Source organism: Anser anser (assembly GCF_964211835.1).
Source record: "Anser anser genome assembly, chromosome: 3".
NCBI classification, from domain to species: domain Eukaryota; kingdom Metazoa; phylum Chordata; class Aves; order Anseriformes; family Anatidae; genus Anser; species Anser anser.
Window position 1 is genome coordinate 84,634,912 of NC_139722.1, and position 72,089 is coordinate 84,707,000.

The following is a 72,089-nucleotide window of genomic DNA, read 5'->3' on the forward strand; positions in this document are numbered from 1 at the left end:
CCTTGCATGCAGTGCTAATACAAGGGTCTCTCAACATATCTGTCAATTTTCCAGCATTCTGTGTTATCCTCCTCTTTCCCCATCAGGCCAGTAAAATACACACACTGTTAACTGCTCTGTCACGTGCAAACAATTTAACAGGAAAATGCTCCCTACATGTCAGTAATTTTGCCCAACTCTCCTATTCCTCAGCTTGTGATGGACAATCCTATTTGATGCCAACTGGGAATATAAGCATCGCGCTGAACACCGCAGAAGCAGCAATAATCCAACATGTCTACCCAACTTCAGACAACATGGTAATCTAAGACATAACATGGAAGGTCCGATTGCTTTTATTTTACATTAAAAGTTTCTTACATTCACCTGCACAGCTGAAATCTACTGAGCTGCCCTGCCTCACCCTGACACAAACTTGGTTTTAGGAAAAGTAAATTTTATTTGGAGTGAAAAGGAAGCACACGAATACCACAATAAAATGTATAGAAACAAAGTCATTGTCAAAAAATCAGGAGTAGGAATATGTAATTATGGGTTATTGCAAAAAAAAAAATCAGATTCTTTGTATTAAATCGTAATGGTTATAAATAAAAATCATTCTGGATTGTTTTACAACACTAATGAACCAAAATATGTCAATGTCATAAGGTGAATACTTATTTTTCCTACATCTAAGGCAAATACACGGAATATTCTTCATGTTATTTCTAAAGCATCTTCAATTTATAATTACAAAATTGTTTGTGCTTTGTTAGCTCTCCAGAGAAAGATCTTCTATTAGTTATGTAAAAAGGAATTTAAAAGGGCATCAAAATGTTAGACTTCTCACCAAATAAAAGCTCAGTTTGCTGAAACTACAACAGCCTAACTATAAGTATACAGTTTCCTAAAACATGCACTTTGGAAGTAGAGAAGTGCAGTGATTTTAAAATTAAAAAATAAAAAAAGTAACGTTATAAAACATTTAACTCAAAATCAAAACTGTTCTTTAATAATCGCAAATGAACTTTTTACAATATCAATTTTCTAACTTTCTGGGCACACTTTCCAGTAAACATTTGAGTGTCCTCTGTGAGTTACAAAGAGTAAGTTTCCTGTGCTATACAGCTAAAAAAGCTGGACATTCTTAACAACTTGGCATCACACCTTTTTTTAAAAAAACAGATCACACAATAATTTAGACAGCATTTATAGCATTACAAAATCAGAATCCCTCTCTTTAATCACTCACAAGAGCAGCCATAAAGAATACAACAGCTTTAGGAATACAAATAATGAGGATGTAAAACTATCTGTGCAAAACTGCATTATTTTTACTGTCTAGAATTTCAGGGAAGTAACACCGCCAAAAGCAGAGAGAGGATAACAAAAGACAAACAGTCATGAAAGTAATGATACCTTAGATTTTCAAACAGGAATTACATTATGAAGTAAATATTAGGTATAGAAAAAAAATCTGATGGCACCTTGAACAACAAATGACAACAAATGTCCTTGAATTTGCAGCTGAATAAGAACAGACACGGTTTCATGTTAAAGTCTCTCTCAGGAGTAGCAATTGATTTAGGGGTATCAACTCTAGCATTTCTTTCCATGCAAAAAAAAAAATCTATCTTTCCAACATCTTTGCTTTGCGGGCTACCAATGCATTTAAGAATGAGCAGTCTTTTGAGGAGTGTGCTTTCTTCCATGCATCTGAAATCTTTAAAACAGCTGGATCATTGATTCCCTGGATTTCCCTACTCCAATCCATTTAACTGCAGAAGAGAAAAACAAACTCTTATTATAAGTAATACAAAGCAAGATCAGACTTTATCTTAAGGTAAGATACAAACTTAAGATCTTAAATACTTAAGAAAATAAGTACTATAGTCTATGAAGAAAAATATTATACTATTAGTAGGGTAAGAAACGATAATTTTGTCTACTCTTCTTAAAGTAGGAATTCACAGGTAACTTAGAACAGTCTCAGGCTCACATTATAAAAAAAAAAAGTGTGTCTTCCAGTTCATAGGAAAAAAGACACAGAAACTGACAAAGAAGTAAAGGTCTGCCTCACCTCCTTCTCCCGGCTTTGGATGGAATCACAAGACCAGGTTTATTAGGAAACTTAAGAGCAATGAGCAATTGTTATCTTAGGACCTTTTTCTATATTTAACATCACATTAGCATACCAGTGGTCTCACTGACTTTATAATGGCAGCAGAACTAAACCCCTACTATACCCAATCCAAAAAACAGTTTCTTAAGCAATCTCTAAAAGTCTCAGTTAAAAAAGAGCTACAGAGTAAGCCAAAGAAAGCATGCATATTAAAACAACAGCCAAACAGATAAATAAAAAGAAGTAAAACAGTAATTAAAAGTATCACCAGGTGCATCAGAATAACTGTAGATACAAACCGATTTTCGATATTTTGCATGTTCATTAAGGCAGAGTGCATGAGAGACAAGTTTTATGGAGCTGAAAAAAATCTTTACTTACCAGGAACACCCAATTCCATTTCTATAAAGCGAACATAGTTTTGTGCATTTACAGGCAGCTCATCAAATGTCCTTGCATTTGATATGTCTGTATCCCATCCTGGGAGTGTCTCATACCGAACCTCTACTTTATTTAAGACTTCCTGGTTGGCTGAAAATCAAACAGAAACAAGATACATCCACAAAGTTTATATATTTTCTACCACTAAACACAGCTATAAGCTTTTTGTTTTTTTCTTATACAAACAGATTTTCTCAGAAGACAATACCAGCACCAAAGGTGCTAACTTGTACCTTTTTCTTAATATAAGTGGAGAAATTAAACCCAAGCAACTATCAGGACTTAGACTTTAGGAATTCTTGTACAGTTTGTGGTTTAAGCAAAATATATCTGTGTGACTGTGAGTACTTTTCAGGAAGTTTAATTCTTTAAAATATTGATTCTTTTTGCTATACAAATACCACGATCCAACCCTCCCTTTGTGAAGGAATTTGGATGATGTGAAATGAAAATTATGTACCAGCTGGTAAGTACTACACAGGTAAAATATATTTTACAATTGCATTGGAGTGTTCTTTTTATTAAACGGAGTCATAGCACGTCACGAGTACATAGCATGTACTGTTTATACATAATAAAATTGTCATGCCCACAGAGCCTTTGCCCCAAAACTCTGCAACAGACTTTTGTTTGTCTGCAGCCAGCTAAGCTCTTAAGGGCCTCAGCTATAGAATACTGCAAGGAAGGCAGTTTGCCGACACAGTATACAACATTACCAGCCCTCTTCCTATGGCAGAGCCTGAAGCATTTACCTTGATCAGACATAGAATGAGTATCATCCTATATTAAAGACAGTTTTTAGTGTCTACCATGACAGTCAACAGCGCAGGGGTCAGATTTTGTCTATCAGGTCAGCTCTGTGACCTGAAGGTGGAGTCACACGTGATGTACGAACAGTAGCTGTTCCAGTTACTTCTCAGAATAGAAGCAATGACTCTATTCTATTTTGCCCTTTATTTAATAACCTGCTATAATGATGTCCATCAATTCTGAATCCTGTGATGATCTCAAGCACTGGAAGAATACATTGCTCTGGAATCGAATCATTCCATTAATTTTCTGAACATTAATCTTGGAATGACATTGGGCAGCAAAATAAAAACCTTAAACCCAAAGACAGTAAAAATATTTCAACAAAAAATGGAGGCTACTGGGCATTCTCGCCTTCCTGAAGACAACGGTGTTTTACCAAAGGCATTGTAATTAATGTTACATAGGCTCCATGTCTCAGATACCCAATCAAGTCACTGCTACAAAGACAGAAGACATCCAGTTCATCTGGGAAGGTGTCTGAGGTACAAAAGGCACAATAAAGGTGCAAATAGAGATCATAGCTAATCCTCCCGAGTGTGTGTTTAGCCAACAAGCTCAGGCTCAGCACATTGAACTATTTGTCCTGGTGCAGGTAAGAGCTCAACAGTAGGGATGTCATAAACACAGCCTTTATGAGCTAGACATTTTGAGTACGGGTGAAAGAGGGCTATGTTCTACTGACTTTGGAGCCAACAACAGTGAAGAAGTGCACAATTTTTGGACCAAGGTGTTTACAGGTTAAGGCAAATGGTTCTGAGTCAATACTTGCTGTAATAAGGTCAGCCCTGACAAGCAGGCAGGAATATTAAGAATGTTGGGTTGCAGAAGCCAAGAACAAGCACTTTCTTTTATGTCACCAGTAGTAACAACTGAGCTGCTGTCTGCTGCTCAGGTAAATTATAAAATACCTATATTCAGAGTGCAAAACCACAAACTAATTTCCAGACATTGCAGATGATCCAGAATAAGATGTCAGTCTTCCTCTAAGGAACACACAGTGACCAAACACCTAACCTTGAAAGTCTACAGACATCTTGGTTTTACTCTGAAGCCCCTCTAATGATGATAACTGGGAGAAAGCTGAAAGCACTTAGAACTGAATAGTCTAATCTTGCCTACAGACTTCCATTACTCTTTGTTCAATTCCTTACTTCCCCGAAAAAAAGGTAGAAAAAGATGTGAAATTTCCTGATGTTTCACACGATTCTCTCATCTTGCTCCAGCAGGTGTGTTAACAGAAGATATGTGGTAAAGATAAGCCATAAAGTGAGCTCCCTGTAGGAACAGATACAGTAACCATCTAGATTTCTCTGAGCTCTTCCCTGAGGGGATTTATCTTTCAGGCTCTCTGAAACATCGCTTATTAAGAGCTGAATTGGATAATGGAGAGAGCAGATATAATGACATCTGGTAGTCTGGTACTAGAATTTAGAGAAAGAGGGGTGTGATATTACTTCCAACTCAAAAAGAATAGCTGGAATTTGGGGTCTCGGCATCAAAGTAAGTGATCTCAGCTTACAAGACTTCCAGAAACCGAACAAACAGTTACATAGGTCAGACCAAAGATCCATCTACTACAGTGTCCTGGCTCTGTAATCAACACTAAATGCCCAGGAAAAGAGCACAAGGAAAAAAAAAAAGGCAGGCATGAAGTAAAGTTACTCAGAAATACTCTTGCAACCTTCTAAGAACCTGTGGTTTCAGTCTCCTGAGCAAGAGGTTGTATCTTTCCATCTTTCTTCCATGAGCACATGAGAATGAAGTGGCCAGCTCCACAGCAAAAGACTAAAGCCTCAGTGTTACCACCTGAGGTGAGCTGTAAATTTACAAAGCATGTTTAGCTCTTTCTTACCAGATTATGAAGTGTCCACAGAAAACTAAGCTGAAAAACTGAGCAAGATTCCTATGATTCTCAGAGGCAGCAAGAAAAAGGAACAATATATGAAATATGGCATGATTTTCCTGAGATGCTGCGTACTGTGTGCTTCTAATTTACAGACAGTCATTTCAGAAGAAGGGTAAGTCAATAACATCTCCAAGAAAGTGGGAGGTAGGGAAGGAACAGGGAGAGAAACAGCCTGCTAGTGAAAAGGTTCCCAGTCTAGAATTTTTTTAAATTAAATTCAAATAGTTAAAGTGGCAAGTTAAGAAATAAACCCCTCTCTAAGAGCCTGTAAAACAAAGGGTAAAGGAAGTTTCCTTTTGCTTTTTTATGACAGGGGCAGGGATAACAAGTAACCTGCAGTGTATGTGCTGAAAACACAGCCAAATGTTGAGAAGCACAGCAAAGAGATGTGGAACACACTGAGGCACTGTGAGAGATAGTATCTTCCAGTTTAATAGATCAGCTCAAACTCCTTCCTGCCACTTATGGAAGACAATGTATCAACAGCAAAGACAACAGCTTCTACTACATTTCTACCAGAATTCTTAACAGTTAATAAATAAAAACATTATTAGGCAGCTGAGCCATGTTGTGCTGCAATGACCAAAGGTCAGCTTCCTTTTACCTGGGCACATTAAGGGAGCAAAGTCTGTCCTCAGGAGCCTTAACAAGATTCTGGTCCCATTTGGGATGCAATGAGTGGGGAAAAAAAATAAATCATTCAGTTAAGTTTTAGCACTGGGAAACACGGACACCTATTTACATCATCTTTAATGATGGACTACCAGAGGATGTCTCCCTGGCTTGAGCACAAGACAGTGCAAACAACCCTCAGGTTAGACGACAGGGCTACAAAGTACTTGCTGAGTAGTCCTCAGTTCAAACATGCATTGTTCATTATGTTCAAAGGGTATTTAAAGTACACAGACGTCCTTAGTATTTTGAAAAGGATATCAAACAAGCAATACTTGAGTTTTAAAAGTAGAAAAGCACTCCTTGGTTTAGTGCAAATGAGCACTAAACTTCCTGAATAACAGTGCATGCCACGTTACTCAACATGCATTCACACTGTAGCTGACACTTTAGCTTGAAGATACTGGAGGGTTAATCAATCCGAGAATTCCCCCAAGCACGTGGAAAAAAGAGAGTTACGAATTTCTCCCAACAGACCTGCTGATTTCAATGACTACTGACAGATCACACTTATACCTTTGTACATAATTACATCTGAATACTCCATAAACCCTGATGTGAGTTGTATTTGATTACTACATTTGATATCACCCACAAAAAATTCTCTGCTGATGCTATCATATAAAACATCATAACCTGTGACCAGCCTCAAACCCTGAAGTAGTAAGTGGAATGAAAACATGTCTATGCGCACATCAGAAAATCAGAAAGCCCAATCCTTAGTACTCGATGTTCTTTTTTTTTTCCCGGAGTATCTCTACAACAAACTGAAAAAGACGTGTTATCCGTGAAAACAGTACTTTGAATACTTCAACTGCCAGATACATTTTGACCACTGTCCTCCTTAGAGAGGAGCTATTGTTTCCATCACGCTAAGCTGATGTAGGTTGGTCCTGCATTAGAAGATACAGTCTTGCTTTCTCCTATGTCAACTGCTCATTTCCTCCCTGCACCTTCTCCCCCCTCTTTTCCATGGTGCAGGTGTGTCTGGCATTTGGCTGCCCTGTGATCCGTTAAAGGGAACTGAATTGTTAGAAAAATAACACAAACACAGAGAAGTCTGGCTTTTCAAGCGCATTAGTTTCCTCATCTGGTTCACTGCACACCTAAATGAAGACGTGTCCCGCAAGAAAATGTGGTGAACACAGTACTGAGAATAAGACACTGGCTATAGAGTACAAAACGAGAGCTTCGGATTTAGCTTGAAGGTAACGCATGCTGTATTAAAATAAAGGGATAAAGCAGATAACATTTACATTTAAGGAGTCAAGCTTTAGATAGCATTTTGCACCTTTCTAGTAAACAAATGACACTGGGGTACAGGTGTGGCACAGAGTGCATCTCAGAAGACATTAATGGCTTGGTGCTGAAGTGACAAATTCCTGTCATACATTTTACAAGAAAAATTCAAATGGATTTAAGTATCAGATTACACTTCACCAAAATTTAAAATTGTTAAACAAGTAGTCTTACCAGGAAAATGAGGTATGATTTCACCATCTAGTTTGTATGCAACACCAACTTTGATTTCTGGAAATACATCCAAGATATCCAATTTGGTAAGAGCCAATCTGTAAAGAAACATTACTTCGTTTAAACATGTTTTTAACAACTCAACTTTGATCATATTTTAAAGATACAGGAAAAAAAATGATTCCTGCACTTTGCATATACTACAATTAATCATCTTTCCTTAGAGAAATAGCCTCTATGACACTGTTCCATTTATTTTGTGACAAAAAAAAAAACAGCCTTTTTGTTGTGTACTTAGATCTAATACTAGAAAAGGGCAAAATTCAAACGACAAGTATTCTTCAATTAAAATAATTGGTCTATAGTTTTAAGTGGTAGAATTTTAACTGGACAGAGTGCTGCCAAGATACTTTATGCCCATTCATTTGACGTGGTTACATAGCATGATGCCTGTTGCTGTCTGTTCTTGTCCTCTGCCAAATGTTTCTGTCCTTATAGTGAAGACAACGAAATAAGGAAGTACTGTCTCTGTAAATATCCAGTTTCATAACCAAAGCATACTATTTTAAATGCAAAGCACAAGGGACAAGAAAAGCAGGACAATTTAAGTAAAGCATGTGTTTATACAAGTTGATCTACCAGAATTTTATACCAATTTTGTTTCACATACCCATTTTTCATTTTAATGAAAATCCCAAGTTGTATACATGTTTTCTACACTTACACACACTGCTAAAGATACCAATAGGTTCCAGCTGTCTTTCTTTGAAAATTAACTAAGAACCCCACAAACTATAATATATTTTAAGGCCCTTGTGGTGCATTTGATTTGGTTTGGTAGGATGGCAAAGAGAATAGCACAGCTTGAAGAATCAAATACTATGAGATGTAAGCACTTCTACAATATAATAGAAAAAAATTGATATGAAAACATATGATACAAAAACATTTACTACTGAGAAAAATAAGGGATAGTTAATTTATGAAAATATCAAAACAATAAATCAGTACTAACAGTCTGAATGTTGCTTACTACTACATATGTAATTTAATCTGTAGCGTATCATGATTCTATGTCAAGTTGCCAGCAAAGCTGAGAAAATAACTTACGCAGTAAATCCATTAATCATGTAGGCATATCGGAGTAGCACAAGGTCCAGCCAGCCACATCTTCTCTTTCTACCAGTGGTAACACCATACTCTTTACCTCGCATTTGCAGCAATTCTCCAATTTCCTAGCAAAGAATAGTACTATCATGTGAGCCTTTTTTCATTTGCATTAAGTACACATCTGCATCATGTATTTTAACACCATTTTACAATACTGTTAATTACTTTAAAACTTCTTCCCCCTATTTTTCACAACATTGTCTATAGAGATGAAAACAGAAAAACAAAATTCTATTTCCAGTTCAAGAGAATGCTACCTGAGCAAGTCTCTCAAAATTTGTTCCTGCTTTAGCCTTCTATTCCACAGGGAGATCTGAGAAGCTGATAATCAGATTTGGCAGTCCTGTAAACTCAGTTTAAAATGACAGAATCGTTGTATGGTTTGGGTTGGAAGCTCATCCAATTCCAACCCCCTGCTATGGGCCAGGACTTCTCCCACCAGACCAGGCTGCCCAAAGCCCCATCCAGCCTGGCCTTGAACACCCCCAGGGATGGGGCACCCACAGCTTCTCTGGGCAGCCTGTGCCAGGGCCTCACCACCCTCACAGTGAAGAAACTTCGGAGACTGGACTCCTTCTTTGATAATATTCTCAAAAAACACAGCTCATTGCCTGAACACTTTCTGCCATGTCCAGAAACTGAACAAAGCTATGATACGTTTTTTTTGCAATTAAGGCTACTCTTATACCACAAATAACATGGAAATTACTTTACTTGCTGGTGGAGACGTGTAGGAATCTTAGCCATGATGACAATGAGCAGGAATAAACAAATAATATGATCGGAAGAATGAGATATCACAACACATTGTCTTCTACTCGCATTTAACCAGCCGTACTTAATTTAACGTAAGACAAACACACCAAGTTATTTCACCCAGTTACAGGTCACACCTAGGGCAGATAATGCTCACATTATTTTGTTCTGTAGGAAAGGCACCAATTCCAACTCTAGTTGTATATGCTTTCACAACTCCGTACACTTCCCCGACGTTCTGTGGTGGCATGCCCAGACCTGTGCAAACACCACCAACTGTGCAGTTTGATGAAGTCACGAAAGGATACGTGCCTATGAAGAAAAAATGGGGGGAAGGGGATGTGTTAAAATCACTTTTTAAAATCAGCTTTAAAAACTACTAAAAAAAAAAATCTAACCTGGTAAGGATCACTACTAAATTGCACTTACCTAGGTATTATAACACTAAAAACCAAAACCAACTACACAATAATTGTATTTTGAGGTAACAGATTTAATAAGCTCCTAGATCTTACGTACAATGTCTGATCCTTCTTTACTAAATCAATAGAAATCTTACCACTTCACCTGCAAAACTTGACGACGTAACAATTCCAAATGACCATACCAGTCAAGAATTTGAATGAGACACCAGGAAACCATACCTCATATTATACAAAATACATTCACTGACAGAACAATATAAAAATTTGGAGTGAGACCCTTAAGAAAATTATATTGGGAAATTAGAAAATATGGATTTAGCATTTTCTATTTTTGGAGGAAAAATAATGAGTTCTACAAACTGGTCAATATAATATAACAATAAGAAATCACAAAGAAATGTCAGTGTAGACGTTTAGAAAATAATTTCGGAAAATGTAGAATTTTGCTTACCAAATTAATTGAAAAAATTGATTGCCACAACTGAAGTTCAAAAAAAATTAACAAAAGACACACATAAAAAAAAAAAAACACACACACACCACAAATCCTACAATATAACCTAGTTCACCAATTATGAGAGTTTGTCTCTGGTTAAATATTCAGCCCTCACTTAAAGAGCAGCCTGGACATCAAAGATAGCTGAACTTCCTATAAAATCTTTAACAGTTTTGCACCTTTTTTTTTTTGTTAAACAATGGAAGATGAAACAGTATACTAATCTTTAGTTGATTTGAATCGAACAAATGTTTCAGCCACACAGTAACTACAAGTGAGAGTTTTCCACCTTGTGCTTCATATTTTTATTTTTTGGTGTAGGAGTCAAGAGATGGGTAAGAGAATGACAGCCAAGACAAAAATACAGCAGGACAGAAAATGGAAGCAATTAAAGACTGTTCAGTGAGATTTTGCAGACTTGGCAAAGTTATCTATGGCTTTTTTGCTTAACTCAAATCTCTAGAGAAAGACACAGGTTTACCTGTGTAACATGTTACATATGTAAGTGCCGTTTGCAAGCACTAAGTCCTTATCATCTTTGTGACAGCACAGCTGAGTTTCTCTTCAGTAGCAGGTAGTATAGCTAGGGGATGTCACAAATGCAGTCAATGAGATAGCTCTTACTTATTTTCAGCTCCCCGCAAGGTGAACTGACAGTGGTTTACCCTCATTCACTATTTAAAAAGACAGAAAACCAGATGCACAGTCAGGGAGATGTGTACAAGCCTCGTTACACACTCTAGAGAAGCAGCATGGAATGCAAGACTTAACCATCTTCAGTGCCCACAGACACACACACTAATAAAATTTACTTCTGCATCAGAACAGAATTTATATGTATCTGCAACAAGGCACAGAAAATAGCCTCTTTCAGAACACTGAATCAAATTTGGTATTGTCAAATCTTTTGAACAGGACTTGCCTGTTGTCAACCTAAGTGTCCAACCAGCTTACAGTATCTACCTAAAAGAGAACAGATTTTTCTATCAATCCGTTCCTCACAGCATGGGCAGGAAAAAAAATCTAAGCGACACAGAGATCTGTCAATATTACAGACATACCTGATGATTTTCAGACATGATCTGCATTTCCTGTGCTTATATGAAAACCAAAATTCTTCTTAAAAAAAAAAAAAAAAACCCTAGAGTTTATTGCAAATACCTGTTTTGCAACAAACACTTTCCTGTAAAAGCCTATTTGAAGGCTTCTTTCTTCTGACTTTCTAAAAACGGAACTTTCTTCCAGTATTCAGATTATCATGGGAAAACTTTGTGCTTACATTTGTAAGGGCTATTCTTAGATAAATCTTCCTCTTAAAGTATAAAAAAGATTTTTCAAACTTGTTTTGTTTGAAAGTGCCCAGTATCAGAACTCCAATCAGTTGAACACAGAGCCCATGCCAATTTTATACTCATTTGACATTACTGCTTACAGGCTTTTATCTCAGGCATAATCATCTTTGTAAGAAGAAAAATGATGCAGTTGCATGCTAGTGAGACTGAACAAAAATGTGACAAAATGCAGGAGCCTATAATATAGGTTGTTTATGCCTACATAAAGGTAGAATAATGTCTGTCCTTACAATATGGTAACAAATACAGTAATCTCACAATACAAAAGGTGTTTCTATCAAGAAGCTTCTCATTCTATTAGCAAAATTACAGTGCTAATTACCACTTATAATTTCAAATTGTTTGGGATAACCTTTTCAGTCTTACCCCAGCAACAATCCAGATTCCTGGTTTGTTCTTTGTGTTGTAAATCAGTGAAGCATTGTTAAACAGAGTTGAAAAATGCAGTATGACTCTTCAAAAGTCAGTAAGTATTTTGTGCATATACTTAGCCTCTCTCCTATGGAGTATTAAAAAGCTTTCCACCCTCCTTCTCAAGTGTTTTCCCAAGATGTATACAACTGTGAGCTACTCCACGTGAAATTTGTATACACTGAAGTAATAGTTCCACTCTATTTAAGAAATTTAATCACCTAATCCTTACTGTCATTCAAAAGCTTGATCTTGGGAGAATCTTAAGCTTTTTGAAAGTATGTAGTTAAAAACATTGCTAATTAAAGATGGTACTGTTCTTCCAGAATAGAAAACAATTCTTCCGTAAGAACAGCTATGCACAGAAGAGCTTATATTGAATTCTTTCACAATATAAATATATACCAACCTGTGTCTCATTAAGTTTAAACCTACCAAAATCTATGTCCAGCAGTGCTGCATTTGCACCTTCTACTAAGATCTTCTTTGGTGGTCCATGTAAAGCTTCATACATGAAATAGACACCATCTCTTACCATTGGTTTTATTTTTTCCATGTAGGCCTAAATAATAAAAGAGTAGCTTATAGCACAATTTCATTATAGTAAAGCTAGCCAGAGCGCAAGTGCTCATATTCACACTATTAATCCTTTTGAAAAGTAAAAGCAAATGTAAAGAAATGCTAAATAAATATGCCATAATACGTGAACAAGGGAAGGAAGAACATCATACTCAGATTTACATAGTACATATGCAACAGAAACTAATTTTTAGGTCTACATATTGATAGAAATACTGCAATTCAGCATGTGTAACAGGTATCATTTAAGGTGAACCAAGCAGAAGTTCTAAGAACTCCCACATACTCCATTCTAGAATTGGCAAACTGAGTAAAGCAGCAACTAAAGATATGAGAAGTATGATTTCTTTGGCCTGATTTTCTGAAAGAATTAAAAATATATAACTGTGCACACCCTCCTCTGTTCCACATATACTCCACTTTTTTTTTTTAACCCATTTGTCAAATTTGATCAAGGTTTTCAAAGGGGTAAAAAAAGAAGTCTCAGACAACTAAACTTCTATAAAACAAAAAAGAAAAAATAAAGGCTGAATAAGAGTAAGATATATAAGAATACAGCTGCACTGTGAAATTGTACTGCTAGGCATAAGGGAATCAACACTAGAGAGAATCCTCACAAGTGTAACCCAGTTGCTGGGGGGTGAGAGATCAAATTAAATTTCATATTTAACCACAAGAACAGTTTGCTGGCAATCAGGCTTCATTACTTCTGCTGCTATCAACTTACAGTCCAACTACATGCAAAAAAATGTTTTTTCCTTAAGGCTTTATTGCTCAGAATAGTAATTTACTTCAGTTCTTAAGGTTCTAACACGAGGAAATCATATTCTGCATTACAACGAAGACATGCCTTCCCCAACTACAATCTTGATGTTTTTGTTGTGTTTTTTTCTAGCTAGTATAAGTCAGAAATAATTCTCCTTATGTAAGTTCTTAAAGTCTACAGTAGTTCTCTTGAAACCAAGTTTTTAAATGCTGCATAAAGAGGCTAAGGTGTTTTAAGGATGCTAGCAGACTTTTTAAATTGATACATATCCATTTCCCATGTTATATATTAAGTTCCCACTCCTCACAGAAGTATGAGAGTCAACCACCTTGAGATTTTCATATCAGTAACCCTACACAGTGATTACATCATTTAACAAACAGAAGCAGGCTTACCTTGAGCTTTTTCAATTCCCCTTCAATATCTATCTCTAAGGTAGGATATATCGCTTTGTACTGATTGGCTAACACTTTAAACCTGGAAGACAAAAATTCATTAAGGTTTGTTTTATTTGTTTTCTTTCTCTCTCCTCCACCAACCTTACAATCTACTGATAATGTATTTACAATTATTTGCAATTAAATAATTTTAAGCAGACTGAGAAATCAAAAAAATTTAACAGCAACCAGCTGTAACTGTTTCCACAGGGACACACCCAGATATTGAAAACTATGCTCAAAACTTGCATTAAAGGACAAAAATTACCTCTCAGAAAACTCATCAAAATCAGAAACAAGATCACACATCCTGAGTCCACTTCGTGCAGCTTTTGAAGAATATACTGGACCAATTCCTTTTTTGGTAGTTCCCAAGCTTTAAAAAGATAATAGCAGGAGTTATTCTTGATATACAACTAAGGTGTTTTTCTCTTTAAAGCTAATATATTCTTACCATAAAGTGAAATGCTGTTATTGCAAACCTTCTTTTAAACATTCAAATACAAGATACTTAGTACATAACTTAGTTTCAGAACATCACTGTTTATAGACATGAATATATTCATCTTCTACATACTTCTGTTTTTAGACCAGTAACTTTTTATACTTCACTGAATCTTATTTGAACACAAATCCCAACTTTTCTACTTAAGGAACTAAATGCTAAAACAATATCCTTCAATACTATGAACTGAAGAAACTAACCATACACCTTCCTAAAAACATATTTCATGGAGACGAAAAAAATACAACCAGCATGGATTTCAGATTTGTGAGAAATATTTCATTTAATAGTAAAAGCCTCCAATGGAGCCAGAAAAACAAATACTGGCAAGTATCTAAGTAACACTGATGCCCAAACACTGTACATACAAAATGGTTGAAGAACAGATTTTCCCTGTAGCTGATTCTGAAAACCTAGATTATTGCTCTCACTCTTACCTAACAATACTTCCTGAAGAACCTATAGCTTAAAACCTAAAGCAATCCTTTTTAGCTTAAGTCAGTGACATCATAAGACACAGTTTGCTTGCATTGACTTTAAAGTCAGACAAGTAAAGGTAGATCTGAACTTGCTCAGAAGAATGACGCCATATATAATAAAGCTGGCTTGCTTAATGTGAGCAACAGTTTCATATCAATCAAATAATAATCTGAAAGACTGCAAAGTAACTCCTTTGCCACGTACCATTAAAAAGACTAGAGCCAATACTTTTTTTTTTTTATAATATACTTTAGTTTTTACTGTTGAATATTAAATGGATCTTTTCAGCTGATACTGGTAGAGCAAAAATGTCAAATTTAAGTTTGGTACCTTCAAATTGTCTCGAAGGTATCATACCATAACCCAATTCAAGAGGGACTCCATTTCAAGTAGAAGATACAGGTTAATCCCAAGGTCATATCTAAACTTCATATTAGAATGTATCAATTGATATGCAAGTGAACTGAAATACAGTTCATGATCAGTACTTGTTTCATCCAGACCATTACAAGTTTGGAGTAGATTCAAAACAATAATCTTGGAAAAGGTTAAACAAACGTTCCAATTAGACTGATCTCAGGGTGTGGTATGTTTGTCTCCAGTCTGAAACGAAAGCATGGTAACCAGCCTCCTGTAATACAGTATCATGTAACCAAACCAGGAGGCTGTGGCTTAAATAATTGACTCTAGCCTCTACCCCTATTCATACTCTTCCCAGGTAATTTTTTTAAGAGGCGTTAGCTTCCATTTATTAGGACATGCCAATTCATAAAAGAATTAAGTTGTCAAAAGATTGTATTTATAGTTGTTAGAACAATTGCATAAGCATAACATACTTCTGTATTAGATTACCTTTTTCTATAACCTTTCTGCAAGGGAGGCTATAGAACCCTCACTTGTGATTGGTTTTGCGCTACATTTGAACAGATGAAAGTATTCAATTAAAAATTAAATTACTATTTATAACGATCAGCTTTTAAGTGTTAGATTCAAAACAAGTTTAATACAAAATGCGATACAGAGTCAAATCTACAGTTAGACATATTGGCAAGCTATTTCAAGTGTTTTTTTTTTCCCCTCACGCTACCAGGAGTCTTTCGATAATCAGTTTCTGACATCTCATGCTTTGCCAATCCTCAATAGTACTTCCCCCACTACAGTGACTTAGATAGCCTTAGAATTTAGGAGGAAGTAAATAGATTAATGCTTTTAATCCACAGGCAGTTTTAACAAGCTTGAGAACTGTATGATCATTGCAGAACGTCAGGATCATAATAATCCCTACAGAAAGAATATATACAGCACTTTTAAGAGGGTCTTAAATTTCTTAGCTTTGAATGTAACTTTCTGGTGGAGCAGGGTTCTTTAGATCAGATGAAGGCAGGAATGTTTTAATTGGGCTTTCCCTTACAATCTTTAACATTGACTAATGAAACAGTAGTTTCATCTCAAAAGTAGCTCAGTGACTGATAGCATTTTTCAATCCCACAGAGCTATTTTAGCTTGCACTCCCCAAGCATTCCTCAAAGTAGCTAATAAAAAAAGTAGTAGCTCATTAGAAATACACACACATATTCTACCTGTTTACTTTTTAATTCCTAAGAGAACAGGTACCAAGACAGCTGGTACAGCACAGTCAAGTGTGAAAATGACCAAACGCAAGAATAATTGACAAGTTAACATGCAATAGCAACCTGCATGAAGATATGCCCAGAAGAGACACTCTTAAAGGCTATTGTCATGGATGAAGACCTTTTAGACTTCTCAGTAAGGAAGACTGAATTACTTTTCATCCATGATACAAACATTATTTCAGTAAACAATTAAAACATGAAGACAAAGGAACCATTTTTGTAAGGCAAATTAAGAACCAGGAACTTTTCCATACGGCAACATATCAAGATAAAACCCTTTCATTATACAATGTTTTGCTAGCCACTGGAGTACAAAAGTGTAAGTGATCCCAGAACACTCCACATTAGACTTACAGGGATAATCAATACATTTTAAATTCAATGACAATCAATAACGGAAATCCAATGCAGTAACTCATGCTTGTACTAAGCCATCCATTAAAACTACTTACTTCTTCCCTGCTTGTTCTTGCCTTTGTTGTTCTTGGATGCCATCAGCAGCTTGGTGGAAATCAAATACTAAAAAAAAATAAAATAATATTTTACATAAGCTGACATTTTGCATGAAACAAATGGCCGTATCAGTAATGATTTCTTCAAACCAATTTTAGTCCTGTTTATCAACCTGGAAAAAAAACATGCACACACAAAAGAGAGGGAAATAAAATGACAAGAGCTTTTTCTCTTCTTTTCCATGATAGCCCCCCACCCCTCCCAAGTTCAGCAGTTGTGTACACACCTTCCATAGAAAAGCTAAGACATTACAGTCTTCTAGTGGCCCAAAAGAATGTATGGACAAGAAACAAAGAAAACATGTAGTTGAAAGAAATCCTGGAAAACAGGTTACGGTAAGAAGTCATACTGTTGAAATTTAAGGTGAAGACTTTAGGTAAACATTCTCATTCATTCTGAAGATTTCTTAGACCATTTTAATTTTAGCAAGGCAGCATCAATGGAAATGAATTTGGAAATAAAAGAAAATCCCAAAAACGTTACCCATGTAAACAATGCAATTGTTACCTGAAGACAACAGAAGTCATTTTTACAAGCCCTGATTTTTTTCTTAAGCATTACATACTATTAATGACAAACAAGGATTACGAAAAATATTCCTTCCATCGATTCTTGTCTACCATAAAGGCAAAAAATAAACATGACAGATTCATGGCAAATATGAACAGAGAAGCAACACTTTGCAGTTCAACAGATATTGGCTCATTTTTCTTCAGCACTATGTCCTCACAGTGAAGTAATTAAGCTACTCTTTACAAGCATAAGATTGCAAACTTGTAAGAAACTTACTGATTTAATAAGTGTGCTGGTTTCTCTAGTATGAGTGATTTTCCTCATCTTCCTTACCAAGTTATTTTTGTATTTACTTCCACACATTCCTATAATTCAAGGACTAGATCATCCCCAGCAGCTTGAACCTACTGTTAGTTGATCATTTGTTACAGACTAATAGCTCGCAGACTGCCAACACCCATTTCAGAGAAGGCATTTGTAATGGCAACAAATCTCCAGACCGCCCTCAAAACTTTCTGAACAGAAACATTCTGAAAGTCCATTTATGCTGACAGATTGAACAATTACAGGTGGCAGTCGGTAACTGGTCCTTTTTTTTTTTTTACTCAGGACCTGTTTATCCATGAAAATTTCACAGTATTGCCATTGCAACATAATAATTGCAGAACAGCCTCTCTAAACAACTTCCAAAGAATTCACCTACAGTGATTCTACTCTCAAAAGAATTTTAGTAACTTAGGAACAGTTACTCAACTATTCCAAATGCAAAGTAATTACATCAAAGTAAAAGCATATTTATTCTGAAATAACACGTTTACTGACTAATCTACTCCTGATTTCCAGATTGGTTAACACACAAACAACAACAAAAAATAAAGGAAATACATTTTTTCCACCCATGTCATAAGCTTTTATCTGATAAAGACCTGAAAAGTTTGCATCTTCAGAAGATGACTACCACTGCAGCAATAATTCCATTTCCTAATACATGCAGTTACGTAACTATTATGCCACATATCTAATTTAAAGGAGGAAATTAAGTAATAAAGATGGCCTAGGAGAGATATAGCCTTTAGCACTGAAGTTCTGTTTTTGTGGTTTGGACTCTCAACATTTTACTCCAGGCTCTTGAACTGAAGCGTTTCCTGGAACATAAGCTAGAACCAAACCTTGATTGATGAACTCCCTCTGAGAGAAGGAAAGCCATTCTCTTGATTCCTACAGAGCTCTTCCCATACAGTGTCTTTTATGAAGTACATGGCATTTTAGTTGGTAGGGAGCTCATTAATTTGGAAGTCACACCCACTCACATGGTTTCCCACCAGAAAAATTGCTCTATTTCAGGAAAGAAAAGCATAACTGCTTTTACACCAAAAAGGGAAATGAATCCTTCACTGAATTAACTTCTGAACTGCTTTTTGACTGCTTTTCACATCTAACTTTCAGCTTGGAAAGCGAACCTGCTTTCCTGAGTAGAGTATGCTTACAGAGTGGGATTAAGGACTCACTGAAAAATAAACCTAGGAGGGTCCTGAGTGATGGACAAGTTTTTCTAGGATCTTCAATAAGCCAAAGTAGATACAATGCCTAGCATACAGAGGCTTAGCCCAAAGAAATTTACATACCAATGAATGGTCAGGAAGGCTAAAACAGTCACTCTTACTGCCATGGAAAGTTCAGAGAACACAAAGTTAAAAAATAATAATAATAATAATAAAGATCTGGGAACTTACCGATATGAGCCCTGTCAGAAATTATTAGTCTTTTTTCCCAGCCTTCTAGCCCTTAAAAGACAAAGAAAAATAATTCAAATTATGTTTTATATAGTTTTTTTTTTCTTCTGATGTGTAAAGGAAAAATACTTTTCATGTTTAGTCTTTAGTTGATCTATTTAAAGGATAAGCAACCACATTCTGGAGAAAAAGAGTGGATTGGAATTATGAAAACTTAACATCAGCCTATAAAGCTGAGAAAGTCAGGCTTATTATGATAAAGAACTCCTGGTGATTCTCCTAGTTCTTCAATTTCAGCAACCAATTAGTAGCTTTTTACTTATGAATAATTTAGTTGATTTACCTTACTTCCAGTGGACTGCTATCAAGCATGGCCATTGACATGACAACAAGAAGCCGAAAAGCAAGTTCAGAATCAAGAAAGGATTTATATTGCATATATTTGCATTAACATGTGCTGTCAAAACATATGCTAAGATTGCAAGAAGTAATGTGTCTACAAACTACTAACACACTTTAAAAAGTTGTTTTACTTATTAAGCAACAAAATATGTCTGCAGATAATTCATATTTAGAACATGTTCTGTTCTGAAACTGTACAGAGATTCTTTTTGCCCATCTATACTTCCCATCAAGGCTCTGGGTTTTTTGATAAGACTCTGTCAGGAACTAGCAGGTAAATGGAGTTCTGGAAAAAATTATCAAATGTAACCTCTGCAGAGGCATCCTCTATCTAAATCTTTTAATGAAGTGCCCACAAACTACTTTAAGAGTAGTAAAACTTCAAGTTTTCTCACCTTTTCCTTTCTTTAAATTTTTTTCAGCTTCTTCAAAGAGCCCTGGCAAATGAATTACAACACCATTTCCTGAAGAAAATCATTAGACAAAGTTTAATGGATTACACTGAACATGGAAAAATAGTATTTCAACAAATTCAACGACACTTCATGTTTTGCATGCAATGTATTTAAGTTTTTAACCTTTCAGTGAATTCCTAAGAATGAAAGTTGTAACATATCTTTAAAAGACTGACTTAAAATATGCATCTTTAACTACATGCATTGAACCTTTTTAAGAAGCTTTATAAACTTTGTTTAGATCATGACAAACAGTAACAGCATTGTGGGTCAGTTCAGAATGCCACTTCCTCTTCCTCATTTCTAAAATTAACTTCCTTCTTTGCACTTCGTTTTAATCACCCAATTGTTTTTAAAAGCTTAGCACATTTCTAGCATCGTTATAAACGTTAGCGTTCCCTCAGGCACTTTTCATCTGTAAATAGACATAGTGTATTCCATACACAGAGTTCGGTTTGTTAACAGACTAGCAGAATTAATACGGAAAAGGCTCCATCAAAAGCCAGCTCACTGTCCTAAAGACAGCAGAGATTTACCACAATGTCACATTGCTCAGAAGGACTGTTAGCTCATACAATTAACCAGTATCAGCGAGTGCTTTAAGAAGAAGCACTTCTACAAACGATATTGAACCATCTTAAGGTCATGCCAAACTTAGTAGATTTGAAGCAGCCAGTATAACAATACCTACTAAAGAATGAAGGGACCTACCATTTGAAATTATATACAAATCACCTGATTTCACAGATGAAAGCATTCTAAATACCAAAATACAAACTATTTAAGACTTTTTTGTTATACATTTCAGCATATAATCGTAATTGATCGTAATAATCTATTATAATACTCTAACCTTTCTGCCCTTTCCCCCCTTTCTCTTTTAATTATAAACCTTTTCTGTGGAATCCTAAATCAGATTTTTTCCTTCTACTAAATACACTTGAACCACCAGAAGAGTTTTTAAATACAAGTCTGACTTCAAAGAAGCTAGAACAGCAAACTTCAGAATAGACGGGCCAAGAGGTGGGAGACAGATACAAAAAGATTTGTAAAAAGCTCTCCCCTGCCCACTGCACTTTTACAGGATTTAGTCTTTTCTACCTGACCCTGAGTCCAGCACACAGGACATGGCAAATGGACATCCCTTTTTCCACTGCTTTTCAGCAATAACTTTTAAAAGAAACATAATACAGTAAGACACCAAAACAGAGTATTGGTAGTATCATCTGCCACAGCCCCCCAAACCAGGAGTCGTTAACAACCCAACCTCCCCTCTGTCAGCGGGGATCTATTTCCATGCCTGTTGGCCCAGTTTCCATAGAAAGTACTAGGCAGGGCCAGCTAATCCAAAACCACCCCACTGCCAAGTCACAGCGAAACAGCTGAAAGGAGGCACAATCAATGACAAATTCCCATCAAGAATGGTGTTAATGCTAACTGAAAGCACACAGTCACTACAAACTGGTCCTAATAATTCAGCGGGTATCGTTTATGAATCAACAAACTACTGACAGATGCTCTTTAGTTGCTGTGCTCTTTAGCAAAATGTCAATGAGCACTTATCCAAAAATTATCACAAAAACAGGCTGGAAATGTTGATAGGTCATATAGCCTTTAAGTAACCTAGAAACTAACCTGATTTGTGAAAGAGCACACAAACATACATAGTTATAATGCTGTGTAGGACTGTTATATATTCACCTGCATCTTTAGAAGGAAACTTTAAGGGCTATACAATGTTAAGTAGTTTGGTTATACAAGTAATTTGAGGAAAAGTAGGACTAGATTCCAAGAGCAGAAGGAGGGAAAGTATGTTGGTATGGAGCAACAGATAGTACAATCTAAACCTCCTTTTGGAAGGCAAATAGATCATAGATCCTGATATCACTTAGTACTGCCACAACCCCAAACCTAATGTAGTCTCTTGAAAAGACCTTTTGCAAGATCTATATAGTGCATAAATCTTCTTGGATTCAGCATTCCTTTTACATTCCAGTGGAAAAGGGAGGAAAGATTTATGTTGCTGTAAGTACTGGTAGTCATTTAGGAGGGCTGAAGACTGAAACACAGGAGGAATTGTGAGAATAAAAGAAATACGTGGTAGAAAAAAAATCAGATGGAAGGGGAAGGGACAATGAAGATACACTGGGCAGATAGCCATTTGCATTGATAGGGGAGATAAGAACAAAAATGACCTAAGACAATAAAACACCCATAATCTAAACTTCATGACTGAGTTAAGTCAATATTAATAAGGTAGTAGAATTACAAGCAAAGCTCAAGCCTCTGGGAATGAGGAAAAAGTGTCCTAATCCTGTATGCCCTCGGGTATACTTTGTTATTTTAATATGTCCAAAGTTTGTCACTACATTATTGTCCATTTTTGTTTCAGAGATGTCCCACTTACCAATGAATGCCGTGACTTTTGGATTGATGATCCCACTTGGCAGAAGATGGAAGTCATACTCCACAGAATCCACAACAACTGTATGCCCTGCATTATTGCCTCCCTGAAGAAAAAAAAAAAAAGGAAGTATTAATAGATCTTGATACGGAAGACAAATGAAGACACAGTACAGATAGGGAATAAACTCATTCCACCTCCAACTCCGCAACTTTCATTTTTGCTGCTGACAAAAGATCTACATGAGATCTTCCTCACCCAGGAAATCTGCTGAACTTGGTTTGTCAAACTTGACCATTTCCACATGAATATTAAATGTCATATAGATTTTTGGATGGTATCGTGGTTCAAAGGTACGAATGCTTTGGAGTACGATGCTTCTACAAGTTATTGGACAGACCCATAAACATTCTAGAATGTGGAAACATTTCTAAAAGCATTCAACAGTTTTACTTGCTTCCTATTACATTTAGGAAAAATAAGTATTAAAAGTCAAATTGCAACCCTAGCAAAATAAAACCAAGAACAGTTAAACTGGGTATGTGAAGCCATGGAGTTATTAGGGAGGATGCGTGCTGCGGGTTGGCAACGTGCATGCTTCTTGTTCTGAATTTGTGGTTCTGTCTTTTGCTGATTGTTTCTCATAAAAAAACATTCAAAGTTGACTGGTTTGCTCTATACCTCCTCAGCTAGCACAAGGTATTTGTATCTGAAGTCTGCTGTTAAGGCATGAATCTAGAGGTAACTAAGATGATTGTGGTTCTCCCAATTTACAGGAGACCAATTATACCAAGCAGCCCTCAGTGCTCCTACCTTTTTTCATTACCATGAAGCATGAGAGTATTAACAGATTTATTAAACTGCGAAATAACATCCAAAATACAAAAGGAGCCTGTGTCCAAGTCTCAAAGAGGGTCAGGATAGGCTTATGAAACTAAAAAAAGATTACAAAATAGTTACCAAATATCCCCCGTTCTCATTCGCTGTACTTTTGAAAATAAGCTTACACTCTCTTGTGACCAAATTGTTTGTGCAAGACACGGTTACACACAAAACAGTCCTGTTTGCTGTAACCACAGGAATATTTAGAGACATCTTACACACAAAGTGCTTTGTTCAAGGGAAGACAATGGAAAGACATAATATTCCAAGCCTTTTTCAGTACAAGACAAACTGAAGAAAGGCATTATATGAAAAGAAGAAAGAAATATGAAATATTAAACCATGGAATTAAACCTGAAATATTTCACAGTAGTTTATAAAAGAAGATCTTCTCTAAGCAACGGACCAAAAAGCTATTCACTACTTCTGCAACATTTAAAAACATGAAAACAATAGATAAAGCTGTACATCTGACATTACAAATAACAAATATTCTTAGCTCTCAAACCTCCCTGCAAGTATATAAACATATATTCTACAGGTAAATGTTATCTCAGTGAGGTCAGCAACGAAACTTCTCATAATTTCAGCATTATTTGAGGACTTATACCAGTCCCATCTCCTTTGGAAAGAGAAGGAAGCCTTACAAACTTTCACCCAAAGTTGAAATGAATTTGTGACATGTTACAGAGTTTTCCCATTTAGTAAGCAGTACCTTGAAGTGGTAAAGATTTCTGGACACGGATGGCTTTCCCTGCACTTGATCCGACTTCAGCAGAGAAAGCCAAATTTTGCATTCACAACATATGAAACATATCAATTGCATAAACAAAGCAAGCCATCCAAGGTTATTCTTTTAAGAAAATAATGAAAGTTCAGGAATAACCTCCTTCTTCCTCCCATCCTCTCGGCTCAACAATAACTGTTAAGAAAGCTTTATCAGTCCACCACCTCTACCACTGCACCTTTGATTGACATAGCAAATAGATCATTTGTAACTGTTTTCTAAATGCAATGCTGATTCTCCTGGGGTACTGCAAGTTATCCCAACAGTAGGTGACATTTAATGTTTTGCTTCTCAAGTTACTTTTAAATAATAGTTTTCTAGCAACATGAAAAAGAAAAAAAATGACCATTGTAGATCATGATTACTGATAAATTCTTAGTCTCTTCTAAGTTTGCCACGCTACTGCCATTCAGACGTGCTAACAGAAAGTCCAGTGGCCAGCCTGCTCGAGTAGGGTGTTCAGCAGGGAGACGCAGAGCGAGTAAATCATCAGAACATAGCTGCTGGGTTTTGGTGGTGTCCAGACTTTTCCCTAGCACTGCTGAATGACGTCAAGATACACAGAGGTGTGTTGTTTCTGTGCTCATTTAAAAATACCCTGACATAGTGGCTGACAGAATTAAAATGGCATTTTACCCTTTAAACCCTGAACTACATGTACAGCACAGCTCATACTTCATCTAGAAGAAAGCTGGTTACCCAAGTTATACGAACTTCACCACCTTTGCTATTAGCAGCTATGCTTTAAGGGATTTTGCTAGAAACTAAAGCAAAAAACCTCAGCACTGCATGTGATGAATCACCACTTGACTACACTCTTAGGCCATACTCAAGGTTTCCTAATGCTTGTTTTCAGCTTATACTCAAATTTCAATCTCAGAATACGGTTGTTTGCATTATGATAATGCTTGCAATATGAAGAGATTTGATCCCGGAAGAGCTATTGTTATCAGTTGCCTGGTAGAACAATTGATAGGTAGGACTGTCTGGTCAGTCCACATCCTGCTTTGGGCATCATTCCATCAAATTCTTTCATTTCTTTAAATATTTTTCATTTCAAACTGTGTATTAGGAGAACACTACAAAAGCAGCATTCAATTAATTGAGTCTTCAAAATGTTGATTTACAGGTAAGCCCTAACCTAATGCAGAAGTGCAAGCATACAGTTACACAATTAGGAATTGTAGTATATTAAGAGAATGATTCACACTACACTAGAAGAGAAGTACTAGTAAAGTGTACCCATGCTGTCTGCTCAGATATTGCACAACACAGCTGTGATAAACATTTCTAATTACAAAAACTTGAACTCAGAGTTCTAGTGGCAGGGGCAGTTGTTGAGTTTTGGGTTGGGTGTGTTTAGGATTTTCCTTGATGGAAGTTCCCCTACCCCTCACCCCCAACCCAGGAACTGCTAACACCAACATCATCACAACTATTGCCTCTGGGATTAATTCAAGGTAGAAACTGATGAAGTCACTTCTGGCATTGGTCCTTTCCATCCCTATTTCTCTCCTCCTCCCTCACTATGCTAATCCAAAAGGGATCAGTTAGATCATTCAAGCTAACACTCCTCTGATTAAAATATTTGAACATTAATGAAGTACTCCTAACTGGGTTTAACTAATAGTGAAAAATTACACGGTTTATGCCCAAATAAATTTCAATACATTGTATAAAGCTTTTGCCAGAGGGAAATAAAGACATAGAAGTCATTTCTTGAGGTTGGCAGTACTTTCTGACTAACTGTATAGAGTAATCTGTCTACCGTATCTTGGTAACCTGAGTTCCCAAACTGGGAGAATTTTCTCCCAGCCCCAGGAAAATTGAAACACCTACTTTGGGACAACACAGACAGAGAGAGGGACCAGAAGGTGTTCCTGCTCTGTGTGGACCACACCACGTGCACGTGGCAGCAGCTCCTTTCCCCTTCCTCCCCGCACAACGGCACGGTTCCTTCAGCTGAGCCAGCCAGAAGCACCACGGCCAACGTGCTCACCCACCGGGGCACGGCAACCCCGGCTTTAGCTACCGATGGACGGACTGCAGGAAAGGGCTGAGGAGAGGAAAAGATGACTTCTTATACACGGGAGGCACAGTCAGGCACCAGTGGCACCCTGAGCAATGAACTTTTCTTAACGGGGATGCTTCCTTCCCATTCTGCAGAAAGGTGGCACTGGGAGCCCCTCTGGAAGCTGGGAGGCAGGTGGTGGAGAAGGTCAGGCAGCCAAGGCAGAGCTGGCTTTGCCAGAGTAAGGAAAGAATATCATGTGGAGTTAAAAAAAGAAAGGAGACAGAAAATAGAGAATCAAGAAGAAATAGCATGAGACATTGAGGAACTTCTAACAGACACTGAAATATCTCTCTAGGTTACTACTAGGCTAGTCAGGTAAAAATTTAAACCATCTTCTCCCTGACCTCCTAATAAAGCTTACTGAGAAGACAGATTTTTATTTATTTATTTGTGTATCTCTATCAATGCATAGCACTGCGTATTTTTGGCATACTCCGAGGTTTCCAAAATTTGATTTTCAGAAGTCAGCAATCTTCTTAGCATTGTGAGGAAGGCTAACAAGAAGTTAAAAGCATTCAGTTCGTTTGTCCTCTCTTCTTTCCTTATGCTATTTTTTCCCCTCACATCTTTTTACTCTGTATTTAGAACGTCTCTCTCTCCTCCCATTACAGATTCATTGGTGCTGAAAGGATCAGCCCTTTCAGCAAGCAGCCCAAAGCTTCACCAAATTACAAAAAATGTTAAATTGCATCTCAAACAGGATTTACTCAACTTGTCAACTGCTATGAGCATGGACTTTGCATTACAGTTTTGCCCTTTCTTAATTTTTGACTTTTCCTTGTAGTCTATACCTAGTACCACCGCTGCTTCCCAAAGCCGGCTTCACGACTGGTTTGCAGTTTTCCAGTTGCTGCCAGCACTTCTGTGAGCAAGTCCAACAGGAATTGCCACCAGGTGACACCGAACATTTGTGCTGAGAATGGGGGAAAACACGAGCTTGCTCAGAGAGAAAGGTGAACTGAACGCCTCTTTTTTTCCCCAACGTTTGACCAGCTCACACAGCTGTGAAGACGGGGATCAGAGAAATAGCTCTTTAATCATAGCTTTAATGCAAAACCAAAATCAAAACAAAAACACCCTCAGCTATGAAAGCTCCTTATTAGTATTCCTTAAAAAGTAGGGTTTTTAAACTTGTGTGCATATCCAGCTCAAAAGTGTGCCAATTGGATCAGAAAGGAGAAGTTTCTATTTATTTGGAGATGCAGAGCAGAAGTCATGAACAAGCATCAACCTACTCATTTCAGTGTACGGATTTAGTTTGGGGACTTTTTAGTTTGGTGCTATTGGATGAACAATTTAAAATCCTATTGAGACCCAGTAGCCTTTTTTTTTTCCTTTTGTGATAATACGACTGTTAAATTATGCTACTATTTTAGAGTATTTTATGTCATTAAGTAGAAATGGAATAGTGAACACCAGATTACGCTTAAGACCACGATCCAATCTATAATATTTAAGCAAAACCTGTTGTTGTAAGATAACTAAGTACGTAAGCTTTTTAAAAAGGCATTATTCCAATGTCACTAGCGCAGTATGCTTCAATCACCTTCTTGAAAAAGCATATGATCCCTGGCCACCAGCTGGTAATCCTGAAATATCCAAGCTATTCAGCATGGAGAACAGCTAAGTATACAGGAATCTGATGGAAAGGTGCACACTAATAGACAAATTATCACACCAGTACAGTTAGAACGACAGCAGTCACGGTAACAAAACCCCTTTATTTATCTACTTTCCAGAAGCCTCGTTCCAAAAAACATGGCCTATGAAACAATTCTTCTGAAGTATTCCTTGCAGAGCAGTAGGCTGCTCAGAGAGATTTAAAAACAAAAAAAAAAGGGGGGGGGGGGAGGGGGGAAGGGAGTGCCTCCAACCTGCTGAAGAAGATTAAGTAGCCTAAAAATCCTTCTCAGTGTAAGCACCACACCCAAGAACCTGCATCCACGTATTCCACATCGATAAGTTGGTCGGTGCTATGCACCAAGCCAGACGCTGTTATGAATATACCTATCCTGGCCAACCTGAACGGGATCGGTTACACGTGCACAAGAGGGGGCATACGATAGCAAAGGCAGCTACATGTATTGTACATCTGGGAGCCGTTTGATAAACATGCTTAGGAAACACCCCGTCTGCAATAGCGTTGTATGCCTGGAGATACTAATTTTGAAGGGAAAAGTCATTATCTGCTAGCTGACATTTTACTGGAAACAAACCTGAATTTTCAATAAATCAAACAAGTGACTGCCGCTAGCCAAAAACCACTCTCAAAGCACTGAAAGGCAGTACTTACCGCAAGCAGCACACACACATCAGTACCAGTACCATATCATGATCAGAACAGTAACACTAGAAAATATACTGAGGATAAATCAACAGTATCAAAGAGGACTTCATTTCAAACATATCAACTGAACTGTATTTCTAACAGGACATCTATGGCAATTTTAAGGTAAATTATTTCAGCATTTCCCCTGCCTATGCAAAATGACTTGTTTTCTCATACATTCTAGCTATAGTTTTTATATGTCTTAACTGGTAGTTAAAATATTTGGGGTAAAGAACTAAACAGAGTCTGGGATAATGTCATATACGTACCTGACTACAGTTTCATGAATATTTCCTTAGCTCTGAAGACTAAAACCAACTTTTAGGACACTTCAAAAGGTGTATTCTAGAACCAAACCGGTAAACTTAAAGAACATACCAACAATCTCTAAGCAAAACAGTCTGCTCGCTTTGAGCCTTCCTCTTGGGCAAGAGCTCCTCAGCTCGTTACATGCCATCCATACATAACAGCTTCCGAACATACAAAGCATGGAGAAAGAGCTCTCATAATAATAAGCAACAGCCATGTTTTCCCCTGGAATTGCATTGCTGTACTGGCCAGAAGATCCCAAGGAATTGAGCTGATATTCCTTGTATGTTGAGCTGATTCACCGGACAAATAAGGACCAATTATTTGGGGGAGAATTATTAGAAGATAATTTAACAAAGTTAGTTTAACAAAATAGCAGTGACTTACATCTGCCTTCAGAAAGTCTAACTGACAACTGCTTCACCACTCTCTACTTCATGACCTTTAGTGTCAGCATTAAAGAGATGTTCTTCTTAGATAAAACAATTGGAGGAATGGACTGAAGTTGCGCCAGGGGAGGTTTAGGTTGGATGTTAGGAAGAACTTCTTTACTGAAAGGGTTGTTAGGCATTGGGATGGGCTGCCCAGGGAGGTGGTTGAGTCACCATCCCTGGAGGTCTTTAAGAGACGTTTAGATGTAGAGCTTAGTGATATGGTTTAGTGGAGGACTTGTTAGTGTAGGTCAGAGGTTGGACTGGGTGATCTTGGAGGTCTCTTCCAACCAGATTCCGTGATTCTGTAATTATTTTCTTGCTGAAATAGTACAAGAAAGTTCATCTGCTAAGACTTCAGGTTTACTGTGCTTTATCAACCACTACCAAAATTCAGCTAAAGAAATACCGAAGTTGAAATAAATGGCCGTTTATCAGGGTGTTCATTTCTCTTCCTGTCTTTTGTTGTTGTTTGTTTGCTAAATATGCAGGTACAAACACAGTGTTTCCTAAGACGTCATTATTTAGCTTTCCATAAACATACTTCAACAATAATAATATTCACCAAGGACATAAGATTAAACTGAAACAATAGTATAACGTGTGCTAACTTAAGAGCTCCTCTGAAGCCAAGTGAAGCCAGCCATTGAGGATGCACGGAATCTCATTTTCTGAAAAGACTCTGAAGATGATATAAAGCCATATTCAAAGGCTTACAGGAAAATCATGAAGTAGAACTTCTCTCTTCTTCCATGAGCTTGCTCAGGAAGTCCCTTGCTCCTGGGTTTACAGCCAATCTCGCTGACTTACCTGAAAACCACCCACAGGACTTTACTGCTTCTCCTTCCAGTTTGAGAGAAGGATTTGCAGCAACTCTATTTTCCTGGTATATTGGACTCTTCTAGGAAAAATGTACACACTTACTCTGTCACTCACTGAATACCCTCACTCCGAAGATGAAGAGGTTCAGTCTAGCTTTACATACTTTTTTCTTTGAAGTGCAGCCTAATAGGAAACGTTAACGTACCAACCCAGATAACCGGCAAAACCAAAAAGGAAAGTGGTGTTGCTTGTTCTCAAACTGAAAGCAAAATATGATTTCTCTTAGGAAAAAAAAAAGACGATGCCTTTTAAAGCCTTGGTGTTGAGCACCAAGAATAAAAGGAAATTTGTGCTACGTGCACTAGCCAAGGAAGTCTAAGCTTAAGTATAAGGCATGTTTCAGTATACACAAGGAGAATACGCACTGCAGGAACACAGAAAAAAATATACCACGTTTTTAGAACTGAGATGGAGGAACAATGGCATATCCTTCCCCATTTTAGATCTACATAAATTCAAAATACACATTTAATTTCCAGCACATATCTTCGTAAGTCAAAGCAGCCCAGATATTGGTACAGTAACCGGAGTACTTCAATCTGCTTCGAACAAATGAGGACAGGAGAGCAGTTCTCGATGCCTCACCAACACCAGCACCCTCAGAATTGCCTGGCCCACGTTACTGAAACTTTACCTAACAGTCAAAGTACATAGAGGAAAAAAAGATTTATTAAAAAAGCAGACTGAAATTACTATTAAAATCATACTGTGAATGGCTCTCTGTACCGATATTAAACTCAGAATTATTTAAAGCAGCTCTGAAATACCACGATATGCACTTCAGAGACCCCAGAAGCCTATGATGACAATCACTGGCTTTTCTTATGACATGGTAATGCCAAAACCAGGATGCCCCCGGGTAGAGCAAAGAAGTCTTTCAAGTTATCTCCTCTAGAACAGAAATTAGTTGTCTAGTTTAAAGCGATGTTATCTTATGCCTCCATTAGGGAAGAAGTCATACGCACCCTCGAGCTCTCCCTGTTGGAGGGGTGTGTACATGGGCAAGCGTATATATATATATAATTTTTTTTTTTTTACAGTTGACTTTCATTGCTACCGCATTCCAGCATTAATTTTCAGCTTGGGGCAACCACTGTTGTTTTTGAGCTACTAATGCAAGTGACTGCCAAGTCGGGCAAGAAGCGAGTCAATGTTGCTCTGGCATCATATGGTTGTAAACACTTTCATTTAACTCTTAGATGGAAAGCCAAAAATAGATGGAAAGAAATGATACTACCACTACTTACAATCTATATATTTTTTTCCTTCCTGCCACAATCAGCTTCTTGGAACGCTGAGAACACACCTCTGGCAAGCTGATCAGAGCCTATCTCACCCTTAACTCCACTACATACCCTAACACAACATAACTGGCGATCACTACGCTGTTTGCTTCTCATTTCAAGCCATATTGCCAAAAATCTAGCTTCAGCTTCAGGTTGCCAACCACACCTCCTTTAAGGAAAAAAAAAAAAAAACAAAAACAGAAGAACAGCACCAAGGTGCAGATAACAACTTAATCGCCTCACATCTCTGATGTTTGTGATTAATTTCTCGCCCCTTTACACCCTCCCAAAAAAATGAATGTGTAGTTATCAACTGTACTATATAACCTACTCCTGGATTTCAATAAAAACAACATTCAGCATCTGGCAATTATCTTTGTTGGTATTTATGCCAATCAACTCATGTTTGTAAGATGTGAACCTAGTTCAAGGAGCCATCACGTTACATGCTTACCTTTTAAGCTTCCTGAAAGTTTGGCCAGACTTCAGAAATTTCTGAATGTGTAGTACAAGAACTAGTGCATCCGAACAAGATCAAGGGTTTGGTTTGAGGCAAATGTGACAGCCTACACACAGTCTTATTTGTTAGAAGAAAACAGGCAACTGTTTAAAAGAAAACATTAATTTTACTTAAGTCCAGCCCAAGTTTCTTTTACTCATCTCAGAAAACTCTGTATGTTTCTCCGTGTTGACAGACCTAGCTCTGAGGAACTGCTACAGGAACATGGTATTTGGAAAGACTCTTTAGAACTAGCTTCAGCTTGGTTTCACCTCATTTGCAAAATCTTTATATTGTTGCAATGCCTCACATGTACTAAGTAGGGAACAGATTCCATTATGCAAATCTTCATTCGGGTCCAGAATAAAGACCAATCCAACCTGAAGAGATAAGAGAGACCTACTGAGGCAGGCTGATAAGGAACAAGAAAAATGCTGAAAGCACCAAAAAACCACTGTTTGCTACATCTCACAGTAAAAGAGTTAAGAAGGGTTATGAGAAACAAAAAGTGGCTTTGGGAATATTTACAGGGAACATCTTCTAGATGTGGGAGGTAGTACAGGAAAAATAAAAAATGTATTTGAAATTTCACTAAGCTGCTACAGAGGACTCCATCTGAACCGTCCAAATGAAAACAGCAAGATGTAACAACGGCAAGGCGGAAAGAACAGTGAGCAACCAGCCGACCGAGGTGCAATTTGTTCCTTCGTACTGTTAAGATCTCCTGTTGACGGCACAAACTTTATGAATGGGGAAACGGGGTTTCAGCTGCCCTCCTGCGTGAAACTGACAGGGTTTCACTGCTTGCCACAACCGGAGGTCACCTGCCAGGGATGCTCCACGCCGGTCGGTGCAGCGTGTGCCTCGCTCATGTGGCAGGCTCATCCCGCCGACCTCCCTCTCTCCCCTCACCAGCACGCATCACTGGCACGCTGCCGACCGCTGCAAGGCCCACAGGCGCGCCCAGCGCTTCAGCGAAACGGGAGCTCCAGCCGGACGCCACGTATCGAACGCCTGACCAGCTGAAAAAGCACCAACTGCTATAGATAGCTATCGATCCTGCTATTCCCGGCCCTGCGTGGCCTGACTAAAACACCTCTTCAGATGGGAGTATTTAAAAAAAAATAAAAAAGTGGGTTCGGTGGGTGGAAAACACAAAGATTCCTTTTTTTCTCTTTTGAAGTAAGTGGATATATACAGACAAGTGACACAGAGGCGTAAGGTCTGAGGACTTAAGCAGTTGTCAACTGATCGATGGCAACTGCTTAACCCCAAGAACCTGCCCGCGGAAAACTTCTCTCCTGTTGCATTGTAATTGCCATGCATCAACTGATGAGCAGTGGCATTACTACACAATCTTCTCTGAGGGAGGATTAAGAATCCACACACTGCAATAACTGCACATTAGTGGTCCAGGGGCAAGAACTGTGTGACCCCACAGCACGCGGAGCAACACTGGGGAGCCAACAGGCAGCCAACACTGAAATCAGCTCTGTTTTGGAGTAGTAGTAAGGCGTATAATAGGACTGAAAAAACACAAAGACAAGATTCTTTAGCGTAGCGAGCATGGCTATAATATAATGGCTTAAATAATAATTTAAGAATTCAAAATCCCATTCACCTGCGTGAATTATGTGCTCTGAATAAATCAGGTACCTCCAATACTAAGAAAAGACAACCACCAACAAATCTGCTGATGAAATGGCTGCACGAGGGCTGAATCATGCAGTGAAGACAGCATGGGTTTTTTTGCTGCACTGTACACACTGGTACATGGGGCAGGAGTATTAATATAAGAGATACAGTATATTTTTGTACTGACTTTGTTTTGATAAAATGGTTACCTAAAATCATTTGCTTGTATTAATTTGCCATTCCCATATCCATTAACAAATGAAATTTTAGTAATTACATTCCCTTATTCGGTTCCATTTTGAAATGTAGGAAGTCCTTGAATCAGAACAAGAAATGTTTTAACTTTCCTTTACCCATGGAATTGATAAAAATACAACGTATGCTTTTAGAAATGGCCAGGTTTGAGAGCAGCAAGGCTAACTGCTTACTAAGAGGGAACTATGTCAATAAAAAAACACAAAAGCATTGTTTTTCTGGCAACTTCTCCTGATTCTCAAACCCATTCTTGCTCTGTTCTACTGTCTGGACTACGATTTATGTGATACCAGCTAAACAGACTTTGCTCTGCAAACTACTGAAGCCCAAATGTAGCTTAACTGTAGAAGTCTTACAGATGTGTTTGCTTTATCAAAAGCATCATTTTACCAGATACCTCTGAAATAAATTAAGACCAATTCAAACATAACAGTGGAAGAACCAGCGCATACTATGCCTGTTGTGTAGACACGTCTGTATTAAATGCTTCTGAACCCTCTGTCCCAGCAGTGCCCTCACGAAACAATCTTAGTTGCCAGGGCAGCTCCATGCACGCAGCCACTGGACACATCTTAATTTGAGCTTGGTCTGCAAGGTCGGTTGTTGCTGAAACCACAATACTAATTTTGATAAATGCAAGTCTGGTCTGTCTCCTGACAAGGAAATCCCATATTCTTTCTCTGAGCACAAGAGTACTTTCAACAACCTCAAAACTTGAGATAAAGTAAGTTTGGGGGTGCTATCTGGAAGAAGTACAGCCATAATACAGCTTATGACCAGATACACTGGTCTGCTTACTTGTACCTCTTCCAGATGCCACAGTCAGCCAGCCAAACAAATGACTGAAGAAGTCATTAGGACACCTGATAGCCAGGAGACAAGAGGGTACAGGCACTGATTTCAGAATGCAACTTCTTGCAATGCCTTTCTTTACAGGTGTTGTAAAAGTAAACAGTAAACAACTGTCAGTTCTGGGACGGGACTGTTTTCATGGGCTGCGTCTGCACAGAACCAGGCACAACTAGAAAACCACACCAGAGTTCCCAGAATTTCAATGCAAATATCACGCAATTTTCTAAGACATCTTAAGTTCTGCTACAACTTACTAAGTCCTCCAAGAAAATAGCTGTATTAACACACTTTCCATAGGAAAGTATTCGGTCTCATCCACAGGTATTCTAGCAACTCTGCGGCACGATAAACAGAAAGAACCATCCTAGAACGAGCAGTGTATAACAATGAAATAAGAATCAGAAGTATGGACTGCAGAAATCCAACAGTAGCAAGGGGCGGACCGAGTTGTAATCTTTCTTTATGGACTTGTACTGATATGAAAAGCACAAGAGTCATTTTCCCACTCTTGCTTACCAGCAGTAACAAAACCATCAAGGGTATTCTTGCACAACACAGAGCAAGATAACTTAATAGCTCAGTGCCACCGGAAGAGAACATTCCTATTTTCCCTCCCATTCTAAGATACGGTTCTTTGTGCTTACCTTGTCCAGGGTTCCTCTTTTTATTACGTTCCTCTGAGCCAAGTAAATTCAGTTTTGTTTACTAAAACAGGAGAAAGTGAATCCAACCCAAAAAAATAGTTCCCTGCCATTTTGGTGAGTTAAATCAACTTAGCAAAAGGAGTCAAGTGCAAGGGTGAGCACATGGGAGGAGGCCAAGAGAACAGGAGGCCCATCAACAGGAAACGGAAGAAAGGAGGGAAAAAAAAAAAAAAAAAACCTCTTTCCTTGCAACAGCAACAAGCAGTTAGAAATGGCAGGACTGGCCACGAAATTCAAGCCTGAGATAACATCGCAGCTTTGCCCTTTTCTCGGTTCGACTGCGCTGGGAGGAAAAGAAGTAACACACGACTTACATCCCCAGCACACGCACAGCCGCTCAGCCTGCCTCCCCCCGACCCGCACGCCTCCCGGCACTCACCTAGGCGCCTCCATGTTTCGAGGACAAACTGAGCCACCAGGGCCGCCAACCCTCACTGCACTGCCGGGCGGCCGTGCCGCAGCACCGCAGCTCGTTTTGTTTCTTTGCCCACAAGGTAGGCGCGGAAGAGCCATTCATTCGCAGAACCAGCTGCCCGAGGGCACGTCCCTTTACTGCGAAATTACCGTCTCTGAAGTTCAAGTTTGGGATTTATCGGCTCCGGAACTGACTCGGCTCCGACAACCCCAGTGCTGTGCGCGGTTCTCGTTAGGTAACGGGAGGTGTAGGCCGTCGGGGGCAGGGCACCCCGCTCCCGAAGGCGTTTGTGTAAGCGAGGTTTCCCTCGCGCGCCCACCGGCGGCGCACGGATAACCAAACTCCGGCCAAGTCCCCGCGTGGTGCAGGCGCGTGGGGCCGCCGCGTCGCCAACTTCGGGAGGGAGAACGGCACACGGCTGCGGTGCGCGCTGCGGGACGGCCGCACGGCCAACGCGGAGACAACCACCTCCCCCCGGACCGATGCTGGCTTGGGGCAGGCGCTCGGGCACCCTGCTCGCCGGCTACACGCGCTTTTGGGGGGGGGGGGGGGCTGGTTTTTGCCCCCCTGCTGGAGGAAGCCCCCCGGGGGCAGGTTTGGGAGGGGGCTCCCCCACGGCCATGCCGGCCGCGGGGCGATGCTGCGGGCGGCGCCGCCGTCCCCGTCCCGTCCCCGTCCCGTCCCCGGCGGCTCCCAGACAAAGGGCGGGCGGGCGGGCGGCGGCGGCGCCCCGGGCACGCTGCTCCTGCCGGCCGCGGCGCCTCGGGGAGACAAAGGCAGCGCCGCGGGGCCCGAGGGGACCGCCGGGCCGCGTCCCCCCCGCCCCGGCCCCGGTGTCGCCTCCTCACCTGGCACCTGCAGACGATGTCGGCGTCCTGCGCCAGCAGGTCCACCACCTTGCCTTTGCCCTCGTCGCCCCACTGGGCGCCCAGCACCACCGTCACCTTGTTGCCGGGGGGCCGGGCGGCGCCCCCGCCGTTGGGCACGGCGGCCGCCGGGGCGCCCTGCTCCGCCATGGCCCGCGCTGCCCGCTCCGGCTGCGGCTGCTGCGGGGCTCCGGGCACATGCGGCAGCGGCAGCGCGCGGCGGCCCCGCTTCCCCCGCCTCCTCCCGGCCGCGCCGCGGTGCCGCTGCCGCATCCAGGCGCCGCCGCCGCCTACCGGCCCCCGCCCCGCCGCTCCCCGCCCTCCCCCGCCGGAGGAGGCCCGCCCCGCTCCCCCGGGGAACAGCGAGGCCGCCGCCGCTGCGGGCGGCTTTTTTCCGTCCGTCCCCCCCCACTCCCGTAGCCCGCCCGCCGCTTCTCCCGCGCCTCGCAGCGCGGACTACGTTACCCAGCGCGCCGCGCGGCGTGCCCCTCGCAGAGCGCCGCGCGGGGCTGCGCGCGGGGCGTGCTGGGGGTTGTAGGCCGCGCGGGCAGCACCTGTAGCGGTGCGGGGGGGTGGCGGCTGCCCCATGCGGCCCCGGGCCGTGGACGTTAGGGGCCGGGGGTGGGCTGAGGGGCCTGGCGCTGTCCCCGCTGCCGCTATGGCCGGAGGGCAGAAGCCCCTCCGAGAGGGGCCGAGGGGCGCAGTGCGGGGCCGTGGGGCGGGGAGGAGGCCGCCGTGCGTCGGGCCTGGCCGCGGCTCGTAGCAAGGCGCTCGGGCTCGGGCCTGGTGGCGGCGGATTCCCCTCATGGCCCCCCGGGCACGGCGCAGACCTGGCCCGGCACCTCCGCTCCTGGTGCATCTGTGGGCAAAGCGCACCCACGGTTCTCAGCGTACATGTCAGATATGCAAATAAATGTTTTGAGTATACCACAGCGTCGTGTGTATGGTTAGTTTTGCACACTTAATGGTAAATTAGCCAGGGGCTATACGTGAGAAGCCATTTTCTCCAGAGCCACCAGAACATGGCCCCCAGCTTCCTCATGAGAAGAAGAAAACAAGAATGGAAAAAACCCATAGCAGAGAAATGCCTTCATCATGCATACTTGAGGGTTTAGAAGTGGAACTGGTGCCTCAGAGGCTGTTTCATTCTTTCCTGTTTCACAGAATCAACACCCCTAGGGGGAAGATTTTTTTTGTAAAGTAGCTATTAAAAAGGCAGAAGTTTGAATGATGTAATTATTGCTAAGACAAGCTATTCAAAAACCTGAGTCACTGAGCAGTCACAGTCTGGGAAGTTACGGAGTTCGAATCGGGTTTTTAGTTGCTTCTTTGCACCTTCAGGCTTGCTCTAATCAAGAATTGGAAGTGCTGTAAAAGTCACCAGAGTAAAGTTTAACTATGTCTTGTAAAGCTAGAGAGATATAAAACAGAAGATTAAGTATAAAGTTGACCGTACAAAGTTGACTGAGAACATGAAAAAAAAAAAAAAAACTAAATCCTGAATGTCATTGCAAAGAGGTGCTATGACAAAGCAGTCAGCAGTTCTGTACAAAGATGTTGAGCAATTGCGAATGATACGAATGATATGTGAGGCGATTGTTTATATACACTTCACAGAGTAAATGGTCCCCTAAGCACTTGGTATAGTCCATAGTATTGATATTTTTGGATGCTTGTGCTAAAAAACATAGACATGATAAATCACTGGACAGGGATCGTGGGAAGTCACTAAAAAGCGCAAGGAGCTGCCGAAGTCTCTCCAGTTCTGCTGACACAATGGCAAACTTTGCTCTAGTGCAGTCACTTTGAAACTAGAAACTGAGGCTGTACATCATCTGATGACTCCCCAAAAAGTGGTGTTGATTTATTTTTTACGATATGATTTTCCAGTGTAGCTGAATGATACTAAAGCCTCACCATTGCCAACACAAACATTCCCTTGAATCTCAAAATAATTTTGAGCCTGTCAGGGTAGTGTTCTAGTAACATGGTGTTAATGTAGAATACTTAAGGTCAGAAGAGACCTCCAAGATCATCTGGTCCAACCGTCCCGCTACCACCACTGTCACTCACTAAACCGTGTCCCTAAGCACCAGGTCCAACCTTTGCTTAAACACTCCCAGGGATTGTGACTCCACCACGTTCCTGGGCAACCCATTCCAATGCCTGACTACTTTTCCTGAAAAGAAATTCCTCCTAATTTCCAACCTAGACCTCGCTTGTAATGCTACTTTTCAAAGAGGTATCAGACATACAATGTCGTTGCACTGCTATTTTTATTTTGGCATAGAAGAGTTCTGAAATGTGTGTTTTTGTATGTTCTCTTGGTAGGTATAGAACCAAAGAAGAAAACTATGAACTATTTACTTCCAGAAAACCTATAAGTGTTTAATGAAGATCAGGCAAATCAATACTGATTGGCACAGCAAGATTCAGAATCTTTAGTTACAGATCCATCATGTTTAGTTAGTATATATCTATCATTCCCCCACCTCCTTTTCTTCGCAAACTAAATGGACACTTTTCATTCTAATACTGTAAAAGATGGTAAATTTTCTTTATTCACCAACTGTACTTACAGTATAGTTCTAGGAAATAGTAACTCTTGACTAAAGTATGAAAACAACTGGTGCCTAATGTCCCTTATCAAAAATAGGCATCTCTTGTAGCATAAGTAAGAGGTTAGAATAACACAGTGCAGAAATTCTTTGTTGCATTTATTTTGGTTTATTCACTATGAGCAAGAGAACCAGTAAGTGCATGCAATGTTACAGTAATGTTTTTTTCTTCTAACATGGAGGGAATCTATTCACTTTGGTTTTTTCCCTAGTTCAGCAAGCTGAATCTGCACTGTGAGAGGTCAGGTGAGCATTTAGAGTTGACGATAAGTTGCAAGAGTTTGTATTCGAGGAATAAAGGAATGCAATTGCTTGTTCTGGCATTAGCAAGTTTGGGATTAACTTTGTAAAACTGAACCCACGGTAGAAGTGTACATTGATAAAGCTTAGGTTTCATTGTCTTCTGAAGTGTTGAATGCTTTTGATTGGAGGCATTTATCACAAATTTGACCACAGTTTGGATACATTCATATATTTTCATATTACTGTCATTTCCTGCCTCCCAATAAATTGCAAGAGACAGGAACTTCTAATAAATTAACACAGACCAGATGCAGCATGAGATAATTTCTGCATTTCATTCAGATGAGTTGAAGAGATATGTGGAATGTTTACATCTGTATGATTTAATTATTCTGATAGAGTACCCAACATTGATGAAGTAACCCGCATACTCTGATATGTTTGGTTTTTGGTTTTTTGTTTGTTTGTTTAAAAAAAAGTATTACAGATAAGTTGCTTGGAGCTGAATTTAAGTCAGAATTTCAGTAGTTCATAAAATCAAAGATGAGCATGAATAAAGGGAAAATGCTGTAAAAGAGCCAAGAATGTCAGCTGGACTATTAGCTAATGCTCAGCATGGCTGATGGGTCATAAAGTGTTATTTCTTCGTCCTTACTAATACTTCTTAATTGTGTTGAAGGACAACTGAAGGATGTTAATGCTTTTCTGATACCGTTTTTCCTACTGAAAGCAGTTTCCGAGTTTCTTTCAGGAAAAGTATAGACTGAAGAGAGAAATAGCCCATGGCAATGAAATTGGTTAAATCTGGTTCTGTTCATGACAGCGATGTAATACTCAGATATTTAACACCCAGGCCTTACCTATGCTAGAACAGCGGTTGTGGAAAAGAAGTCTGTGGTCCATGGTTAGCTAATCTGTAGGTGTCCTACAGAACTATGTTAAAATTAATCACAGTAAGTCATTAACATTTTTAATAAAAGGAAAGTTTATTTAACCTCCTAATTATTTGCACCAACTTTGTAGCATTTTCCTGTTTTAAATTTGATGTTACAAGATAAGAGTGGCTCACAAAAAAAATGGGTGTTGATAGTGCCATGGTGCAAAAAAGTCTTAAGAATTACTGTGCCAGACAAGGTTGGCATCATTAGCACTTCTGACTCTCCAAAATGCCGTCACCCTACCTTTTAAGAACAAGAACTGATTATACAGCAAGGACATATCTAATTTAATTTGAACAGTGTGCTTAATGTAATTGATCCCTGCTTGTTTATTATTGTTTTTAAATTAGTTATTCCAAATAAATCTTTATTTTTGTTAAATTAATTAATCTTTTTATCGTGATAAAAATTGGATTAAGAACGTTATAAAGTAATACTTGTAGATGTTCTCATAATCAACACGTTTGTAAACACAGCAAGTGTTTTCAGCTCTTTGGTTAAATATATCTAGAATATGAAGGAACTTATTTAATGAGTGGGAATTTCCTGATGCATGCACTACAGAAGATAAAAGGTAAGAATTTCACAATTGAAAAATGTCACCACAATAAGCAAGATTTTGAATTCAGAGAGAGAATAATTAAGATAATACAGTATACTTTTGAAATTTCATTGGTACTAAGAGAGGTGGGTTTTTTACATGCAAGTGCAAACAAGGTAGCAGCTGACAGGGATGGATATGTACAGGAAAATAAAATGCTGATTTTTGTTCTTTGAAAAGATTTAAAGCTAGATCCTTTGCTTGGAAATAAGATTTGTGAATTATGATTTGCAAAGACATTTTATGTAATAATACTAAAGAAAATGAGTGAAGAATTTTTAAGTGAGTTCTTCAAACCTGCATGTTCCATTTTTCCCTGAAAGGATGGCAAATGAATTGCTGTCATTACAGAGCAGAAATAAAACCGATTTTTTGTATGGATGATGTTTTGGGACAAGATGGATGAGAATAAACTGGTTAATGGGATGAAATGTGACCTTAAAGACAGGCAATCAGGATGTGCAGGCTGCTGGAATGTCCCATACCATACTGCATACTTAGAGAGCTCAAGGATAGGGAAGTGTGCCCCGGCAGTTGGCTCTCATTAGGGAGCTTGTTTTTTCAGCTGTTGAGAGAGAGCAGTCTTGTAGTTCTTAATTTCCTCAAAGTGTCACTCTGATACTGTACAGTAACTAGGTTGTCTCACATACAAGTAAGGAAAGACACAGCCAAAAGCTTTATAAATATTTCATATGCTTTTAGGCTCAAGTTTCTCTCACATTCTTTTTTTTTTTTTTAAATTTTGTACAATGAACTTCCATGTCCTACAAATACAATTTTTCAATCTTAGAGATCTAGATTGTCTGTCACCCAAATACTGAACTGCTAGACTCTCTGTTTAATAGAAATATGGGGTTCCTTTCTTGCATAGACTTTTGAAGAGGACCCTTAAATCCTAAATTTTCATGATTTAATCTAGTTAGATTCTCAGACACATATATCTGTTTTTAAGTACCATGTTATGTATAGTGTTTATTCTTATTTTAAAAATAACCTTAGTTCACCAAGAACACTGAACTGTCAGTTTTCTGGGACTTATAGAATAAAACCAAAAGTAAAGACTGAGGTAAGCTGTGAAAATAAATTGTGAAAAAAATTAATTGTGGTCTGATAATTATGTATCTAGTGATGGTTTGGATGCAGATGTCTCTCGTTGCTTCCATAGTCTCTTGTGAAATGGAGCTCCAGAACTGAACATGCTATTTACAAAATAACCTCTCTTCCAACTAAGAACAGAGTTTAACTAGTATTGTGATGGTTCATTAGCTTGCAAGCTTAGTCAATGAATTCCGAGGTTTTTGATAGCCCCTTTTATTTTATTAAAATATTAAATATTTTACACTCATGCCTCTAACATCCAGTTCCTCTGCTTGCTCTAGAGGCCTACCTGCATGTTGTATCTTCTCTGGTGAGGCAGCTGTTTATCATATAAAAGCAAAAAACCTCAGCTTTCCCACAATAGTTCTTGTAATGACCATTGAGTGTTTTTATACCAAATTCTGTCGTATGATTACTTTTTTTTTTTTAAATGGGACAATTTTAACAGATTTTAATCTTAAATTAAATGAGAGATAAGAAACCATCGTACAGGCATTATTCAATTTCTTACTGAGATCATCAGAATTCTTGATTCTTAAATGGATTTGTAATAACAGTATTTCCTGCCTGTTGAACTGGAATGGCACAGATTATGTGGATATTGTCACAGATTTCCTTCATGTTTACCACAAAAAAAAAACTTGGAATTTGACTAATTAGGATTTTTTCAGTATTTTGTAAAGAATATAATTGGTGTTTTGGGTGACCATCCATACCTGGAGGTCTTCAAGGAACATGCAGATGTAGAACTTGGTAGCATGGTTTAGTGGTGGACTTGTTAGTACTGGGTTAAAGCTTGGACTAGATTATCTGAGAGGTCTTTTCCAACCTGAATGATTCTATGAAATCACTCTTAATTTTATTTTTCTCCCACCAGATGTATCGCTGCAAATTATTTCATGAATGTCGAAACTAATTGTTGCCTACTCATTCATGTTGTCTCTCTTCTGTAGTGCAAAACCTTAGTCCCCTCTCACGTTTCACCTCACCCATTCTGTCTCAATAACCCTAAGCCTTACCTGTGTGTTTGAGCTCTCTTCACCCTTTAATATTTCCCTTCCCTCATAGTATTTCTTGAGCCATTACAGAATAGCTTTCAGCTGCTCACGTTTTCAAGTACTGGTTGAACAAGAGGTAGCAAATGCTGTGATGAGTTCTAACCTACGTATGTGACAAAGGTGGTTAGGACTTAAGAGTTTCCTAGCATACACGTATGTTTGTTAATAGTCTCACTGAATTCAGTTGGGTTATTTATAAATCAAAACTTCTTCTGTAAGTAATAGAGCACTGTATAGATCCATATATTGCTATAAGTGAAACATAAACCCATAGCACTAGGAGGACAGTGTATCAAGAAAAACATGCTGCTGTCTTTGAGACTGAGGATAAAGGGCAGTATTTGCCTGCTTCTTATCATTCTGATTGTTTCACATGGTGTGTGACGACAGCTTCACAAATAAACAGGTAGTTTTTTTCTATGTGAATATTTTTGGAAATATACTAATATTTACTAACAGGGACAGTATTTTTAATGAACTGCTTGAAGAAATGAAAAACGTGTCCGTTTAGAAGTTGTGAATTTTGGATAATGTTGGATAGCGTAGAAATATATGTTTCTGTGTTCACACGTGCAATTAATTGAAAACTATTTTTTCTATATTGAATTACAATTCATGGAAGGGGAAAAGAGAAGCTTTTGTGCTTAGTGCAGGTCTAAAAATGAAGGATACTGATGTGGGGATTCAGATGTGGCTCTGCTCAAAAATGTAGCCAGACATTGCCCGGGGTCAATCAGCGTTTCAAGACAGAATTGCAGAAGGCAGCTAATGAGCAATAGACTACAAAGAGAAGGGGGTTTTATTCACCTAAAGATACAGACTTGGGAGGATGTGTGTCCAACAGGTCTGAAGGTTATAGAACATGAAAGCAGGGGGATTTTGGTTGCAGGGACAGTGTTTAAACATAGTAGAAATAAACAGCAATAGCTTTCTTTTCAGTTTTTGAACCCCTCTGGTAACTCCTGAGTAATGCAAAGCATCATTTGCTTGCTGTCAAAGCCAAAAAGGAGCACTTGATTGCTATTTTTTCCTTTTGCTAGAAGGAATGCACTGAGTAAAATTATCAAATGTAAACAAAATGTGTTTGACAAGAAGTCAAAGACAGCAACAATAGCAATCTCTCTTACCCTGAAAGAACTGTTCATCATACTTTTTTCTACTTATACGCATTTAAGTCGCTAGTGAGAGCTATTTGTGTCTCCACCTGAACTCACTTGGATTTTTTTTTCTGTAAATTTGAAGATAATTGGTAGATTTTGGTAGATTTATAACATTTTACTCAAGTAATTAATAATGTATTATAATAATTAATAAATTATTCATGTTTCCATATTATGAGCTCTGATCCTTGTCTACAGCTTTTTTTTTTTTTTTTTTTTTTTTGCTTAAACTGATGAAAGAATTCTTAACCTCTTTTGAAGGCAATGAATGTTTTAGCATTGCCTTCATAGGAAATAACATTTCATCCAGGATGTTTAGTGGGGTTTGATTTCATGCAGTCCTAATTCTATTGTATTTCTGACATCAAAGATACAGCAGTTTCCTTGCCTCTCCTCAAGTCGCAGCCCTTGGACCTTACCCATTCCAGCCACAGCAAGAGTTCAGAAGACTCAGAGGCCCTGTTTCTAATGCCAGTAGCACTTTGCTCCCTGTCATGTCATTACAAAGATAGACATGTTTCCCGTATTGGAAAGGGGAGTGTTCTGATAGAGTGCACAACACAGGGCCTCCACAATGCACTCTGATACAGCAGGTATCCTTCCTTGCGATCTTTTTAATCTGATAATTTTAAATAGGTTAAACTTCAGCAGAAGACAAGCTTTCTCTAAACAGTACGTATCTTTGGTAAGAGAGAAGGTACATTATAAAAAAGTATATGAAAGATGCTTAGAGTATGTTTTTAAATGAGAACCATCAGCAAATAAGATGCCTCTCTTTAAATAGTGAAGTATTTATGCAGTGGAACAACCAATGTCAGTATGTTAAATGCAGTATAACATTTTAGACACTATGTACACACCTCATACAAGCAGATTGATTGTAAACCTTCTAAAATAATTTTATCCAATAGAAAACTTTTAAATGATAATTTAAAGTATTGTATACTATATATATATAATATATATATATAATATATATATATTGTAAAGATAATTTAAAGTATTGTATACGTTATTGTTTTATTGTTTTTGCAGAATCTGCTCTTCCTAATCATAGAATCATAGAATCATAGAATATCCTGAGTTGGAAGGGACCCTTAAGGATCATCAAGTCCAACTCTTGATACTGCACAGGTCTAATGGTAAATTTAAGTTTGCACAAGGTAAATTTAATTTAAGCACAAGGTAAATTTAAGTTTGAATGAGTTCTTTGACCTTATATCTTAATCTAGGTCTCTAATTTTTTTTCATTTTTATCAAATGCAATTTTTACACAAATTCAAGCTGATTAGTGGCAGATTTTGGCTAATTTATTATTCATTTCTTTGAATTTGAGTGCTTGCTTGAGATTTTTTTAGTGTGTGTCATACAATGAATATGATTAAGCATTCCATTGGTACAGTAAACTAATATCTAGTTTCTAAAATTACTTATTTAACAACATTTGCCAAATTTAATAGAAAGAGATTACAAGATAAATTATTTCCTACCTCTCCCACTTTTTGTTTGACTGTGAAAGAGACTGTGACCATATGAGGAAATACAGAAACTTTTTTTTAAAAAATTATCCTTGCTAACAAACTGAATTCAGGTAGCTGCAGCGTAAGTGATGCTAGAAATGATTGAAGTTCACAGCTGTGGAAGCAAGCCTATATTCTGTCCAAGTTCTTTTGCTCATCCAGCTCTGAGAAAGCAGCTGTGTGATTACTCAGCTTGCCCTATTCTAAGGACAGATTGCAAGACTTGGCATTTTGATTTGAGTAGATGAATAACAAACTGCAGGATTTGAACTGCGGGATGTAAACTTGCAGCATGCCAGCTGTTTTGTGACAACCAGTCATAAAACTTCCAGTGCTTGTGCAGCAACAAGATCATCCTGTGACTCCTCAAAATACAAAGTATGGCTGACTGTGGCCATGTCAGGGCTGCTTCTTTCTACTTCAGGATAACTTTGTGCTTCAGTAATGATTTTGCCCTTTTTTCATTTTTAAAGGGCAACTTGTTATGTTAAACAGGTTTATCCGCCCTTTGTTTCATTCACCATAGTACTTAAAGATAAGTAAGTGCCTTTCAGTCCTGAAAATCTTGCTGCGTGTCATTTTTTACTTGGTATGTATAGAAGCCCAGGGAGTAGAAAGCAAGACTGGACTCAAAAATCACCTAAAATTTTTACTATAACGAATGGTCTTTGAGTCTTAATTTGTAGGTATCAGTTCAAAGTTCAATGTCCCCCCATCCAGGCATGCCGTTCCTGGAACTTGAGAACCAGCGTGAGCTATTGTGTCAAACACCTCATCTTCATTTAGCAAAAAATCCGTGGCCAGATACTGGTACTCATCCTTCTCTAGGCTTCTATGTCAGGGTTTGCACATTTTTACTTTATCTGCTGATATTACAGGCACAAACAGAAGAAAGGTAGCTCAAGTAGAATGTCATTCAGGCTCAACTAAATTGCTTGTAGTTATCTCTGCTAGTTTGTTGTCCTGGTTTCAGCTGGGATAGAGTTAATTTTCTTCCTAGTAGCTGGTATGGTGCTGTGTTTTGTATTTAGGATGAAAATAGTGTTGATAACACCCATGGTATAGTTTTACTGAGCAGGGTTACACTGCGCCAAGGAATTTTCAGCTTCTCGTGCTGCCCTGCCAGCATGGAGGCTTGGGGTGCACAAGAAGCTGTGAGGGGACAGAACCAGGACAGCTGACCCCAACTGGCCAAAGGGATGTCCCACACCATGTGGCGTCATGCGGAACAATTAATATGGGGGAGTTGGCCAGGGAGTGGGGCTGCTGCTGCTCGGGGACTGGCTGAGTACCAATTGGTTGGTGATAAGCAATTGCACTGTACATCACTTGTTTTTATTATCATTGTTATTTATTTATTTTCTTATTTGTTTGACTTTTTTCTTCTTTTTTAAATTAAAATTTCTGTATCTCAACCCATGAGTTCTCACACTTTTACATTTTTTGATTCTCTCCCCCATCCACTGCACAGGGAGAGTGAGCAAACGGCTGAGTGGCGCTTAGTTGCCTGCCAGGTTACACTACAACACTTCTTCAGGATTGAGTCCAGGTATTTGTGCAAAGCATCTTAGACATTTTCTTTCACCTGTTTGCTGAAGGGTTCAGCATGTTCTGTCAGGCTTCCAGCAAGAATCAATACTTAACTATACCCTTGTTGAGCTATAGTAGGGCAATGGTGATTGTAATTCTAACAGTAATATGTTTCTAAACATATGTGATAAAATAATACCCAAAGTATTAATCCTCCTCTTAGTCATGCTTTGAGCAGTGGTTTGCATGTTCTGTATAGAAAATAGGATAGCAAGAAAGTGGTTGGAAGGTGAAGGAAAAATGAAAGGGATCCCAGTGTCTCCTTGTGCTACAGCATCCACCATCAGGTGACATTTATAGCAGTTCCTTACAAACATTATATAGGATTCCAAAGAATTATTGAGGAGCTTTCTTTTCACAAGCAACTGTCAATTTTCTTGGAAATAAATAAAGAGATTATGGTAAGACTTTGAGTATGGACATCCACAAAAAGGCAATTCATATATTCAGACCAATTACCTTTGAAGAGCTTCCTGAGGCAGTGCTATCCCCTCCAATTCCTATCTTTTCTGTGCTGGAGCCCTTGATGAAACTCTTCTGCACTGTTTTTTTTTTTCCCCTATTTTGGACTAACAATTCTAATATGAGGACTCTCGTTCTGTCAGTTGCTCTACTTTTCTTACTGCTTACTGCATTTTAGGAAAATTTCTTCTTTTCCTTTCCATGAGTATGTAGTACTCACCATACTTTCCAATTTGCTGTGAAAACACAACAGCTTAGCAGTGAGAAAAATTCAGAGCTTTTATTTGATCGTGAGTCCATAAGAAAATAGATAAAACCAGTGAATAATAGTAATGTGAATGTACCAGGAGTTATATTTAGCAAATGTAATTGTCACCAGTTTTATCCTGCATAGACCTCCAGTGATCCTAATCCAAATACATCACAAGTAAATTTGTTCACGAAGTAATGAGAATGAGTCTGGGTTTACATTTTACAAGGGATTCTCAACTGCAGCCGTTTCCTGCTGCAGGAGACAGATCTGCCATCTGTCTCTTTATTTAGTCTTGTTTTATATACTCTCTGAACACCAGATATAACACGCTTGCTCTTATTTTGTTATTGTACCCTCTTTTTGAAGAGTTTACTCTCAGCGTATAAGTAATGCTATGTATGATACTGCAAGAAGCGAGTAGGACTTTTAACGGGGCGTTAAATACTTGTTACATAGGTTTGGTTTGCTCTCCCTCTGACATCTTTATCAATTGTATGTGTCTATTTCATCGCTAGATGGCAACATAGCAACACGCCATACAAAAAGTTCCTGTAATCAGACATGTTTTTTTCCATCATAATTGTCACAGCAGAGCTAAAATAATTCCCTGCCCCACCCCGTGAAGTGGTAATATATGCATTCTGGCAATTTCAGTAATTGTTTCTTAATTATGTGCGTTCTGGTATTACTTCTTTTTTTATCTTACTAACTGCTGGTTTGTTAAGACAACAGAAGTACAGAATAATCAAGTACAAGAAAATAAAATTGTTTTATGAATTAAATCCAAATAAAGAAGAGAGTCTATTGATTCACCTGAATCACACACACACGGTTATTTTGCACAAATATCTTTTATTGAATCTGGTGGCACTTGCATTCATATCAACAAGAACAAAATTTGCATTATTTTTGCCTTTTGAAATATTTCATTTATTGTGGTAAGTCTGGAAGTTAATACATCTGTTGACAGAACAACACTAAAGTAAGTTTGGGGTGTAACAACGTGTGTCCAGTAATCCAGCATCCCCCTTGAGACCACTGAGCCTGCAGACTAAATCAAATTCTAGCCAGACTGGACAGGGTGATTATCACTGTCTGAAATTTCAAACTCAGAGAGAAAAAGAAACAAAACCTGTCCTAACTGAGCTGCTGGCATTTTTTCCTTTGGGGGCCTTGGACAGACTCCTAGTTTCAATAAGTATTTACTAAACACTCAGTGAGAGGCTCTTAAGTCTCTATTGAAAGTCAGCAGCAGCTTCCTAGGAAACTCAAACAGTTCATAGAAATAGGAAAAGGTCCTGTCCTGTATCGCATTTTCTCCAGAAACCAAAGCTACAAAGCTTATACTCTGCTTTATACTGAATTGAATTTTTCGGTTTTTAAGTTTCTGTCAGCCCTGCTGTATTCTGCTGTAGTGAAATAGACCTGCTTAGGCCTTGGTTTCTTAGCAAGTAACCTCCTTCAGCAACGTTGGCCTTTTGCACCCCATCAGATCTGTTATTATCCTACATATTTCATGACCTAGCTATATTATTGTGGTGGCTACCTAAAGTTAGGGAAGTAATTTTGAAAAGCTGTACAGCTACTGTTCATTGAAAAATAACAAAGCATCATTTCTCTGTCTTAATTAACTTGCATTATTCTGTTACCTCCAAGTTTCAAATTCTCTCCAGACTGGATATATTATAGCTACTACAGCTATGTTCATACCATCGTATATTCTAATAAAGGGGCAGCGGGCTATCTCCCTATCATTAGTAGGACCATACAGATTGTTGGTCTCTGCGAGGAAGCCATTAATTACTGGATTAATAGAGTTCATCAATAATCCCATGGAATGCACTGATGATTGGCAAGTGAAGCATGTAAACATAAGGATATAGAATTAGACAATATGATTTGTTGTCTTTATCTGATTCTGTAGTTAGTTGCCTACCAAGCATACTAACACTTTGTGCTTTCAGTGCTCAGAATGGCTGCGTCAGGGCTGCATACATACACACACCGAGAGGATGAGAAAGTAATTCTTCCCAAAGACTCAGAAATTCCCAACATTCAAGGCTATTTCTGTTGTCATGCAGGATTTCATGCATAATTCTGCAAGATTTACAATAAGACTATTCCTACAAGTAGGTTTTCTCTTTTAAGCCACGTTTTCTCTTATTGCTTATTCACAAAACTTTTCTGAATTCATCAGTGTCCCCAATCATCGTCTGCAACATGGTTTCGTGTTAGCTCTTGGTAACCTCTTTTCTTCTACACATTCCAAGTAGCTCAGTGGAAGTTATAAGAAAGGTGGGAGAGAAGGTGTTCTCAGTAATGGTGGAAGCTGTATTATTCCACAGAGCTATAATGTTACAACCATTCATTTTTAAGTCCAGATACTCTCTTCTCAGTGAGATCTTTCAGACATGTACAGTTCCCAGACACCATTGAGATACAGAATATACATGTTTTTTAAGTTTAGAAATTAAAGTCCAGCTACAGGCAAATTTTTATATTTTTCTCCCAGCTCTGATTTCATTGTCTACTTTCTGGAACTTGGAAGAGATTTAAAAAATAATTTTGTACCACTGTTGGTGCAGTTCTTCTGAGAGTGTGACATTAATCATGTACCTCAATTTCTTTCAGTCAGTTCAGTTCAACAATAAGTTTTCACACTGCTATCCCCCTTTCACATGTGAGATGACATATGGTAAGACTGCTAGAGTCACTACATTGAAATTTATACTCATTAAAAGCAAAAAAGAGTTTGCCTTCCTTCTTCAAAATGTGCTTCTATCTATACCAAGATCTACCTTCTGTCCCAATGACATCAGGATTCTTAATAAAAAAGAATTCCAGTTGACAAAGGAAATTATCCTGCAAGATTCATTGTTTGTTTCTTTTTTTCTTTCTTTCCTTTTTTTTTTTTGAAATGGGATTGATATTGAAAGAGCAAAGGATATGTCTGTCAGCCACTATCAAAAGACACTGCTCTAACTTGGGGATGTTTTATGAATGAAGTACATGCAGATACTATATAAGAAAAATAACAACTATAAGAAAAATAAAGGCAGCCATAATCCCTTGTAAATTAGAATTATGCAAATGTGTATTTCTGCATTTCTTCTTACAGACTACTTTGGGAATTTATTGATAAAAATAAAAAATAACGTCTTGCTTGCCACAGAAACTGGCTTGAGAGGACTCATAAAGCCTCCTATGTGGATAAATAGAAGGAAAAACGTGATTCTTTATTAGAATCCATCTGCTAATATGTATGTTATTAATTGATGGTTCTAGAATATACCACCAGATCTATCCTTTGGAAATTGAAATCTTTGGGCCTACATTTAGCTCTGAAGACTCTTGCTCAATTGCAGCTTTTCAACACAGCATGGATTCAAATGCCTTCTATCTCGACATGGGAGATAAAATGACTTTTTGGTCTCTGATAGCTTCCGATGACACCGTGGCTGTAAGTACACCTCTGGAAGGCTAGGGGCCTGACCTGCTTTAAAAAGAAATTATGACAAATCATAAGCATCTGTGTGCAGAAGCAAGGAAAAGACAAGAGATGGGAATGAGGGTCCTGAGTTGCGCAGTCCTTGAACATATATTACAGGCCTGACAGTGCTTTTATTTTCAGATGTTTCAGGAAATAACTGTATTGCTTAGGTTGTGAGTAGACCTCCTGAGTGCCTTTTCCAAAGGAATCTGAAGATTGTAAAAGTACTGAGAGGTTCAAGGCTTAGTCTTTTGTGCTAGGGAATTTGTCTTGACTATGTGAAAGCTCCTGTTTTGTGACATGCATCTGTCTGTAGTTTGGGTATCTAATTTTGGGGTAGATGAATCCCAGATACCATGTTTAGGCAAGTCAGAACCACATGAAAAGAGAAAAGATTCAGCCTCTCATTTATCATTGGTACCGTGAAGTGATAAATGAAAATGATAAATACTAATTCTCTTATCCTCACTGTTGTTTTGGATTTGCATACAAGTTTATTCAAATCTTTTCTCCATTTCTATACGTGTTATTGACACTCAGGTTACTCAAAAGATAGTTCTGACCTTCTTCCATACTATTAACCACCTTGTTCGTAGAAATGCAAATATCTCTTTTACAAGCAAAATGCTGTTGTCTTTTGTACATGAATGAATTAATGACAAACTGGTAGCCTACTGAAAGCTAAAAGTCTTCTCTCATTTGATAGGCCTTTTTGTAAGTATTGTACAGTCTTTCCAGACTTTAAACTTTACATTTCATATACAAACTATAAGCTGTTCTTCCTAAAAAATATACAGGAGATTAATGAGTGTGGCATGTGACGGAGCCAAACCATTCTTTGAAGGAGATTACTTCAGCTACTGTTACAATAAGCACCTCAACGTGTAACCTTAATACAGTGCTCTGGCAAAGGATCTAGCAGGCTTTTTTGTATGTATAAGATAGAGAATATGAAGAAGAACTGAAACGATCGATCTGCATTGGTTCATAGCGTTGATAAAGCTGAGACTAATATAGTTGTGTCCAGTTCTGATACTCTCTGTTCAAAAGCAATGTACAAAATTGGAGAAGGATTTAGGATCACAAAAATGATCTGCTGAGTGAAGAAAAAGTTTTACAATGTGAGGTCTAAGAAATCGGTTTGTTTCCTGTATTTTGATAAAAGAAACATTTTCATAATGCTTGCAACTTTGCACAAGAAAATTGACCTAATTTAACGTCAGGCTTAGGTATTCTATCAGCTATGCTGTAGGAATTAGAAAGGTATGGTTTTCCCCAGTACGCAATGGCTAAATTACTGTGAGGTGAAGGCCTTTCTTAGACTTCATCTTTGAACCAGCAGTACTGCAATTCGCTGGCTTTGGAATTCTTATACCAGGATTCAGCCAGATACTCCTTTACCAGGAATCATCAGACACTGCTTCATTCTGTTGAGGAAGCCCACCATTAATTTAGGATAACAGATGATTTTAAAACCTTCTTCAACAATTAGCATGAAATGTATACTTTGGGAAGCTGTTCTGTACACTTCTGGATTCTGCTACCAAGACTCACAGGGAACTCACTGTCAATGAATGAAGCAATCTCAAAGCTATCAGTAAGTCTATCATTGGCAAGCCCCTGCATCTTCCATCCCCATTTCCAAAGAGAACAAGTCTCAGCAGAGAATACCGTATTTATCTTTAGCTACAATGGTAATCACCTATGCCATTGATAGTAACAGTGATGCAGAGAAAATCCAACATTTTCAGGCTGCTTCATGCAACCCAAACTCGGGGAGCAAGCTGCAATCTCTCACTTGGGGAGAAAGTGGAAGGTACTGGATGCCCAGAGTTAGCACACACATTCCCATGTCCTTTTAAATCAGATTAGTAAATGTATCGAGCCAACTTTATAAACAGAAATTTTTGAGATAATTCTGCTTATGTTTTCCTCAAGCACCTTTATGCAGTCGAATCTGGTTGCTTTCAGGTGACTTCCCTAGTCACTACTGTGATGTAAATGCACAGTTAAGCCCTTCGTTTGAAGATGTCTGATTATTTCAGACTTCCTCCTCCCTGCTCCCTCCCCACAGCATGCTGCTCAGTTTCTCTTTCAGTACCCACTCTCACCTGCAATGGCGACAGGATTTTTAAAATGCCTGTGTGTATCTGCCATTCCACCAGTTTTTTCCTCCGCCCAAATCAGTCAAAATGGATTGCTTCTTGGTAAGTTATAGATTTCATGCAGTTGATTTCAGGAGAGGATTCAAGGACAAAGGTCTTGCCATTAATATATTGAAGTATAGAGCCTTAAAAAACCGTATGTGCATCCAATGATATCATCACTACGCTCTGCATCAAAGCACAAAGTAGCCTGATTATTCCTTTGTCAGAACCAGTTGAGCTTTCAAAGTTTTCAATCAAGCTGCCAATTCAACTCTTAGTATTCTCCTTCAAGGAGTGCTAAAAATACTAGTGAACAAGCCTTGCCATTTCAGACTCTCAGATCACAGATGGGAAGTACAATCAGGTGTCTTCAGGACTGTTTTCAGGGACTGATGATTTTCTGAAATTGATTTCTTTATGGAAAGCTACAGTAGGAGCGCCCAGCTAGGTACTGCATTTAAGGGCTGCCTGAGTCAACAGTCTCTGACCAACAGATTTCAGATTGAGTGCCACAGTACGTTGTCTTATGCCTATCATTTTACCTCAATACACGCCCAAGTTTACAAAGAGTGAAACTGGATAAGATCTCTGTAATTCTGCTTATTTCCATCTGCCTAATTCCAGGCTGCACTGAACGTGCTAAAGGGTTCAATAGTAAGCCCACATCTCTCCTAACAGTGATCAGTCTCCCCTCCAAACTTGACCTTTCTGCATTTCAAAGTATGAGTTGTCTGCAAATTTAAAAAAAAAAAAAAAGTGTGATTTTCCAATAACCCTCTGAACTGTTTATATTTGTGATGAGAAGTACAGTACTATCAGTACAGTACTATCAGCTCAAACTTCATTCTTGTACAGGGATTTCTCACGTATCAAAAAGCTTAGGAAAGTAAAAGCATATCCAGTAGATCTCTTTTACCTTTAGAATTAAATTAAAGCTAGTCTAAAGTTCATCCCAACAAGCCAGCTTTTTTGTATTTTCTTTAAAACTGCATAGCCTTAAAAAAATCTTATCACAAAGAATAATTGAAGAAAAAGTAAGTTTTCTACCAACCTGGAAAAAAAAAAAAAGGTAGTTTGTTAAATAGTCTAGGAGTGGAAGCTTCGGGAACTATGTTCTGACGGTTTATGTAACAACAAACTGGAGCCATGTTTGCTTGTTACTCGTAATTGAAGCACAGTTTCTGGAGACCAATATTTAGACATATGCAGGATGATGTATATAGGTGTATATTTAACAGCTTTCCAGAGTTCCTAATATGAGGTTTGAAAACAATCCATTAACATGGATTTTAGCTTTGCTAATATGGATGGAGCTATTGTACTTTTTATTGCTGATATGGAGAGTGAAACGGATGTGAGATTTAATTCTTAATAAAATAATTTGGTAACACACTGAAATTATTGGAAAGGGTTTTTTTGTGAATAGAGTTCAGAATGCTTAAATAATAGATGAAAAATTGTACAAAAATGCTAATTCTTATAGCATATAAAAATGAAAAATAATTTACATGTTTGTGCAGTGCATACATATTAAATGAAGCTAATTTATGAATACCATCTTTTCTTTTTTTTTTAGGGCCTCAGGTGTAGTCTGTGTAGAAAGATGTAATTTCTCTACTTATTCTCTACCAGGACAGTGGCCTGATGGAATCAATGCAGAAAACTATTGAAATATTTTTTTCTTTACTCAGATTACTGTCTGAAATAGCTGCAAAAGCATTATTTGTACTTGATCCCAACAGGCTGCTATAGATGAAAATTTTACCCAATGCGCTGTTAAAAGAAAAAGTTAAAGAAACAAAGTAAAGAAACTGGGGGCTGCAATTTTTCTGTTATCTAAATTTTTAGTTATGTGTTCTGGGTAATGCTGGTATCAGTTGTTGGCTACAAATCTTTAGAACCTATGGTCATCTTTGAGTAAACTTTTTAAAACATAAGGAAGCTTAAACTGTATAGTAGAAAGACTTGCTGCTTTTAAGTCATAAAGATTGGCAGGTTGAATTCTTTCTGTGTAAACAATTGACACTATATTGTATCAAGAAAAAACAAAATGATTAACAAAATGATTGTTGATTTTTTTTTCCTTTCATTAGGAAATTTCTGTGGCATCCAACAGTTGAGGACCAGGTGAGAGTTACAGATTTCATTCTAGTTGGGCTGCTTATAAAAAAGAGAAGTGTGGTGCAATATTCAACGTACAAGTACAACTTCCCCATTTTCAGATAGCCCGTTATGACTGGAATGAATATGGTTGCCTAATGGAACTTCATAATCAAGAGCATATCCAACCTGTTATTTCTTTGTAAGTAAACTGCTGATAAGTTGTGAGGCACGAGGAAGACTTCTTCCACCAATGTTGCGTACGGGTGTGAAGCTGCAGAAACTATCCAGGTCCAATGGCAAGAGTAATATTATCAAATCTTTATGTTCCTTTTTGTACATAGTACAAGACGCTTTAGTCCCAGTGGGTACTGTTGCACCACATCGGTATTGTAATTCCAAGATGCCCTAGGATGTCTTAGAGTAAGGCATCTTGTCAGCATGCTGCCTACCTGTCTGATCCTCTGCAGCAGCAGCAGCTCTACATGCTCCCTGCTCCATGCACAGTTACGAATACAAAGGCTGTTTGTGTGCTTATCCTTTTCTACTGAGATACCACATTCCTTGTTCTACAGATACAATGGCGATTTTTGTTAGAAATGCTGAAGCAAATTTTATATTATGGGAGATAAAAGGCAGAACTGACTAAGGGTATACTTCATCCATCAAAAAAGTAAGTCAACCACCGAGGATGTAATTTAAATGCTTCAGGCATAATGGTCTACATGCAAAATATGACTGTTGTTACATATATTGAGACCTCTTTAGGTTGAATGGATGTATTAACAGCTTAGTATTTTAGCATTTAATGTAGTGGATTGAACATCATACATTATTCAAAAATAAGCATGTGGGAGGTATCAAAATGATACACTAAACAGAAGAAAAACCTGCCCATGAGAATGTGGTTTGGGAAATGAAACTTAAAAATCTCTTTGAAATTTTAGACTTCCTTCTCTCTAAAGAGGAAAAAAAAAATAATACCCACTAATCCACATGGTCTTGTCAAAATAAATTCTGCCCAATCTCTTTACAACTAAAATGAGTACATTACTTCCTTTTTCAGGAGAATGGCAAAGGATATTTAAGCCAACTCCTCATCTACATATAGTGGTAAGGGAACTTTGATGGCCCCCTCTGACAGCCCAGTTTATGAAAGAAATGGTTGGAGCAATGCTGGAGGTTTGGACATGATGGTTGATACTTACTCATTTGCAACCCTGACAAAGACAATTATCTCCTAAAGAGAAGTAAATCAAACATACTGAAACATGATGCCGCCTTCTTGTGTACCATATTTGCAAATGATACACATTTCAATTTTACATTTTTAATCTGTTCAATTTCTATTTTTAACAGGAAGGTTGTCTGTATAAAGCACCATCTTGGCCCATGATGCTTAATGAAAGTAAAAACTTTACATTGGATGAAGTATGGGGACTGCAGGTACGAAAACATATGTTTAGAAATAGCTTGTAATGCTGTGAATAAAATGTATTGTCATCTTGCTTCGTGTTCTTGCATTGCTAATATCCTTGGAGGAGGGGCTATGGACAAGCACTGACAAGGTGGAATAAAGCTCATATGACAATACAGCCTTGATTTAATCGTACTCAGAAAGGATAGTTTTATACCAAAAATATGTTATTAGCATTGTTATCATATTGTGACAAAAGCAAAGGTATCACTTAGTGCTCAGCAAAGCATTCTTTGTGGGCAGCAGTAGAATAATTGAAACCCTTTTGTAATATAAATAGTAGAACACAAGGAAGAGTGCTAGACAGGAAGCCAGAAGAGGATTATAGAGAACTAAAAAAAAATCCTCAGATGCAAGCACACAACAAGAAGCTGTTAGGAGAGTGGGTTCAAGCCAATGGAAGTGGAATAAGCAGCAAAAACTCTGTACAACTTTCCTAAAAATTAAAGGCAAAGAATGAGTTATTTCTTGCACACAGGGCTGGAGTATCTGGCTTGAAATTTCTGCAAAATCCTGCGTTCTGTATGTTGTTCAGAGAAACATATTTGTTTGACATCTTCTCCGCAGCAAAGCCAGAGATGGATTTTGTCTTCTGATGCCAGTTCGGAAAGGACTCCATTTGAATATCCTATTTATCAGTAGTTTCCTTGGCAGTTAGGTCAACTTCATAGTGTTTATTTCCCATCTAAAAAAATTTCTTTCACAGGACCCCAAACTTGGGCTTCTGCTCAAAGGGGCAATAATGTAATTACAAATCAGTAAGCTTTTTTAGTAGTCCATCTGTGGTCTTGACAGTAGAAGCGCAGCTATAGCTACATTTAGGGTAAATCTTTTGAAATCTATTTCATCGTTACAGCTAAATCTATCTGTTTACAATACTTCTACTATCAGAGTATACTAAAACTGTTTTGATTAGAAAAGGACACTCAATTCTAGCTATTATAATGTAGCTATATGTAATACTAGCTAGAAAATATCACAGCTAAACGTTCTGCCTGTTTGGTGTTTAAACCCAGGTACCGAAAAGACAGGACGCAGCTTCCCCAAGGTGCTTTGCTCATGCTGACATGTGCAGCAAGTTCCCAAGCTAGGAGACCCACAGTCATAACCAAACACACTATCCACTGTTTTTCGCCACTTTGTCAAGTCCTGCCTAAATGACTGACAGGAGATGGTTGCCTTTGACTGAGACCAACAACCAAATCATTTTTGGAATTGCCAGAGGCTCTGGCTTTTGGAAGGAGGGGAAAAAACATCTGAACCCTTTCATTCAAGTGACAGTAATTCCTATACAGAGTCCTCCCCCTGACATACCAAGTCACCATCAAAGGAGAGCACAGAGTAGAAAGCCTACCCAAATACCAAAAACTTCCATCAGCAGCAGCACGCGCAACTTGAAAATCCTCAGTGGCTGATCTATTGGCTAGCACAGACACGTACTTCTGACCATCCAGATAGTTGTTACGATACAGACAAAGGGTCCTTTACATTTGACAGTACAGCCAGAAGTTCAACATTACGACAGCCAATGTATGTAGAGCCTGAACAGTGGAAACTTTCTCTTCTAACTTCTCTAGCCTCACAACCTTCTGATACCTCTTAAAAAATAAAAGAACCTTCCTTCAGTATTGGCCATTTTTTATCTCCCAATAGGCACAGAATGACTATATGTTATTAATAAAAAAGTGACTTCACAGGACAGTCATTTGAAGCTCTTTTTGGAAGCATCTTAATCTTCATTTGACATCTTTCATCAGACTTTGATTTCAAAGCCATCGTTTCCAGTTAATCCTGGCCTTTGGGATTCCACTCATCTGATCTGGCAAAACCCACTGTACTTTAGAGTTACATTACAAAACGTAGAAAACAAGTACTGTATTGCACTGCTAGCAAGTGTCAGTTATGGATCCCATTAAGAAAGGCACTTGGACTATTTTAGGTATTGATTAAACCAACATTTATTGGCGATATGAAAAGGTAAAAGGGGTATCATAGATACCTTACATCCCTTCAGATGCTGGGAACCCCAAGTCGTACAGCATTAGCTGGACCTTTAGTCAGGGCACAGCCTGCTGCACAGATACCACCCGTGGTGAGATTTGCCAGCACTGGAGTCTTTAGAGCTATTATAGGATTTTCTTGGAAGTAACCAACTCTATTTATCATTTCTATTCTCAAGTGAAAAGATATGTGAACATGCTGCTTCACGTCAAGATAAGACGAGACGTGCCAGGCCAGGTGCCAAGAAAGAGCCACGTATAGCCTTCTCCTCTGCAATTAGTAGGTTCATCCAACATTCAAGCGATATGTACAGCACAGCACACGCATGTGCCTGTTCAAGTCAGCTGTTACGTGGGTCATTAACTCCTTGATGTACAACAGCCTTCTGGTTAAGGCCACTACAAGCACCTGTTCCTGCAGGACACGAGCCTGTCTTCACACAGCCTCATTAGCCGCCTCCTTAGTGGCAGAGGAAGGAACAGCTGGGACAGAGCCTTAATGATAATGAGGACCTTAAGCACATCCATTGCCTATAAAATACGCTCCCCCCACCCAGTTTTATATCAAGCTGTTCTTTTAATGGAATCTTAATTAAATTTCTACATCTGTTGAAAAGAAAATCCTTTGACTATGGGACTACAAGCTTCTTCTAAACTTGTCCTCTAAGATAACCTCTTCAATAGTCATTACCTTGCCCTATTAATTTAGGTGAGAGAGTCAGTTCCTCATGGCTAACCTTTCTTTTGTATAAAGATAATGTGACTTTTAGAACATACATAAAACTCTTATCCAAGACGGTTTTTGACATTTAACTCAGTAAAATCTTTGTATGCATCTTTTTTCCTATAAAATTCATTCTTCTTCTCTAGAAGCACCCCCTCATATCTTATATGTTAGTGTACCTGGTCTATATTAACAGGATAATTTTCTAACAAATAGAGTTTATGTATGCATATGGATGGTATTAATGTAGACATGTATATACAGACAATAATATATTTTGAGAAGAAACTTTGAGTAAGTAATTTTTTATTATTTTTTTTTGCTGCTTGATTGATTAGATTCCCATTGGAAGCCATGTCAGGAAGTCATAAGTGTTTGAAAGAATGTAAAGAGAATGTATGAACCACAAAATCTGTTTGTTGTTGTTGTTTTAATTTCTTGTTTGTGGTGGTTTTTTTGTTTGTTTTTTTTAACCTTCAAGTAGCCAAGCTGGATAGGAAATAATAGAATACGTTACATAAAATCCACAGAGCTAATACTTTGTCCTGTCTGCCCAAGATGTTCTTGTCTGGAGTTCAGCCATAATTATGAAGCATCTTCATAACTCTTTCAGATTAAGGAAAATATTTTCTGAAGCATCAGAAGTAAATTCTGAGGCACTTTAAAGTTCCCTACCTATTTTATATTCTGCCTTTTCTGTCCAGTAGTAGCCTTGAGATCTGTATAACAGAGACCGAGTATGATAAACTGAATGCAGACTGACTTCCAACTATAAGATCAGCAAGTTCTCTAAGAGGTCATCTTAAGGAGAGATACATGTTTTTTAAGGACTGATATTTGTATTTGGTAAATTACTGGTAGTTTCTTAATAGTGCTGTGAAGGGACTGAATTACATAATTTACGTTCATTGGACATTTAATTTGTGCTCAATTGAACATTTACATAGCAGAATCTATTTATCATTTTTAGCCACTACCTGCATATTAAAGAAAACAAAAACAACAACAAAAACTGTCTGATTGTTTTTCAGAACTACCTCAGAAGCAACTCTTTTTGTTTCTGTTCAGAATTACGGATCTTGTGTTGAGTTTCATGAGAACAGAACAAATGAGGGATGTATGAGCAGAATCAAATTTTAAATAGCACTTCTAAGAATTACATTGTTTGGGCTTCTAGTCCTAATGCCATTTATCTGTTCAGAGTGAGGATATTAGACCCAAACTACAGGTTATTGTCTTCTTTAATGTGAAAAAGTGTAATGATATGGGGCAAAAAAAAGATAAAATGCTGACCATTTGTATTTTTAAAATATTTCTTCCCCAGGATTTCCTTTTGCTTTGGTGTTAACAATATTTTCACTGTTCCCTAGCTCTAACTTAGAAATGATTCTGATATCATTCTCAGAATCCTTGACTTCTCCATTTTTCAGATTAGTTCACAGCATAAATACTTACTACATAGTCTCAAAACAATGAGGCAGCTACAAAAAAAGAACCACACTGCTTGTAAACACAGGTAATCTGAAAATCTTTGAAAATGTCCTATCATGTTATGTTTTACAAGAACTTATGAGAGTATAGTTTCTATTGAAGAATTTTTGCCTTCCTTTTACATTAAATTAACAATTTTGTATGTTAACATTTTCATCCGCTCCGAATTCTAAAAAAAAAATAAGTTGATCTGTGTAATATTTAGTGTACTACCCCACATTCCATATATTTTGGGGAATATACAATAAACCTGAAAATTCTGACAGTTCAATAAAACAAACAATGTTCACGTTTCCTTATTAAGTAATTCTACTGGCTACCCTTACAGTTGAAACCAACAAGTTTCCTGTGCCAGGACCCTTCTTCACAACCTGAAAAAAGAGAGTTTTGGCTTCTCTTCTCCTCCTCTTTCAAGTGTACATGCTTGAACCCCCAGCAGAGAGGTCAGTTTGAAAACAGTGAGGACTGGTTAATGCACTGCAGTTTCTACAAAATTCCTTGCTTATACTAAACCTACAGTAAAGGGAAGACTCTTTTCAAGTCTTCTCTAGCCTCTCTCAAAGCTGTAAGTGTTCCTTTTTATCCTGATTTTTGCAGAGACATATTAACTATGTTTAAAGCCCTGCTGATACTGCTGGGCTAACTCTTGTAGAATGTGCTTTTTCCAAAGCACGGCACGTGTAAAAATCTGTATTTACATACCCAAATGCTCACAAATGTTGACTCTACTGCCGAAAAATTAATCATAACTGCAAATGTACTAAAATTTTACAAGATAGTTCAAGTGTTACTTATAACTACAGAAGGGTTTAAATAATTTTAATACTAATTCTAATCTGTTTAACAAGAACTTAAATTTTTCATTAAAATATGCAAGGACGGGTGATGTTGGGAACTGGACAGTTTCATAAGATTCTCTGCCTTTGCTCTCAATTATGAAAATAACCTAACAGCTTTTCTTATTTCAGTTTTTGAGATTTAAAAGCATTCTTTGCAGTCCGTACATTAATAATGGAAATGCATCAGCTAGTAAATGTTTCTAAATATGACTATTATTTAATATATTAAATTTGTTTTCTGTGTTCTGTACAAAAGATACCTGGTATTGGTAAGGTTTTTAAACAAAATGAACTTCTAAATACCCCAGTACTTTTTACTTAAAACAGGCTTTATTCTTGAACCTTAATCAAATGAATCTTGTTTATTAAAGGATGATTTTGTAAGCACTTTTTATATCTCTATAGTATTATTTCATGTATTTAGTTTCATATATAAAGGGCATGCTAGTCAATGTAACTTTAACTTGCATGTTAAAGGTCAGTGGTAGCTAGTAGTTTTTCAACAGACATCTTCCAAGCTGAGCTAAGTTAAGCTACAGGTGTGAGCCTCATGCTTGAGTTAGCTTCGCCTCTTTATGGCTTTCACTAGCTTACCTGAAATATTAGCATTATTTTTCAATGTAAAGTCTGATAGAAATACTTGTGCAAAATTTCCACTCTGTAGAAGGTTTGCAGCCAATTCAGTTCCAAAAATGAGTAGCACAGTCCACAGAGGGAATATTATATGTCCTTGAAGGCATTTTTTTTTGATACTGCATGTTTTACTGATATTTAACAAATGTTAACTCTATCTTAATAGCATGCATTTTGATTATATATCCTCTCAAGCTTATTTACTCCTTCAGTATATAAATGCAAGGGTTATAATATTTGTTATAACAGTTAAGTCTTACTTGCATCTACTTTTTAATTCCAGCTGAAGACATTTTTGCACTTCTAGCCAGAATTTTCTTATCATCAAGTTAAGATACCTTGCAAAGCTTATGCTGTTAATGGCAATTTTTCTGTTTTTCCTAAAATAAGTTTAATTAAACTCCATAGTAAATAAATGGTGAAATTCTTACAATCACATTTGATGTTCACAGTTTATGAAATTTTTCATAAAGATTATAAGAGTTGTAGAAATCTGGCTTGAATACATGCACATTTTTAAACATTGTTACTGATTCATTTTGCATGACTCATATCCCATCTATTTCTGTACATTTTGTACCAAGACTGAAATCAGAAAAAAAAAACAGTAATCAACTTAGAAATCTCACCTGCAGTGAAAATCTGTTCCTACTGAAGTCAGTCTTCCCTTAAAACAGGTTGGTCCCCTGGGCGAGAGCACAGATGAGAGCCCTCCAGTTCCTCCCACAGCATTTGCCCATCTGTGTTCCACCTTACCTGTGAGGATGTCCAATGCGTGGGACGCACAGGAGGTTTGTAGCAACACCTGTGTGGGGCACTCTGCATTCCTCTGTGAATCTAAGCTGCCTTGGTGTTCTCAGTTCTCCATTACGGCTGAAAACTGGTGCTTCTCTACTGTTTCTGTATCTTTGAAAACAAAACAGACAATGGCATTTTCCATAAAGACAAGAACACAGACTGCTCTTTTAAATGCATTTCTCCCATACAAGCAATTTAAAATGTTATGGTATAAACTAAATGTCATAAAACTTCATAGATGGACAGACAATGATTTAGTTTTTTGCTCTTCTCTGAGATTTTCCAGGTTCCAATTCAGGGCTCAAGAAGCTTGGCTTTCAGTTTTACAAAGCAGAAACCCTGGATTTCACACATTAACACTTCTTTTGAGGTAACAGTGCCCACGGCTGACCACTACCCCCTACCCTAAGATGCCTAAAGTACATACACAAGGGTCCTAGAAGTAATATCTTGTAGGAGACTTATCCTGAGCAGCCTGTGCTGCATTCTGACATGGAAAGAAGAGCTTGGCCTGACTCCTCTCCACCACCTTCTCGTAAGACTTTCCAAACTGTAGCTACTTAGGATCAAAAGTCATCTTCAAGGAACAGAGAAGACCCCATGAGCTCAAGAACTTTGGTCACCACAGTTACTCAGCCAAGATGTCACTTATTCTGTGCATGCCAAGGTAGCAGCATCAGTTTCAGCTCCTCTGTGCCATCAGCACGCAGGGCCTGGAATAGTCAGCTGCTTTTTCGGGACCTTACTTACCAGGTACTTACTGTTCTATTATTGCAATCTTCTGATTTCTCATCAGTAAATTCTAAACTGCTAGCCATTTCTGTAGCACCTCCACTTTGGTACCAAATGTGATAGAAATTTATATGGTAGAAAGAGTTTTTTTTTGTGTACTTTAGTGCCACGTACTGTAGTGTCACAGGTCAAAGTGTCTTTTACCATCATCACTGGTGCACATCCCTGAATTAGTTAGTAGTCCTGTAGTTGCCACTGTTGCAGAGTCCGTAATATTGTCCTTGTTTGTATCCATACTAAGCCTCAGGAAATCATGGTTTTCTACCCCTTCATCACTGGAGAGGTAAGGTACTTGTTGCAGATCTGGAGTGAGATCTTGAAAATCATATGCTGTCCTCTGATAATATCTGAACATCCAAATTGCTAAACTGATCATAGTATCTTGAAGTAGCCCCATACCATACTTGCTCACTCTCCAAACTACACCTATAAATACAACCTGGTATGAAATATACCGTCTAAGGCATAACTTTCTGCAGCATTCACATATGGTTAACATTGTGTCTGACACCTAGCTAATCTCCAGTCTTTTTGCTCATAAGGCTTTTCCTGTCTTTTGCAGATAATGGCATGAAAATATCACTGTATCACTGAGAAAGACAGAGATATAGCATTGTGGTACTACTCTGTGTAATAAGTCTAATATTTAAATACCAAAGTTCAGCTTCCAAGTCAAATAAATGACACATTAGAACTTTTTCAGCCTTCTTCATATAAATGTGGATTTTATCTCTCTCTTATCACTACAGGCTAGAAGTTATGTTTTCCTCTTTCTTCACATTGCATCTTGTAGACAAGGAACAAGCAGGAGAGTGAAGAAAATCATTCGCTAGAAGTCACTGCAGACTTTTGTACTTCTCTTTTCCAGTTAACGCATACTGTTAGTTGGAAATGAAGTCCCTGCCTTTTCAGAGGTTTTTGACCCGTGCTGTTTTTAAGATACAATCATATTTTCCACAGTATTCCCCGATATGGAAGCAGCTTCCTTCTACAAAACCCTTTGGTTTCGTAACAGCCGGCTTGTTTCCTAGCTGCCGGCCAAAGGAGCAGATGAAGAACATGACCCAAAGGAGTTACAGGCATCCTGTCCACAGGCTTACAGTTTCACTGGCCAACTAAGGGATTACTGCCAGCAGCCCTCAGCAGCTCAGATGGACCCGAGGTTTATACACCAGTCTCTTAGGCATTTGAATTACTTGACCATCAGCAGCCAAACCTTTGACTGGTTTTTGCAACAATACCATTTCCTCTAACCAAAGATCACTCTCTGAACAGGGAATGGCCTCAAGTTACCCCAGGGGAGGTTTAGGTTAGAAATTAGGAGACATTTCTTCTCAAAAAGGGTTGTCAGGTATTGGGACAGGTTGCCCAGGGAGGTGGTGGAGTCACTGTCCCTGGGGGTGTTCAAGGAAAGGTTGAACCTCATGCTTAGAGACATGGTTTAGTGGGTGACAGTGGTAGTAGGGAAATGGTTGGACCAGATGATGGTCTTGGGGGTCTTTTCCAACCTTACTGATTCTATGGTTCCATGATGCTTTCGTGACTGTCTGCTTCAGTTGTTCTGTAGTACTGGAAGGAATGGAGCTGTTCTGCATGCTTAAGGGCTCTTCCCACCATTCCATCCCACCCACCCCCCCCCGGGGCACTGCAGCTGACCAGCAACGAGGACTTTTAGCTGGGAAAAAAGGGTGCAAACACCTAAACATCTGCTGCCAGAAAGGGTACCAGGAGCCAGAATGCTAGTGGGGTGAGGTATGTCCTCCCTGCTGCAGCGCCTCCTTCTCAAGGGGACATCCTATTGTGAAGGGCACCTTTTATGTAGTAGTTTATATGGTTGTAAACGGAATCTGCGCCTCAGGTTAGGCGCTGTAGGACAGAAAACATCTTTCCTCTTACTGATAACTCCACCCGCGCCGGGCCCCAGCGCTCCCCTACCCCTCGCCCCCAGCGCCACAAGATGGCGGCTCGGGAGGCGCTGCGCACACCTGCGGGGAGGCGGTGCCCGTGCGCGGGACACGCCGGGAGCTGTAGTCCCCAAGCCCCGGCGGAAGGCGGGGGCGGGCCGCAGCGGCTCCATTTTGCGCCCACCGGAGGGGGCTGCCCGGCGGCCGCCGCCGCTCGCTCCTCGCAGCTCCGCCGCCGCCTTCTCCCCTCCTTCCCTCCCTCCCCTGCGCCCCGCTCCCTTATCGCCGTCGGGGCGGGGCCCGCTCCCCGTTCCCGTTCCCCCCCCCCGCCGCCCGCCCGCTCGCTCCCGGCCCCGCCGGCGGCCGCGGGCGAGGCGCCGTCCCCGTCCCTCCGCGGCGGCGGCTCCATGGTGCCCGCCGCCCCCCGCCGCCCCGCAGCAACAGGCAGGACGAGGAGGAAGCGGCCCCCGGGGGTGCCCGCGCCGCGATAGCCGCCCGGCGGGGCGATGGCGAACCAGCTGGTCGTCCTCAACGTCTACGACATGGTGAGCGCCGCCGGGGGGCTCCTCTCCGATAGGGGTGACCCCCCCGGGGCTCCCGGGAGGGAGGGAAGGGGCCCGGTGGATGCCCGTGGTCTGGCCCCCGGGCTCCACACGGAAAGTTTGGTGTGTGCCGCGGGAAGCGCTGCCCTTCGCGGCCCTAAAAGCAGCAGGGGTGTCCCGCCGGGCCCCTCTGCCAGCAGCACGGTGCCTAGGGGTGGCCGCTGGCTCTGCAGGGATAAAAGTTGCTTGGCGCGCCGTCGGTGGGTCTTGTTTTTAATAGACGGTAATTCCCGAACAGCTTTGGTATGGGCGAAACTTGGCAGAAATGAAGGCATTGCTTCAGCCGGGTTTGCGGTCCTATGAGCTCACCTTCCAGCTCTCCTTCCCTGTAATCTTTCCGTGACACCGACGGCAACTGTTGTGTTGTCGTGGGTTCGGCTGGAAGCTGCTCAAACGCCATGGTAACAAATGAGGTGTAAGTACCTGCACAGCACAGGCCACGCGGATAAGTAATGTTAGGAAAATATTATCCGCTAATGCCTTTCAATCGCTGGAAAGTAGAACAAGTGCCACGAGTTCTCGTCTGCCCATGTTTTGAGTCAACTGGTACAGGGACAGTAAAATTTAACAACTAGCTTCAAGTAACAACATTGTCTGCGTTACTTAGTTTATTTTGGATAGGCTTTCCTTCTGCTACTGCCACCATTTTAAAGTAAACTTTTGGTGTTTTGGAAGGGCAAAGGTGTATAGCGTAGAGTCTGATTGCTGGCAGAGAGAAAATGCATCTTTGTGCTTGGCAATACTCAGGCTCAAGTGCTGGAGTGTTTACTAGCAGTTAACAGGGAGCTGTCTCACTTGAAACTAAAATTATATGCTAGATGATATCAGCTAGTCTGATTCCCGTCATTGGTTTCTATGGTAAGTATTGGAGCGGAAGAAAATAACGTCCCTGCCAAAGGAATCCCTGTTTCACCTCCCGTGCCTGACTTCTGTCCCCAGCACACATAACCTGTTGGTCCTGCTTTGGTTTTCCTTCCTCTCTGAGAACGGGGGGGAAGACTGGAGACGGGAGCAGTCCAGTCACTGTGACTCCTCAGAGAGACAGAAAGTGGGGTTTTGCTCACCTGGTTGTGCACATACGTGATGCCTTATGACAAAGTCAGCGTGCTGTATTTATGGGAGACTTAAGGAGAATGGGTGCTTATGACATGGATATGCATGACTTCTTTGGGCTACAATTTACAAACGTGCACAGGAGGAGCTCTTCTAGCGTTAAAAGAGCTGTTTTTATGTATATTAACTGTGAATACTTGAAAGTAAAGCCCTGTTTCTTCCCCTGTACAAGACTCGTACACAAGATGTTATCTTCAAAGTCAGAGGCTTGACACACCTCTGACTTGTGAACGGGGAAGATCCAGTGTCCTCGCAGAGGCGTGCGTGGCGTGCCAGGGGTTGCCTGGGCCCTGCTTACAGGCAGCCATGAAAACTAACAGAAGAGATGGCCTCACGTGTAAGCACCTGCCTAGAAGGTGATGTGATGGTGTTTGAGAAAATCCGTTCTCGCTGTGAGAGCATTTGGGTGAGGGGGGGTGGCTTCAGTGCTGCGTCAATGCTTTGTCACTTGTTTTTGGGACATCTTTGCAGGAATCTGCATCTTCTAGGGCTGAGTCTGGTGGTGGGTTTTATTCACTTCCCCTAGCAGGTCTGACAGGAGCAGGGGGAGCAACAGGAAGGTCACGCTCATAAAAACCAGCCTCAGTTCATGCAGAGGGCTCTGACAGCTGTCCTGTTGTGACTGGGAGGGCTCTGCCGGCAGCAAGTAGAGGAGTCTGCAAAGCCACCACCCCTGGTCAGCGCTCGCTGGCCAAAAGAAGCAAGCAACAAGCGGGCTTACTAGTGGATGTTTGGTCACACAGGGGTGGGTTTTTGTGCGTTGGTCTGCAGCTGTGGTACTTGTCGAAGCTGTACATCACCACAAATTATACATACTGAGCTGAGACGTCTGAGCAAAATATTTCTTTATCCTACTTCAGCTATGCTTGTTGTTTTATAATGACAGCTAGAGAAACAGATTTCCTTCTGACTGGAAAGAAAAACTGAGTTTCTGACTGTGTTTGAAAGCCACTGTCTGTGCACAGCCTCGAACTCTTTCACAAATTATGTCTCAGTCCGTTTTAAACTGGTTTGAAGCAGGAGCTTAAACTAAAGCCTGACTTTCATGTTGCATAGCGTTTGTTACCGCATGAAGAAAGCCTACTGAAATCAACGGTAATGCATCGTTTGGAGCGCTAAGTGTGAGGGGGAGAAGGGACAAATCTTTTATTACACCTGTTCTGAAGTTCTGTTTGTTCACCAAAGGCTACCAATTGTGTGTTGAGGCACTCACAGGTTTGCTGCTCTCACTTCTGGCGTTTCACATCACTTGGAGGTGTGTTTTGGGGGAGGTTGGGCTTTGGTGAGTGTGTTTTTTTTGGTTTGGTTTGGTTTTTTGGAGTGAGAGAACAATATTAGTCACCTGTTGACAGAATCAACACTACTGTAGCTTCAGCAGTTGTAGGAACAGCTTCGTGTTAACCTGGGTGCTAGCTGTAGCTCAGTTCCTGAAAAAGCCACTTACATATGCAGGAGACTAATGGGTGACCTCACTGCTGCTGGAGAGCCGTACAGGACTGAGTTGGTTCACTTCAGAGCATGTACCCTCTGCTTTCCTTAGCATTTGAGAAGGAGAAAACCTGGGATAAAACCAGAGGCTGAGGAGGGGTGTGTGTGTTGTGCTTGAGAGCTTACTTTCTTGTAGTGGTAACTTCCTGGAGGGAAAGAAACTTAAGGGCATGTTTATGTGCTTCTCTTCATGGCTTTGAAAACTTTTTATCATAAAAAGGGTCATAAGAAAACAGCTACTATGTTTTGAGAACTGGAGTATTTAATATAGTAAAACTGCTTTTTTTTTAAGGATTCTAGCTTTTTTGTGGCCAAAGTAGCATCCTCTTTTTCACTTGTAAAGCTATAACAATCTAAAGTATTAACATAAATGAAAGCTCTGAAGAGTGTAACAAAGATACTTTTGAAGCACTGGGATTAATGTGTTTTTCATTTCAGTGACATGGCTTTATTGCGCACATAGAAAAATAGTTCTCTAATGTGTGTATCAACAAAAATATTGAACACGAATCCCCGTTTCACAGGACTGACTGACTGCAAAATACTGAGGATGTGGGACTGTGGTCTTACACGTTCTACTGTGGTGAAATTCAGATCAAAACTAGATGAAGGGAATCTGTTTTGTGTGATGAAAGCAAGGATGTAGCTTTTGGGATCAGTTTGGGATTCCAGAGTTTGTCATACTGCTGAACCAGCGAGCTGTATATATGTCATTTATGGGCAGTCTTTATTTTGTAAGTTGTATGTTATCTTGCCAGCTGCAGCCAAATTCAGCATACTGGAAGCTGCATTTTTCCCGTGTTCCTTTCTTTAGTGAGATAAGGCATTTTGCTCAATGAGAGGATGTGACCCACCTTCCAATAACTGATCCAGATTAAGTAATAATTAGATCTAATTACTGTTCCTAGGGGAAAGTAATTCTGCCTTATTGAAATTCTTCAGTTAACCTACTCGGTTCTTGCTGGAAGTGTTAAGTGAAGTGCTGTAGGCACTTCTTTCAAGCTGCTAACACTTGTTAAATTTGCTACCACTGCTCAGTTTTTGGAGCCTAGTGAGCCCCGCGTACCGAAGTGCTGCTGCTGATAAGGGCTGCTTGCTGGGATGGCGCTGACCTTGCTGCGGCAGCTCCCCGTCCGCTCTGCCTCCGTAGGGATCCCTGAGGCAGCTCGGTGAGCCGCTTTCCTGTTGTCTGCCTGTCCTGTGTTGGATTTCACAGGGCTGTAAGAGGGGAGGGGAGTGAATAACTGTTTTTTCCTGCCTGGTAGCAAACTAGTGTTATTGCTGGAGCGCTTACGGGATGTCTCGTGTCACTTGTGTTCTGCTGCCAGAGAGCTGCGGTAGCCTTGTGTGCCAGTGACGGGTCTGGTGTGTGTGAGGTGCAGGCGGCACTGGGAGGCCAGGGGTCAGACACAGAATTTCCTGGCAAAGCGGGTGGCCTGTGGAGGGCTACGGTACGAAGGACTCTCTCTGGCTTCATTTGAGGTTATGGTGATTTGGACGTACTCTCTCTAGGCAAGTGTCCTTTTCCCCTGTGCTAACAAATTACACGTTGAATATTCCAACGGTTCTGATTGTAAGGGTAAGCCTAAAACTGTTTTGGAATGGTGAGCTGGGAAAGTGAGGAAAACTGGCTTCAGAACTGAAGCAGATTTATGTTTGAGAATCTCTTGAATTTTCCTGTGGATTTTAATTTCACTTCAATGAACAGAACCTATTTTTTATGCTCACAAACTCATTAAGTTAGTTGGGCAGTCTTACCTTTCTCCTTGCGTCCCTTGTTCTTATGTTCTCCCTGTTCTGTTTTTCTATACAGAGCAAATCTAACCCAGTGTATTTCTGGAGGTAGCTTGATCTGAAAAGTCTGATTAGATGCATATGGATGAGCACTCTGCTTTTTCTTCTGGGGAGAGGAAGGAAAGAATTGGGAAGCCTTTAAACAGATTAAGGTGATGGTTTCGTGTAGTCATCCATACCACGCTCACTAGCACAGTGATCTGTTAACAAAGCCGACTGTGAAGCTCACTCTTAAGCAAACTGTATCCACAGATCTCAATGCCTGTTAGCTTTCGATAAACATAAGGAGCAAGACCTGCCTGCTGCTAAATCGTGTTGACAAGATTTCCCACAACTGGCATGGCTGGAGACAAGATCATAAAATCCTTAGTCATTGAAGTCTGGAGCCTGCAGCACTGTTGTGAAGTTTAGGCTGGAAAAAGTGGGGTGCTGTTGTTTGGCTACTGCGGGTAACTGAATTTGGGAGACCACTTACTCTAGGTTTGACAATATGGATAAGGATGATTGTAAAAG

The 72,089-nt window shown here is 39.3% G+C and overlaps 2 protein-coding genes and 1 long non-coding RNA gene across 11 annotated transcripts in view; 2 read left to right on the forward strand and 1 right to left on the reverse strand.

The window, feature by feature from the left end:
- Positions 1–415: 415 nt before the first annotated feature.
- On the reverse strand, positions 416–36,926 carry ADSS2 (adenylosuccinate synthase 2). Of its 2 annotated transcripts, none has more exons than XM_083832575.1 (13): positions 35,742–35,866; positions 22,441–22,543; positions 19,974–20,042; positions 19,177–19,227; positions 16,870–16,936; positions 14,067–14,174; positions 13,757–13,838; positions 12,452–12,578; positions 9,490–9,644; positions 8,517–8,641; positions 7,407–7,504; positions 2,483–2,632; positions 416–1,757 (listed from the first exon to the last, which is right to left on the reverse strand). In XM_083832575.1, the coding sequence occupies exons 6-13, from the start codon at positions 14,105–14,107 to the stop codon at positions 1,705–1,707; spliced, it is 831 nt and encodes a 276-aa protein (XP_083688701.1). In that variant the 5' UTR covers positions 14,108–14,174; positions 16,870–16,936; positions 19,177–19,227; positions 19,974–20,042; positions 22,441–22,543; positions 35,742–35,866; the 3' UTR covers positions 416–1,704. The 2 variants fall into 2 exon arrangements, with proteins under 2 accessions (XP_083688701.1, XP_083688700.1); XM_083832574.1 differs by lacking the exon at positions 35,742–35,866 and adding an exon at positions 36,626–36,926 and having other exon boundaries at positions 1,188–1,757.
- An 18,101-nt stretch (positions 36,927–55,027) lies between these two features.
- Positions 55,028–65,399, forward strand: LOC310896478. Of its 8 annotated transcripts, XR_014581525.1 has the most exons (7): positions 55,043–55,948; positions 57,281–57,367; positions 59,578–60,107; positions 63,763–63,876; positions 64,170–64,253; positions 64,340–64,636; positions 65,238–65,399. It is a non-coding gene; the product is annotated as an uncharacterized lncRNA (long non-coding RNA). The 8 variants fall into 8 exon arrangements; XR_014581524.1 differs by having other exon boundaries at positions 55,028–55,948; positions 57,281–60,107; XR_014581526.1 differs by having other exon boundaries at positions 55,045–57,367.
- Positions 65,400–66,656: 1,257 nt separating this feature from the next.
- The window catches only part of DESI2 (desumoylating isopeptidase 2), a 13,807-nt gene continuing 8,374 nt past the window's right edge, over positions 66,657–72,089 (forward strand). The window contains exon 1 of the mRNA XM_083828797.1: positions 66,657–67,124. Within this exon, the coding sequence (XP_083684923.1) occupies positions 67,086–67,124 (39 nt within the window). The 5' untranslated portion in view covers positions 66,657–67,085. The remainder of the gene's footprint in view (positions 67,125–72,089) is intronic.

Bases quoted from the DNA above. Each gene is read 5' to 3' on its own strand.
- ADSS2 (XM_083832574.1), bottom strand. From the start codon at position 36,916: ATGCGGCAGCGGCACCGCGGCGCGGCCGGGAGGAGGCGGGGGAAGCGG. The intron at 16,937-19,176 runs GTAAGTTCCCAG...ATTTTTTTTTAG, and splicing joins TTCTGACAGGGCTCATATCG to TATTTGATTTCCACCAAGCT. The intron at 8,642-9,489 runs GTGAGCATTATC...ATTCTTTGCTAG, and splicing joins TTCCTACAGAACAAAATAAT to GAAATTGGAGAATTGCTGCA.